The sequence below is a fragment of the Barbus barbus genome (assembly GCF_936440315.1).
Source record: "Barbus barbus genome assembly, chromosome: 42".
In the NCBI taxonomy this organism is placed as follows: domain Eukaryota; kingdom Metazoa; phylum Chordata; class Actinopteri; order Cypriniformes; family Cyprinidae; genus Barbus; species Barbus barbus.
In genome coordinates this window covers 8,166,102-8,238,190 of record NC_136720.1, presented here as the reverse complement: position 1 = coordinate 8,238,190, position 72,089 = coordinate 8,166,102, and the positions used below count along the sequence as shown (strand labels likewise).

The 72,089-nt window shown below is 41.7% G+C and overlaps 2 protein-coding genes across 4 annotated transcripts in view; both read right to left on the bottom strand.

Moving 5' to 3' along the window:
• The window catches only part of LOC306861686 (solute carrier organic anion transporter family member 1C1-like), a 24,067-nt gene extending 15,015 nt beyond the window's left edge, over nt 1–9,052 (bottom strand). Inside the window, exons 1-5 of the mRNA XM_079404090.1 lie at nt 8,923–9,052; nt 8,091–8,147; nt 6,566–6,707; nt 6,088–6,220; nt 5,842–5,963 (exon numbers count right to left, since the gene is read on the bottom strand). Of these exons, the coding sequence (XP_079260216.1) occupies nt 5,842–5,963; nt 6,088–6,220; nt 6,566–6,707; nt 8,091–8,141 (448 nt within the window). The 5' untranslated portion in view covers nt 8,142–8,147; nt 8,923–9,052. The remainder of the gene's footprint in view (nt 1–5,841; nt 5,964–6,087; nt 6,221–6,565; nt 6,708–8,090; nt 8,148–8,922) is intronic.
• A 21,792-nt stretch (nt 9,053–30,844) lies between these two features.
• On the bottom strand, nt 30,845–54,542 carry LOC306861685 (solute carrier organic anion transporter family member 1C1-like). Of its 3 annotated transcripts, XR_013783499.1 has the most exons (17): nt 54,436–54,537; nt 53,762–53,818; nt 52,574–52,715; nt 52,183–52,315; nt 51,949–52,070; nt 51,109–51,255; nt 48,615–48,713; nt 47,897–48,157; nt 46,871–47,035; nt 45,988–46,183; nt 43,701–43,866; nt 41,089–41,273; nt 35,360–35,424; nt 35,152–35,269; nt 33,905–34,142; nt 31,123–31,178; nt 30,845–30,980 (listed from the first exon to the last, which is right to left on the bottom strand). XR_013783499.1 is itself a non-coding variant. In XM_079404088.1 (15 exons), exons 2-15 carry the CDS (start codon nt 53,810–53,812, stop codon nt 33,923–33,925), a joined length of 2,070 nt encoding a protein of 689 aa, XP_079260214.1. In that variant the 5' UTR covers nt 53,813–53,818; nt 54,436–54,537; the 3' UTR covers nt 33,812–33,922. The 3 variants fall into 3 exon arrangements, 2 of the variants coding, with proteins under 2 accessions (XP_079260214.1, XP_079260215.1); XM_079404088.1 differs by lacking the exons at nt 30,845–30,980; nt 31,123–31,178 and having other exon boundaries at nt 33,812–34,142; XM_079404089.1 differs by lacking the exons at nt 30,845–30,980; nt 31,123–31,178; nt 41,089–41,273; nt 43,701–43,866 and having other exon boundaries at nt 33,812–34,142; nt 54,436–54,542.
• Nucleotides 54,543–72,089: the final 17,547 nt, after the last annotated feature.

Here is a 72,089-nt window from a genome sequence, read left to right as displayed (position 1 = left end):
CACAGCATTGAACACACACACACCGTGAACACACACCCGGAGCAGTGGGCAGCCATTTATGCTGCGGCGCCCAGTTGGGGATTCGGTGTCTTACTCAAGGGCACCTCAGTCATGGTATTGAGGGTGGAGAGAGCGCTGGACATTCGCTCCCCCCACCTACAATACCTGCCGGCCCGAGACTCAAACCCGCAACCTTTGGATTACGAGTCCGACTCTCTAACCATTAGGCCATGACTTCCCCTATTTATCGTTTACATAATTTTCTTTAACCAAATACTTGAACAGTTAGTTTTATCTAGTTTTTAAATTATTGCATATCTCATATTTAATAAAATGAAATTTCATATCCAGCTGTTGCTCTCATAACCAAACCATCATATCCGTTATCATATCAAAACATTACAATCAGGGTTGTTTCAAGGTAACAAATTAAAAATCTGCATTTAAAAACTTTAAATAGTCATTCAGATACTATATCTGCACATATTATGATTGTTCTGTTGAGAGGAATTGTTTTCTCAGCTTTCACAAGCAGTGAGGTGTCATTAGTGAGGAAGGAGATTTTCCATGCATGTGCTTGTGTGTCTATGTGCATGCTTGTAAGGATAAGGTGCATTATTGCACCTGATTGTAATGTTTTGATATGATAACTGATATGATGGTTTGGTTATACTTGTGATCCACGATGGTACAATGTTGCCTGAGAGCAACAGCTGTATATGAAATTTAATTGTATTAAATATGAGACATGCAATACATTAAAAACGTCTTAGGTTATGTATGTAACCCCAGTTCCTCGAAGGAACGAGACGCGTGACCGGCTCTGAATACAAATGAAATCTGTCCAATGGATGGGCGGGACGTCATGGGCGAGGTGACGTAATGACCAGCTGGTATAAAAGCACGTGCGGTGAAACCGGCGTCAGCTTCTAAAATGAAGCAAGCGCTGGCAGGGATGCCGGAAGTGTGGCCTCGCGATGCAGCGTCTCGTTCCTTCGAGGAACTGGGGTTACATACGTAACCTAAGACGTTCCTCTTCAGGTACTCGAGCTGCGTCCAGAGACGCTTTGGGGAATGAGATACCCACGGCACCAGACTTCCCAATCCCTGCCCTGTGTGTATCCGTACGGAGCCTGGAGTGGCTCGCATGTCCAGGCCATAGAACCTGACAAAAGTCAGGGGCATAGACCATCCCGCAGCGTTGCAGAAGGCCTTGGAAGCCGCCACACTCCCAGTGGAATGAGCCTTGAATCCCATCAGCGAGGGGAGGTCAGAGGACTCGTAGGCAATGTGAATAGCATCAACAGTCCACCGACTGAGGGTCTGCTTTGAAGCAGGAAGACCTCTCTTAGGGGGACCATAGCAAATCAGCAATTGGTCCGCCCTTCTCCACATGGCAGCTCTGTGGATGTATGCGTCCAGTGCTCGCACAGGACACATACAGTTAAGCTTTTGCTGGTCAGGCTCCCGAAAGGGAGGAGGACTAAAGGCCTGCAGTGCGACAGGCTGTGGCGTGACCGGAGGAGGCCTTAGCCTCAGTGCACCACGGAGGAAACGTATAACTAGGGGGTGTCTGCCCGCTGACTGTCCACCAAGAGAGGCGTGGTAGGCCGAAATCGCCGCCTCATAAACCTTCAAGGTGGAATGGGTTAACCCTGCAGAGAGTCGAGCCTGCAGGAAGTCCAGCACTGTACCAACCGGGCAGTTAACTGGGTCGAGCTAGCGATCTCCGCACCATGAAGTGAAGAGTCTCCACTTCAGGGCGTAGAGTCTCCTCATTGAGGGAGCTGTGGATTGAAGGATGGTCTCAACAACCTCGGTTGAGAGACCGGAAGCTAAGAGCTGTGCCCCCTCAGGGGCCACACCCACAACCTCCACAACTCCGGGCGGGGGTGCACAAGGGTGCCTCCTGGCTGTGAGAGGAGATCCTTCCTGAGTGGAATCTCCCATGGAGAGCCGTAGAGGAAGGAAATCAGGTCCGAGAACCATACTCTGCCCGGTCAGAACGGGGCTACTAGTAGCAGCCGGACTCCGTCCCGGCGCACTCTCTCCAGAACTCCGGGGAGCAGAGCAATCGGAGGAAAGGTGTACAGACGAAGCCTCGGCCACGTCTGTACCATGGCATTCAGCCCCAACAGAGCTGGATGAAGTAGAGAGTTGCAGAGGGGACATTGCACTGTCTCCTGAGTAGCGAAGAGTTCCACCTGAGCCTGGCCAAACACTCTCCAGATCTGCTTCAACACCTCGGTGTGAAGCATCCATTCCCCGGGCAAGAGCCCCTGTCTCGACAGGGTGTCTGCTCCCACATTGAGATGCCCAGGGATGTAAACTGCTCTAATGAGAGGAGTTCCCTGAGCCCAAACAAGGATCTGGTGCGCCAGCCTGTACGGGGGTGCGACCGCAGACCTCCTTGGTGGTTCATATAAGAGACCACCTATGTGTTGTCGGTGCGAACTAACACATGGCAACCTCTTAGGTCTGGGAGAAAGTATTTCAGAGCCTGAAACACGGCCAGCATCTCGAGCCTGTTGAAGTGCCAAGCGAGATGATGACCCCTCCACAAACCGTGGGCAGGGTACTCATGACCACTCCCCAACCGGTGAGGGATGCGTCCGTCGCTAGCGTACGTGGTGACACGGAGCTCCCAGCACCGGGCCCTGGGACAAGAGCCAAGGTTGTCTCCACATGTCTAAGGCACGTAGGCATTGCCGCGTGACCTTGATCATGCGAAGCGGATTTCCCCTCGGGGAGAACCCCTTGGTCTTGAGCCACCACTGAAGGGGTCTCATGTACAGCAGGCCAATAGGTATCACGTTGGAGGCTGCTGCCATCAGACCTAGCAATGCGTCTTTTAGATCTAACGTGACAAACAAGTCCTCGGACTTGATCTGAGATACTTACCTGAGCATCTTGAACTTCAGTCTGCTGACTGAGCGGTTCAATTGCTGCAGATCTAAAATGGGACTCAATCCTCCATTCTTCTTGGGAACTATGAGGTACCGGCTGTAGAACCCGGACTCTCTTTGTGAGAAACCACGTCAATGGCCTCCTTCCTTAAGAGAGTATCTACCTCTTGTTCCATTACCAGAGCCTGCTCGGAGCCCACTAACATGGAATTCACCCCGTTGAATTGAGGCGGACGAGAACCGAACTGGATTCTGTAGCCTCTCTCTACAGTGCGCAGGACCCACTGAGACAAATTTGGCAGTAGTTTCCACGCAACGAAATAGTCTATTAAGGGAACCAGTCTCTCGAGACTGGCCTCTGGTGTAATCAGAGTGGCTAGTTTGGTGCCCTGGAATGGCACACCGGCAGGGAATGGCAGAACTAGCTGCTCCAGAGACCCCCGAAGGGGTGGCGAGCATCTCAGCTCCACTACGGTTCCGGGCGGAAGAGACTGAGGAGCCAGCATGCGGCAGGGGCTGCTCTCGCCCAGCAGCCCCGTGAGCTAGAGAGCGGCGAGGGAGAAACCGCTGGAACGCCACCGCCGGCCTCCCGGAGCCTGCCGATAACGGAGTCAACAGCGTCACCGAAAAAGGCCGGAAGGCAACAGCAGGGTGTGCAGAAGGAAGACCCTGTTGCGGTCCTTGATATCCTACAGGGTCAACGAGAGATGCCTCTCCGCCGCCACCAGGGCTGCCATAGATTGCCCAATGGCACGGGCGGTCTCCTTGGTGGCGCGGAGAGACAAATCAGCAGTTTTGCGGAGTTCAGGAATGTCCTCTGCACAAAATCCCTCGCCCACATCTAACTCCTTGAGCAGGTCAGCCTGGTATGCCTGCAACACCGCCATGAGTCAGCCTGACCCGCTGCCGCGTACCCCTTGCCCACCAGCACTGACGATGTGCGCAGCGGCTCGGTGGAAAGGGTTGGAGCCTTCAGAGACGACGCAGCGTCAGGAGACAGATAGCTCGCAAGCGTCTGTTCCACACGCGGCATCGCTCTGTAACTGCGCTCACTCGTCCCCATCACATTACCGTAGTAATCAGATGAGGGGACGAAGAGGCGGGCCGAAAAAGATTTTCCCCACGGCCTCGACACCTCAGTGTGGATGTCGGGGAAAAAAGGCAGGCTCCGATGTGCAGGTGAAGTCTGAAACTGCAGAAAACGCTCGTCTAACTTGCCTCTCTGCGGTTCAACACAACACTCGGCCGACCAGTCGAGACTCAACTTGGCTGCAGCACGAGTAATCACCTCCACAAGCTCCTCATATTGGGGTGAAAGAGGGGGTGGAACATGCTTGACGTTTTCCATGTCAACCTCCTTGGAGGAAGACACGAGAAACGCCGAGGCCGCTGCCCGAGGGGAAGTATCCGCAAGGCGGGCTTCTGATCTCGGGGAGCAGTCATGGGATCCGACAGGTCAGGATGGAGATAGAGACTCGCTTGTCTCCGATCCCTCCATCAGATCCCGCTGCGAACCCCACGAGCGCCGCCTCAGCGGAAGCGGGGCCAGCGCCGCAGGGAACGCCAATGAAAGAACCCTCCCCGGAGAAGAGGGCCTTTCGGGAGCGAAGCACACGCAGAGGAAGGCCCCCGCAGTGCGGGCAATCAGCCCCCTCGAGAGCCGCCTCCGCTTGTCTTGCTCCCAAGCAAAGTACACACAAGCTGTGTGTATCCCCCACACACATAAAACGTTTGCAGGGAGGAACACACAGCATGTATTGCACTTCGCTCCCACGCTTAGCCATTATAACAGACAGACAACACTAAATAGGACTCACGGAGACACAGAGCGCTAGCTTCATTTTAGAAGCTGACGCCGGTTTCACCGCACGTGCTTTTATACCAGCTGGTCATTACGTCACGCCCGTGACGTCCCGCCCATCCATTGGACAGATTTAATTTGTATTCAGAACCGGTCACGCTGAAGGCAAGGCGTTCCCCAAAGCGTCTCTGGAAGCAGCTCGAGTTCCTGAAGAGGAACTATAAAACTAACTGTACAAGTATTTGGTTAAAGAAAATGATGTAAACAATAAATATATTTATATTTATGCATGAAAATGTCAAACATTTAAATTTGTCCGTTGTGGTACAATGTTGCCTTGAGGCAACAAACTTTAAAAAAATAAATAAATAAAAAATGAATGAAAATGTTTATTGATATTGTTATAGTGTCCAATGATATTGTTATAGTTTATTGATATTGTTATAGTGTCCAAAAAACATCAAAAAAAAATTTCCTCTATGATATCATATTGCATACCGTAGAGGGTTAAAAGAGTGTACTTCAAAAGTCTACTTTTGTAGATTTCAAGTGTATCAATTACTTAAAAAGCAATCAAAGCCAATATATTAAGCTGCCAAAAGTTCAAAGTTCAGAAATGAGAAGCTAGATAAGCAAACTAGAGAGAGATCAATGTTGCAGGGAATTGTGGGTAGCACAATCATATTACAAGCCAAACATGACAAATGATTCCACAACTCAACTTCCTCAAATTATGTTTTCTCTGAATGATTGTTATTTCTTATGAATGTGCATGGCAGTATTATAGTAAATCTTGCAATAAAATGTATATGCCTGGGTTATATTTCACCCAAAAATGAGAAGAGTAAATAGGAAAATTTGACTGTGCAAAATTAAAAAGAATATATGATGTGAAACATGACCCAAACATTTCAAAATTCACCAATTATCTCATATTTATGTTATTAGATTTTACATAGGATTTCTGGGGAAGAAGAAACTTAATTGGAGAGGCTGTTGATCTAATTCTGTGAAGGCCATCAGTTTATTATTATGCAAAAAAAAAAAAAAAAAAGACAAGGTTGCAGAATCCCTTTGGTTTAATATCTTATCTTAGGTCTGTCTCAGGGTCAGGTTTAGGGTTAAACAATTTACCTGTTTGAATTTCCACTGTGGGAATTTCATCTTGTGCAAGACTCCCATTGGTTAAGCATGGTAGAATACTCTCTGTACCATTAGAGGCAGAGAAATGTGACACTGTTGTTTCATATTTGTACCTGTGGAAAACAAACATATATTTGGCACAAATTATTTGTCTTATAATTTGAATCTAACATATCATTGTTGACACAAATACAGTAACTAAAGGGGTTTAAAGAGTAGTTGACCAGGTAAACGTACGGTCCTTGGAAGAAATGTGGTGCTGCAGTTATGAAGGATCCCATGGCCATGATTAAACATCCAGCTGCTATGAGTCGTGGTCTGTGAAGCTTAGCACCAAAGTAACTCACAAAAGCTATTACAAACAGATTACCTGAAATGAACAAAAAAATGGTATCCTATTGAAATCCCAGGCGATTATTTCATATGAATTACATTGTGATTTTGAAAATTTTATATGAAAATGTGATTGAGATGGAAAAGTATGATTTGTTAAATTATGGTGTATGAAGGTGCACCCCCCCCCCCCCCCCCCCCCAAATCTATTGGGCATAAGAAGACTTACAAGTCAGATAATACACATTTGCCACCAGTTCACCAAAATGCTAAATACTACTTGCAATGACAGTGTGTGGGTGTAAGAAGGTTTTTTTGTGTGTGTTTTTTATACATATATATATATATATATATATATATTTATTTATTTTTTTTTCCTCACCAATTTCAAAACTTCCATCAATGAATCCAATCAGTGAGCTGGGAATGTCAAAACGTCTCTCAATCTGTGTGATAGAGCTCTTCATGTAGCTGCCCTGAAATGCTTTGGCAAAGTACACAAAAGACATGGCAGCCAAAAACATCTGAAGAAAACATGCACACGCACACACACACACACACACATAGTTGGTTAGCATTTCATGTAACTAAACCCATTCAGAGTGGTCCCTATTTTTTTTTTTTACTAATGAGATTTACATACATACTAATGTACTAATGTACCAATTTGCCAAAACATGAAATAGATATGAATTTCCATTAGTGTGTTGGGTACTCTTGCTTGCTAAATCCTATTCATCTTAAACAAGTCTAAACTAGACTTCTTAGATATTTTAAGATGGACTGAGTTGGTGTAGGTTGGTCTTTCTAGGCTGATTTTTACCTGTTTGTTAGCATTGTTCTTATCATAATAGAAGTGATAATATCATTGAATTCAGTTATTCAACACTACATAAGACAGATGGACTTAACATTGACACATTACACATGTTTGACCCACCTTTTGATGAGGTAGAAAAAACATTTTCTCAGTATTTGTACTACCATCAGATTTCCATTGCATGTTCATTTTACACAAGTTAATTATTAACGTTGAAGTTTGGGTCAGAAGCCATGCCATTGCCATTTGGTTTACACAAAAGGAAGTACAATAATCATCAACTGCCAATAAAACTCTGACTTTGACCTTCTAGAGACTCATGTTATTTAAGCGATAAGGTCGGTAAAATTTCCTTGTAGAATATATATTTGTGCAGTTGATTAACTTTGTTTTACTTTTGTTTGAACCCCACTGATTTTCATTGTGTGGGAATATTCTTCTAAATATCTTCTGTTGTTCTCCACAGAAGAAAGAAGATCAAATATGGAATTGAAGAAGGTCAAACATTGAAGGAGAGTCAATGATGAAATACATGTGTGTAATGTGGATGTATCTGAAAGTTTACATTTTTTTTTTTTTTTTTTTTTTTTTTTTGTACACTGAATACAATACATAGAGTGGCCACAAAAAAAGTGTTTACTCAAATCAAGTTTTAAATGAATGATGCTGAAGTGATTTATGGTGGAGGTATGAAGACAGTTCCCATCAAGTTCAAACAGGTGTCCAGAATAAGCTCAGGCAGTTAATGGCATTATCTGTGAACATGATCCACTAATGTTTGACAACCAAAAATGGTCCAAATGTCAATATATATGCAATAGGTTTATATTAGTTTTATGATTTTTTTCAATGTTTTACTCAGATCATGTGCTTATTCTATTTAAAACAAATGCCAGTGGTTCAATATTTAACATGCAATAAAATTTACACATTTTAGAAGATGAGCTGAAACTATACAGAGAAAGTCAAAAGAAAGTAATTGTATAGTGATGGGATTAAATGAGCTGTTATCACGTTCATGTCTTTGATCATAATGGGCAAATGTAAACAAGAAACTGAAAAGCAGAAGAAGATCAATCAAAATTACCTTTAATTTGGAGCAGCAAGGCTCTCGTGCCGTCTTCTTTTCCACACTCATGATGCCCTGGAAACAATATGAATGACAGATGACAGAACAGTACAGAGCGTGTTAACACCAGGATCATTATGAACAGCATCACATTATTGTCGTGCAAACAGCATTTGTCCCAGGGTCCATTGTTCACAGGACTAAGAAAACATCATCTGAGGGGAAAGACCCCTGAGGGTGGAGCTGAGAGTGGATTCAGAAATTGCACCACATTTCCTGCAAGAGGAAGGGTATTTGAAAAAAAAAAATCAAAGTTTTCAAGAATCATGGACAGCAATGCAATCTTTGATGGTGTTGGTTTGATGCCGAAGACAATGAAACGAAAGAAAGTAAAGAGAAAAGATAAAGAAAAACCCAATGAATTGTTTTGGCAATGATTGGCAAAAGAAATAAGTGTTTATTTGGGCTAAAAGAGACTAAAAGGGATAGTTGCTGCAATTTGTTACAAAAAAAAAGGTTTTGAACAATAAAATTGTACATATATGCAGTCAGGCAACGATCAACAATATAATAAAAGTGAATTTTAAAAGAAAAGAAATGGGATCATTATTAACAAGAATTGTTAACAATACTAGCCACTGTAAACCCTTATAGTGTGACAAGCTTTTACCGAAAATACAACTAAAAATATTCACAGATGTGACAAAAAGCCCTGATCATGTGCATAGTGTAACAGAATACAATGCATATTAATACAGATAAATCATCTCTGCAACACATGAAAACAGGATCTTTTTATAAAAAACAAGAAAAACAGTTAGACAGTATGAGCGACGGAGATCATACATACCTGTGCTGTTGCCTGTGTCCCTCAGAATGGATGAAGGACTCTAGCACTTTGCTTACAGGTAAGGCTTTATCATTGAGTGTTATGCCATCTAATCAGTAACCAAACAATCATGTCCATCTGCTGATCATGTCAACAGGTCACTTCTCTACAGCGTGGGGGCTGGGGGTTTCTCAGAGGTACAGAGGACAGAGCAGACCAATGCTGTCTCATATGCTTTGGACAAACAGAGACGGAATGCTGCAGTGAAAAGTGAGTGCTGTCGCTGGAAACAGTGTGTAGTTTATTGATACTAGAATACACAATTGTTTTGGTCAGAATACTGCAGTTCTAGAAATTCCAGGTTTGATTTCGGAAGTAGATTTCCCCCCCAGAGGGAATCAATCAATCAATCAATCAATCAATCAATCAATCAATCAATCAATCTATCTATCTATCTATCTATCTATCTATCTATCTATCTATCTATCTATCTATCTATCTATCTATCTATCTATCTATCTATCTATCTATCTATCTATCTGTCTATCTATCTATCTATCTATCTATCTATTATTATTATCCTGGAAAAAGCTAATGCAAAAGGAAAAACCGTTTAAAATTTAAAAATGCAAGTGTCAAATGAATTTATTAATGAATTCATGATTATTATGAATTATGAATCCATAAATTGGATTACAAAAGCCTCTGAGGCCTTGACATCTGATATCAGGTTACAAGTTTGATTTGGTCATTAAATCACAATTCAGAGCAGAAATATGGCATTAGTCATATGTGACATGGTCAGAAAATATAAAATAGTTCAAATTAAAGTAATAATTGAAATATATTGCACACAATTGTGGTAGATATATGGCAGAACAAGATAAAAATAGTGATTATTATTTAAACAAGAAAAACTAACATTCATTTCATACATTTGTACGTCAGGTAAACTTAACCTTCAACCCTGCATTCACAGCCTGTGACATGTCTGTATGTGAAGTGGGTCAGAGAGTTTCTCTCATTTCATAACTTCTCTCCTTACAGCACTGGTGATTCTGTTCAAGCTGAAGTGTGCCGTTAGTATGAACCCACCTGCAAGACAACACAACAAATAAAGTATCAAACTCAGGGGACACATATACAAATTTTACATTGACTTTGTCCACTAAGACTACGGTAAAAGGCATGATTCAGTAACAGAGCTAAAGGTTTGTAAAATCAGGTTTGTAAAATTAAATAGTTTGCACTATAATTATGGCCCCAAAATGTACACTTTCACACATTTGGGGTTATCACCTCAAATGGGACTTAAAGCCTCCACCACCTTCTCCACATTTATACCTTCATATATAAATTATTCCAAGTCAAAACAAACTTATTGTATCATTTCCTTTTGCACAAACATGTTGTCCATTAATATTAAATAAAAATATTTTTCTGTTGGATTTTGCACTGTAGTTTTACGCACATCGTTCTCTAAGATGCAAATAATTTTCCAATAATTTTCCTGTGTAGAAAAATGACTGACAATACCCTCTAGTGGCCAAAAGGCTTTTTGTCAAGGATGGCATTTTTGGGCAGATCTTTGCCTTTGATACTACAACATCCAGGTCAGTGTCTGTTTAACAATGTGTCTCTAAAATAATGATGATTAAAATAGTCTAGCTGGAAATAAATTCAAAGTCCTCAGCTTGACTTCCTGTTCATTCTCATCAATCTGGCAAGTAAAATAAATTTGTATAATAATTAACTAAACATTGTATGATTGGATGTTCAACTGTTTCCACAGAAAAGTAATAACAAATGCCAAACACTAAAAATCATTTTAATTTCCCCCCCATAACAGATTTTTAACAATAAGGTACAAAACTTTCCTGACTGATCTTAATATAATCTGATATAATTATAAAATTGTATGGACAGTATATGCTTTTTGTATATAACTTTTTTCAGCAAGGACACATTAAATTGATCAAAAATGTCAAGACATTTATAATGTTACAGAAGATTTCTATATCAAATTTTGAATTTTTGATTAATCAAAGACGAATAAATATATCACGATTTAAAAAATAATAATATTATAATATTGTTTTAGAATCTAATATATTCACAATTATGCAAAAAAGTGCTGCTGGGGTGTAAAAAATCCATTAATCGGTGCTCTTTGGATGCCGATGTAGGTTCGCAAAGCCATGAACATCAATAGCAACGCAACGTCCGCCTTTGTTGATAGTTTGTTTAGGCTTGTTCGGGATGGATCAGCACTGCGTGGACCATTTGGTGGGAGGCATCGGGGTGCTGCATGAGCAACTGGAAAGCAGAGGGCTCTTTATGCTTTTGGATCGCTCTCGCAGTGCTTTAGTGTGTTGTGTGCCAATCAATCGAACAAGTCTGTTGTGTTTGGTGCTACCGTGGCCACGCTAGTGAAACGAAACATGAAACTCTGTATTGGCTCTCTAGCCTGTGGAAAAGCTACTGGCTCTTAAAGTGCTCGCCAGTCGAACCAACTAAAAACTGTCAACTGCACTGGCTCTGAACTAGCACCTGGTTCCTGGTTATCCTGGTCTCCGCTGACATTTAGGGCTGTAGAGGTCATCTCTAGGTGCTGATCCACCATCTGATCTGGATACGGACTGGATCCGGGTGGCTGCAGTGACCATCTGATCTGGATACAGTCTGGATCTGGGTGGCTACGGTGACCTTGAATAAGAAAGAAACAGACTAATATTAGCGTAGATGCCATTCTTCTAATGATGTAACAAGTAGATCAGGTGTTTTGGGAAGTGTTCCCGGTTACGGTTACGGCAAGATGGCGGAGTGAATAGCCACAACGTTACGAGCTCTCGGCATCAAACCGGATTTAAAGCACATATTGGCCGCCAGCCTCTGCAAATGCAGTTGAAATAATTTACAAGAAAAGATTAACACAAATTCTCAGCAAAAGACTAAACGAACACAACTATAATGCCTAGAAAGTACGGACAGAAGCGTCCTAACGATTCCATGTCCAACGAGGAGGGGGCTAGCTGCTTAGCTAGCGACCATGAGTATACCAACGATGGAATGGATTGCAACCAGCAAACAAGCCTCGAAGAAGAATTCCCGCCAAGTAAGCCTCCGTTCCATAAGAAACCAACTTTTACTAGAGAAGCCGGGTTCGGCTCAGACGATGCAGTGCGCTCCTTGGCTGATCTTATTAACAACAGGAGTGACACCATCGAAAAAATGGTGGAATCTGTACGCGGCGACATTAAAGTCTTAAATGCAAAAGTGGTTTACATTGAGAAGAGGGTGCAAAGGAACGAGGATTCTGCTTTGAAAACCATGAACCGGGTTAGTAAGCTGGAACGATACAGCTGCCGGTGGAACCTGCTGCTCCAAGGGCTGACAGAGGACAGGGAGGAGGACGTGCAGGCTCGAGTGACCAGTGTTTGTCAGGCGATTCTACCGGAGGAAAAGGAAAGGCTCCCTGCTGCTATAGACGTCGCGCATCGGGCGGGAAAACTTCGACAAGATCAGACGAAACCTAGAGGCGTTGTCATGAGATTTATCTCTCGAAGATACAGGGATGCAGTTTGGAAAGCAGCAAAAAACAACTCTTATCTCCAAAACAACGGTCTTCGCTTCTCAGAGGACTTAACCAAAGAGGACAGAGAGAACAGACAAAAACTGTGGCCGCACATAAAGAAAGCTCGGGATGAAGGAAAAACGGCCTATTTCGTGGGAGGAAAAGGATTCGTGAACGGTTTGGAAATTCATCTGTGATCTGTCAAACTTAGATCAGAAGGTTTGCCTAAGAAGTGCCTCGTGTTCTGGTCATTCCAGGATAATTACTCTGAATTGTTTTATCTCAGGGTAAAATTTGTGTTATTTAGATAGCAGGTGAAGTACCTGCTGGTTCAAAAAAAAAAAGAAAAAAAAAAGGGTATAATGTTTACAATGTTTATTTAACCAAGGCTTATCTAAGGTTAAGTTCTTTATCTTTCATAGTTCTTATGTTTTGTTTTTATAAATGTTGTCAATTGTCTCACTAAATGTCAGGGGTCTCCGTAATAGTGTTAAGAGAAAAGCATTATTTTTGTTCGCAAAACAATTCAAATCAGACTTTATCTATTTTCAAGAATCTCACTCTAAGGAGGACAACTTTAACCTTTGGAGGTCTCAATGGGGAAATACTATATGGCTCTCCCACGGAACAGAGCTTTCAGCCGGGGTAGCCTCCTTAAATAACAGGTTTAATGGCAATGTCTTGACCACACAATGTGACCCAGACGGTCACTTTATTTGCCAAGTTATTGAACACAATGGCTCAACCTACTTAGTTTCTAATATATATGGGTACAATACCAAGAAAGAAAATGTGAACCTTCTGTTGTCAATTGAAAACATTTTTACAGGTTGTTTGGTTAGATTCCCAAATGCGTTTATTTTGTTAGGAGGTGATTTTAACATTATTCTAGACGGTTCTATAGATACAAATCCACCTTCTCAGCATAACAGTTCAGACTCATACTTGACTGACTTTATAAGAAGATTTAAACTGATAGATATATGGAGAGAGAAGAATCCTAATAGCAGATTGTATACCTGGAGCAATAAATCAGGCTCTAGGCAATCACGACTGGACTATTGGCTTATATCTGACAGTTTAAACAAGGATTATGTTGATGTTACTGCCCTACTCCCTTAACTGATCATAAAGCCATATGCATATCTCTTATTATCTCAGCTGGTTCTACACTTACCACACGCTCAAGCTATTGGAAGCTCAACTGTTCTCAAAATGGGGTAGTCCAACATAAGATTAAGGATATGATTTCATTTTATTGGTCTAAAGCAAACAAAGAAAACTGTTTTGGGCTCAACTGGGACCTGCTCAAATATGAGATAGGAAAATATTTAAGAAAGTTTGGTGCTGAAACAGTCAAAGCCAGGAAAGCGGAGGAGTTAAAGATTGTCTCTAATATAACAAAATTATCCTACAGAGATTTTGACTTCCTAACAATGGAGGAAAAAGAAGAGTTATCTTACTCACAAATCAAACTTGATGAAATGTATCGGCAAAAAGCAAAGGGTGCCTTTATCAGGTATCAGGTAATAGCTCAATTAGACTGACAGATGGTATGTCTCCCAGATTCAATGTCTCTAGAGGCATCCGACAAGGATGCCCGGCTTCGCCTTACCTCTTCCTATTGGTAGCCCAGCTTTTGTCTGATCATATTAATTCAAGTGAGATAAACGGCATCAATATATTAGGTAGAGAGCTTATTATATCTCAACTGGCGGACGATACCACTCTCTTTCTTAGAGATGAAAATCAAGTCTCTATTGCAATAAATACCATAGAAAGATTTTCCATGGCCTCTGGCTTAAGGCTGAATATCAATAAGTGTGAAATCATGTTTATTAAGGACTGCATGAAATCTTCCATTTGTAGTATCCCAGTCAAAAATGAACTTGTTCACTTAGGTATCACAATTACCAAGGACCATCAAAAAAGGACTTTATTGAACTTCAACCCTATTATTCAAAGAACCAGAAAAAAGCTGAACCAGTGGTTGTTACGGGATCTCTCCCTCAGAGGCAGAACCCTACTGTCTAAGGCAGAAGGTTTATCACGGTTAACATATCCAGCTCTATCTCTGTATGTGGACAAAAAACGTATTACTGAGATTGACAAGCTACTTTTTAACTTCTTATGGAAAAATAGAACTCATCATGTGAAGAAGTCTCTTCTAACAAATGACTATGAAAAGGGTGGATTAAACTTTATTGATTTCTGTACTCTTAATAATACTTTTAAAGTAAATTGGTTGAAACATTTCTTTAAAAACCCTAACTCTATTTGGAATGTCATACCAATTACCAATTATTTAACAGGGTTGGTTGTCTTTAATCTTATAATGAGTTTCTAGAATAATACAAAATTCCTGTGTCTCCTGGAGATTATGCCAAAGTCTTTGGAGCAATTTCTTCTGGTGTCTCCATGTTATATAGAGCTCAACCAAGATTGGACAAACAACAACTAACTTTGTTATCGCTGACTGACACTTCAGTTGGTAAGATTTGTTTTTCTTGTAACAACAATAAACTAATTAGATCCCTGTTCAAAACAGATATTATCACAGTCCCATATGTGGTTCCATACTGGAATAAATTTGTGCAAAACATTGACTGGAAGAAGGTCTGGCTCTTACCCAACCGATACCTGCTGACCAACAAAATTAGAGAAATATCATTTAAAATAATTCATAAGTTTTACCCGTCTAATGATCATATTGGTAAAAAATTAAAAAAAGACATTGATGTAATGTGTACTTTCTGCTCTATGAATATTGAAACAGTTACCCATTTGTTTTGGCACTGCCCTTTTGTCCAAAGTTTCTGGTCTGACATTTGTAATTTTATTGCAGAAAAAATTGAGAAAGATTTCAAGTTGTTTTGGAAGGATGTTCTTTTTGGCCTTTATGACCTCAACAGAACTACGACTAGGCCTAATGAAACTTTCATTATTAATCTCATTATTCTCTTGGCAAAATTTTACATTCATAAATGTAAGTTTGCGCATTCCAAAACATCTTTTATTGCTTTTAACAATGAGGTCAAGCAATATGTCAACACGATTAAGTATTCTCTTAATCAAAAGGCAACAAAAACTGTGAATGTTTGTAAACACTTTGATATCTTTTTGTAAATCCGTACTTCCCCTGTCAAAATGTGATGATGTGAGTCTTTTGTTTATGTTTTGTTTATGTTAAATCACCTGCAATGTTGGAAACTGCACATTATGTTATTTGTATAATGGACTTGAACGTTCCTGTAAACTGTGCAATTGTTGAATAAAGTATCTTTAAAAAAAAAAAAAAAAAAAAGTGTTCCCGGTTACGGTTGACCTATTAATGCAGCCTAACAATCCTTTAACGGATTTGAATTATATAATTGTATTATGTGTAAGCCAGGTTCAAGAGTTGGGTCTTTAATCTAGATTTAAACTGACAGAGTGTGTCTGATTCCCGAACAGTGTTAGGTAGATTGTTCCAGAGTTTGGGCACTAAATAGGAAAACGATCACCCGTCTGCAGTTGATTTTGATATTCTAGGTATTATCAAATGGCCAGAGTTTTGGATCGCAGCGGACGTGAAGGACTATAATGCGATAAGTGCTCACTCAAATACTGAGGTGCCAAACCATTCAGGGCTTTATAGGTAATTAGCAAGATCTTAAAATGTATACGATGTTAGATAAGGAGCCAGTGCAGTGTTGACAGAACCGGGCTAATGTGGTCATACTTCCTGGTTCTAGTAAGAACTCTAGCTGCTGCATTTTGAACCAGCTGGAGTTTGTTTATTAAACGTGCAGAGCAGCCACCCAATAAAGCATTGCAATAATCTAGCCTCGAGGTCATTAACGCATTAATTAATGTTTCTGCATTTGACATTTAGAGCATAGGTCGTAATTTAGATATATTTTTAAGTTTTACAAATGCTAGAAACATGTTTTTCGAAGGAAAGATTGCCAGTTCTTGAGTATGCTAGTGCAATATGGAGTGAACTACCTAAAAGTGTCTCTGAGGAGTTGTGTGATGTTGTCAGATAATTGGTATTCCAACTCTCCCAACATTGAGTGAGAGCCGCGATGAAGCCACCGTACATACTTTTACTAAAATGCAACGCACACATTTTGTGTGTATCTCCTATCGCTTCAGACATTTGTTCTATTCAAACATAAGTGCCCTGCGAATTGGACATCACAGGATATTCCGCCATGATTCCAATTCGAAGGGAGTGTATACCCAGCTAACAACAACGAGTTGTCAGAACATTTTGCTAACATTCCCATTAAGTTATGAAAACGTTGTTTTGTACATGTTGAAAACTTCCAGTTTTTGAATGTATTAAGAAAGTTTTTTGTGGGGTTTCTGCGAGCGTTACAGGAATATTTCATCCTACCATTCTGAAATTGTTATGAAAACGTTATTTCGGAATGTTTTGTACACGTTAAAACCGTCCAGTTTTTTTTTATGTTTGAGGAACATTCTAATCTACCATTGTCATAACATTATGAGAACCTTATATTTAAATGTTCTCTCTATGTTTGAAACACCCATATTGTATGTTATGAGAACTTTTTTTACTGATTATACAAATGTAGGACAAACATTCCCTTTGATCTTTTATACCTCTTATGACAACGTTATTTTTAATGTTATGTAAATTGTTCGAAACGTCCAGGTTTTTTAATGTTTGAGGAACATTTTTTCTCTGTTATGTGAATGTTACAAGAACATCCCAATCTAACATTTTCATAACTGTCAGGAGTGCGGGATGAGGCAAGGACTTAATAGTGCAGAAGATAGTATTTTATTAATAAAAACAAAACCAAAACAAACAATGAAAACTACCCCATTGGGGAAAGTCTCAGCTGGCAATTTGACAGGCTGGGCAGGAAAAGGCAGGACAGGATCTGGACACAACCAGAGAACATATGACGACAAACTGGCACAGGACTACAAACACAAGGAGAATAAATAGGGAGCAAATGAGGAGGGTAATGAGGGACAACAGGTGGGGCAACTGAACCAATAATGAGGTAACAAGATGGGCGGGGTCAAGACAATAGACATTGGAGCACATGAAAACAAGACAAAAGTGCTCACACAAAACAAAAACAAGCACATGGCCAGCAAAACAAATCACGGGCCATGTGCAAAACAAGACGAACACGCGGATAAGCATCTCCAAAGCTGAGCCCGATGCAATATGCATAGCCAGTGTGCGATAGATTCAAGCTACCGATGCGATGAGATACGATTCACCCCTATTATGGTGCAGTACGATCTGATTTCAATTCAATTCAACAAAATGCGATATGATTCAATGGAAAAAAAAAAATATGCTATGCAATTCAGTATGGCACAGGGATGTGCCCGAATCTGAATACCATATTCGGAAAGGAAATCACTGTACTACAGAACTCCAATGCAAATATGTTACAAACGATACATTGCGATATAAATGCCAACTTGTATCTGATGCACACTTTTTAAATTGATGCTTCACATCGCTAACTTTTATGCCGATACCCCAGTGCAAATCTGTGATTTTTACCATCCATAGAACACGTAGCTAATGAGAATACACATAAGCCGCGTGCTCACACAAGACATGACAACATGAAAGCACACAGCCAATAAAAACACGAACTGCATGCAACAACACAAGAAAATGAGAAAATCACATGACCGAACATGAACCGCGTGCTACACAACACAACTCACGTGGACAGAGAAGTGCACGGCCGGAGTGAACTCGAGACCGCACGCTCACACAACAAGACAGAACATGGAGCATAAGTGTCCGAATCCCGACACGGAGCCAAAACTGAGCAAAAAACTGAGTGCCGGGATCCGAACACCATGCTCCAACATGAAACAAGGAAACAGGGCACGCAGATGAGAGTGCACTCGAAGCCGCATGCTAACAAGAAAACAGAGCTATGACGGGAGTGTCAGGGATCTCTAGACCAAAGTGACAGAACCCTGACAGTAAGTGAAGTGACATACTGCCAAGTATGGTGACCCATACTTGGAATTCGTGCTCTGCATTTAACCCATCCAACGGGCACACACACAGCAGTGAACACACACACACCGTGGACACACACCCGGAGCAGTGGGCAGCCATTTTTACTGCGGCGCCCGGGGAGCAGTTGGGTGTTCGGTGCCTTGCTCAAGGGCACCTCAGTCGTGGTATTGAGGGTGGAGAGAGCGCTGGACATTCACTCCCCCCACCTACAATCCCTGCCGGCCCGAGACTCGAACCCGCAACTTTTGAATTACGAGTCCGACTCTCTAACCATTAGGCCATGACTTCCCCAACATTATAACGTTATGATAACATTATATTTCTAAAAAAAAAATTATCAACATTACGAGGCTGTTTCTTGAATGTGCTGTAAGAAAGTTTTATTTTAACATGATGAGAACAGTCAAGTACAAATAACATCACAAGGATATTCTGAGAATGTTGTTCTAAGGACATTTTCTCTAACCATTATGAGAACCTTAATTGTGTACAAGTAACATCAAAAGAACATTCTGATAATGTTGTTCTAAGAACTTTTTCTCTTACCATTACGAGAACCTCAATCGTGTAAATAACATCGAAAGAACGCTCAGGGAATGTTGTTATAAGAATGTAAATCAACCATAATAATGTTGTTAGAACATCCTATAAACATTATTTTAAGAATGTTCTGTCCTAACCTTTAAATACTTTTGAAACAATGTTAATGAAAGTTGTGGGAACGTTCCCTGTTAGCTGGGTATATTCCATTCAAAGGTCATTAAAGTGTACGAGACGTGAATTTAAATTGTATTTATTTACAGATGAATTTATGTTTCACTTCACACTTCTCTAGTAAGTTTGTCTGTGTGTGAAGACTCTGCAGGCAATGGTGTAGCGCAAATATGTGAATGAGTGTTCTGAAGTAAACTTCAACAGATTTCCTGTGCTCAGGGAGTAGGAAGTAATGAACACTCGAGAGCATGTCAATCAGAACACAGTGCACGGAACTCACTTCTAACAAAATGGTTATCTGAATCAAGTTTGTCAACTAAGTGAGACATGCAAAATATGCAGAGTGGAGGGGCGCGAGGACTGGAATTGAGAACCACTGGCCTAGCTGATCTGTGACAAGTGGTGTCTGAAGTGGGATCATGATGAAAGGGGATAGAACTAACAAGCAGGTAGTTAGATGCTACTGTTGTGGAGATTTAGGGCATACTAAGCCCTTTTGTCCATCCAGGAAGGTTAAGCATTCTGCTCTCTTATGTTCTCTACCCCCACCCTCCATACACTTTGTCCCATGAGTCTTTGCAAACACACTGTAGTGTAGTTTAATAAACATCCATATGTATTCACACTTGGTTGTCGGTGTCTGCAGCTCACAGAAACGAGGTCACTTTAACGTTCCGGTTTTGTTACATGCTAATGAGCGATGTATTAATTAGGAAATTATTTTTTTGTTGACCAGAGAATCAATAGACGATTGAAACTGTCTGTACTGCGGACGAACAAATCATTTTATGTACTATTAATGCTACAGTTAATTCCTGAAGATGAATAATTGATACCAACCCGTTATGATAAATCATGTTCATCTCACTTTGAGCTAATTTGTTACATCTACATCTACTTCTTTTTGCATGATAGAGATTTAGTTGACATCTGCAGATGGCACAGCAGATTGTGTTTACCGACAGTGGTTTCTGGAAGTATTCCTAGGACCATATTGTAATGTCAATGACAGAATCATGCGATGAGTGATGCAGTATCGTCTGAGGGCCCGAAGACCACGGGCATCCAACAAAGGTATTTGGCCTTGTCCCTTATGCACAGAGATTGCTCCCGTTTCTCTGAACCTTTTGATGATGTTATGCACTGTAGATGATAATATTTGCAAAGCCTTTGCAATTTGACGTTGAGGAATGTTGTTTTTAAAGTATTCCACAATCTTTTTACACACTCTTTCACAGATTGGAGAGCCTCTGCCCATCTTTACTTCTGAGAGACTCTAAGACATCCCTTTTATAGCTAATCATGTTACAGACCTGATGTCAATTAACTTAATTTAATAGCTAGATGGTTAGTGAAAAACAGAAATTTTTAAGTCACTGAAATAAGGCAATAAAACACACAGAACATTTGTTCAAAAGACTTTTGAGAACTGGATATTGTAGCCTAGAGTTTTTGCTTCAAAATGTTGTGAAAATCATCTTTATCATTCATTCACAGAAAATAATATATTGATTTAAATTTTCTAAGACACTTTTTGTATAGAACGGCTGCATGCAAAGAGATGTGAATGGTCATGAATAATACCATGATTGACACCTGAGAAGACAAAGGCCCACATTATGAGCTGCATAATGAGCCTTTCAGTCAGGTATGTGACTGAGAGGGAATTGCTGCAAGAAAGAATGAGAAGAAACGTCTCAGGTTACGTATGTAACCATGGTTCCCTGAGAGGGAACGAGACACTGCGTCCTCTAGAGGTCGCTATGGGGAACTCCATCTACGTGACCCGTGTCTGAAGCATATATACAAAAACACCAAATATTGGCCGGCGACAGCCTATGACGTCACTCCCGGTGCGCCACAGTATAAAGGGGCGCCGGGAGAAAGCATCATCCACTTCTTCGTCTGAAGCTGCATCCGAAGCATGGCCTAAAGTCTAGAGGACGCAGTGTCTCGTTCCCTCTCAGGGAACCATGGTTACATACGTAACCTGAGACGTTCCCTATCAAGGGAACTTCGAACTGCGTCCTCTAGAGGTCGCTATGGGGAACGATATACCAACGCCGCCATGCTGAGGGAAGTGCATGCCATTCCAAAGGCGAGCACTAAGCATCAACTCTTATCAATGATAAAGGAGTTGTCCCTGGGATGAATTGACGGCTGTCAGTGACATTATCCCCTTCGGCCAAAGGCCTGAGTTTCATACCCCGGACTTACCTGATAGAGGCCGGACCTCCTGGACCTAGGGTAAAACTCAAGGCTTGGAATCAGAAAGAAGGATTCCTTTAAGGGAATACGACCAAGCGCTTAGGATAGTAACTAAGCCTGGCCTGTCACCCAGGGGCTACTGCTTGCTCCTTACAAGAGCTCGCTGAAGGAACTGTATCAACAGATCCTTAGTAGTAGCCCCTGTGCAAATGGTATCACTGGGGATACATAGGTAGAGTGGGGCCCAAGGAGACCGGGGCCTAACCGACTCAAAGAATGGGACGAAGCCTCTGCGCGTAACCCATACCATACAGGATTTTTAGAAAAGACCACAAGACACTCGGTGTGCGATCTTACCACAGCGTGGCTTTCAGAAAGTGCACAAAGACTAGCGTGCACACTTACCATAACATGGATTTATAAACATCGTTCTTTTCATATGCTCTGGAGGGAGCAGCAAGCTCATAGATAACCCTCTATAGCGAGGGGAGCAGTGCCGGCTCGACCAACAAGGAGAGCTCGTGAGGGAGCAGCATGCTCAAAGTAACCCTCTATAGCGAGGGGAGCAATGCCAGCTCTACCAAGACAGAGCTCCAGAGAGCGGAGAACTTAACTCTCAGTTATGAGAGGATACTAGCACATACATGAGTAGAGTGGGGCCCAAGGAGACCGGGGCCTAACCAACTCAAAGAATGGGACGAAGCCTCAGCGCGTAACCATACCATACAGGATTTTTAGAAAAGACCACAAGACACTCGGTGTGCGATCTTACCACAGCGTGGTTTTTAAAAAAGTGCACAGAGACTAGCGTGCGCACTTACCAAATATGGATTTTAGAAACCGTATTGTCAGATGACAAGGAGGCCTAAAGAAAGGCCTGACGTGCTGAAATTTCTGAATAACGGAGCTCTGAGAGCGGAGACTCGACTCTCATAAGAGAGGGGAAACTCAGACGCTCAGCAGGGAGCGGCATGCTCATAGGCAACCCTCTAACGAGGGGACCAATGCCAGCTCTACCAAGACAGAGCTCCAGAGAGCGGAGAACTTAATTCTCAGTTCATGAGAGGAAACTAGCACATACATGAGTAGAGTGGGGCCCAAGGAGACCGGGGCCTAACCAACTCAAAGAATGGGACGAAGCCTCAGCGCGTAACCCATACCATACAGGATTTTTAGAAAAGACCACAAGACACTCGGTGTGCGATCTTACCACAGCGTGGATTTCAGAAAGTGCCCAGATACTAGCGTGCGCACTTACCATAATCATGGATTTGAAATTTCTATTCTCCAAATGCTCTAGCTTTAATAACGTTACTCTCTATCAGATGCTCTCTGGAGGGAGCAGCATGCTCATAGTCAAAGTGACCCTCTAAGGGAGGGGAGCAATGCTATCTCGACCAGTAAAGAGAGCTCCTGAGGGAGCAGCATGCTCATAGGCGACCCTCTAAAATGAGGGGAGCAATGCTAGCTCTACCAAGACAGAGAGGATACTCAGCACATATATAAGTAGAGTGGGGCCCAAGGAGACCGGGGCCTAACCAACTCAAAGAATGGGACGAAACCTCAGTGCGTAACCCATACCATACAGGATTTTTAGAAAAGACCACAAGACACTCGGTGTGCGATCTTACCACAGCGTGGATTTCAGAAAGTGCACAAAGACTAGCGTGCGCACTTACCATAATCATGGATTTGAAAATTCTCTTCTCCAAATGCTCTAGAGGGAGCAGCATGCTCATAAGTGACCCCCAAAAAGAGGGGAGCGATGCTAGCTCTACCAAGGCATAGCTCTGAAGAGCGAAAAACTCAACCCTCAACGTAAGAGGGGACTCAGACGCTCGTAAGGGAGCGGCATGCTCATAAGTAATCCTCTATAGAGAGGAGAGAAATGCCAGCTCGACCCACAAGAAGAGCAACATGCTCATAGGTGACCCTCTATAATGAGGGGAAGCCATGCTAGTTCAACCAAGGCAGAGCTCTAGAGAGCGGAGAACTCAACTCTCAGTATGAGAGGATACTCAGCACATACATAAGTAGAGTGGGGCATAAGGTAAAAACCGAGGCCTACCAACTCAAAGAATGGGACGAAGTCTCGGCGCGTAACCCATACCATACAGGATTTTAGAAAAGACCGCAAAACACTTGGTGTGCGATCTTACCACAGCGTGGTTCTTAGAAAAATGCACAGAGACTAGTGTGCGCACTTACCAAATATGGGTACAGCAGCAACCAGGATCAGGTTGTTAAGTAACAAAGCTCTGGGAGCTGAGACTCTACTTACAGCAAAAGGGTTTCAAACACTCAGGAGGGAGCGGCATGCTCATAAATAACCCTCCACATTCTAGGCGAGGGGAGCAAAGCTAGCTCGACCTACAAACAGTTTTAGGGATACCTAACAACCCGAACAGGCTGCTGGAAATAGTATCAGGGTAATAGGTAGCTGAACAGAAGGCAACAAGGGGTCAGGGAAACTGCTACTTAAAACCCTAATAAGGGTGAGCAGTTCTAACCTAACCCTCTATGCACCTATCATGGCCTGACTAGAAAATGCTGCTCCTCAGAGCCAAAGCATTGTAATAAAGTTGCTCAGCACTACACCTGATACCAGCCTGTAGTACTGGTTTATTTTAGGTTAGTTCGAATGGTATAAAACACACATACCAGCGAATCTGATAAAATTGGATCGTACTCACCCATCCATGGATCCCGCGCAGAAGAACTGTCCAGTGTAGGGGCAGAATAAGAGCGCAGGAGGTGCTTACCTAACCTCGGTCAGGTGGTAGAAAAAGAAAACTGAGGTTGCAGGGGAATTAGAGAGGGGAAGATGAGGGCTTTAGATGTACAGGCCCCCTGAGGGAAGGAGAGATGTTCAACTCTACCCTGGCCTGGGCGAGAGCATCGCAACGCCTCGTCCGGACCACCTCCCTCAGGTCTTGCTACCTCTCTTTGACTCGCGCCACCCTGAAGCCCTACCCGCAGGCGGGGAAGGGCGCGAGTCGCGACACTAGCCTTCTGTGCCCATTTCTGATCCTCAGATCGGGATGGGCCAGGACCCCTGCGCTGTTTGAGCTCAGACCTGGACCTTCTCGTTTAAATGAAGGTTTAAAAAGCCGCTGAACGCGCCTTCGCCTCCCTAAACCTTTCAACCACCGACTCGACGGAGGTACCAAAAAGGATGGAAGGCGAAACCGGAGCACTGAGAAGAAAGCCCTCTCTCTCTTCTCAATATCTGCCAGGTTCACCCACAGATGTCTCTCCGTTACCACCATGGTTGCCATAGAACTGCCCATAGCAGAGGCGGCCTGCTTAATGGCTCAAAGAGCTAAATCAGTGGTGCGGCACAGCTCAGCAACCTCGTCAGGTAAAAAATTATTATTATTATTTTTACAAACCCTGACTTTTATCCAGGTCTTTCAACAGATCAGCCTGATATGCCTGAAACACTGCCATAGTGTGTAATGAGGCGACAGCCTGACCTGCTGCTGCGTATGTATCACATTCCAGCGTTTTTCTTTTTCTCAGATGACGTCAGCGAAATCGCGTCATTGTCATCCAACAGCTCGCCCTCGCTCGCGGCAGACGAGCGCGAGAAGGAAATCCCTTCTATAACTCATTGGCGAGAACCACCTGCAAACCCCATGAGCTCATTTTCCTCCGTGCTTCAGCAGCGGAGGGTCCTGAACCGCGGGAAGCAGACGGCTGCTCCTCTTTCCTCGAAAAGAGAGACAGACCAGAGCGGAGCTTTTTAGAAAAACGCTCGCAGTACATGCAGCGCGCAAACCAAAGACGCAAAGATCATGTGAGTCATCAAGCATCCGATCACGTGGACACGGATGCACACATCTCTCAAACGCCTTGCTAGTGCTCGCCATTACAAAAGTAAAGCATACTTACCTCGTAAGCTGCACACTTCAAACAAAACAGTCATTGAAGACGAAGAAGAGGATGATGCTTTCTCCCGGCGCCCCTTTATACTGTGGCGCACCGGGAGTGACGTCATAGGCTGTCGCCGGCCAATATTTGGTGTTTTTGTATATATGCTTCAGACACGGGTCACGTAGATGGAGTTCCCCATAGCGACCTCTAGAGGACGCAGTTCGAAGTTCCCTTGATAGGGAACAATTAATTTATTTACAAAAAAATTATTTACTTTTTTTTTGCAGTTTATTTTAGAATATATTTAACTATCATGCAAAATAACTTGAGATTCACGTGCGAGTGCAGTTAAATGGTTTATTAGGAACAAACCAAAAAACAACACAAGAGTCAAGACGTTGTGAGTACAATATCCAAAACAGTGGCAGGAAACTTGAATGCAGGACAACGGGAGACAGCAGAAACTGCATGAAAAAACAAATGGATATGAGTACCACAATGATCTGACAAAGACAGAGCAACTATAATGACTATATATACATACATACACATACAGTATCTCACAGAAATGAGTACACCCTTCACATTTTATAGTGACAATATATATCTATATATATATATATATATATATATATATATATATATTGTGACGAGCGTCCCGGCGATCTATCAGCGTTGCCCTGGAAACGCACAGGGAACACCTGCGCTCGCTCATTAAGGCCGGAGCGATCACACCTGTCCCTGATTTGGTCGCGGCCAGATACACTAAGGGAGACTCATCTCCGAAGCACACAAGGACTAACACACTGTACTCTCTTTTGCGTCCACAGAAACGAGCGACTGATCGACCCAGCCTGCACAGAGCACAGAGCCGGTACATCTCGCCACGGACTCACACCGGAGAGCACGCCAATCACCACCACCACTCTACCTTGCACTTCCCCAGCACTTATTTGTAAATAAATCCACCCTCTGGGGTAATTGTTTGAGCTCTCCTTGTCGTGTGATCATTCCACCCCACCACAATGGTGGAGAATGCGGGTCTATTAGTCGAAGTTTACACCGACGAGTGATCTCCAGCGTACTCACGTCACCAGTTTTTTTTCCGTTTTGTGTTTCCCTCAGGCGGCGCCTCCTCCCTCGGGTATGGAAGAGCTTCTCCGGCAACTCACCGAGGTCAGTCTGCGCCAACAACAAATTGTGGAGCACCTCGCCACTCGACAGGGCCAGACTGACCAGGAGATCGCGGAACGCTGCATGGCTGACCACCAGCATATTCCGTTACCTGACCCACGAAAGCAGGCGACCCAGCTACTGCCAAAGATGTCAGCGCACGATGACGTCGAGGTGTACCTTCAACTATTTGAGAACACGGTCGTCGTGGAAGGCTGGGATCCCGACGATTGGGCGAGCGCGCTGGAGTCGCCGCGGCCGGCGATCGCAGTCTGAACCCTGTCGCCGCCCCGTTCTCTTGGCCACCGACAGTGGGAGAGAAGGTGAGTCCCCCTCCCATGATGCTAACCTTTTCTTTGTGTGTCAACAGGTTCAGGGAGGGGGCTCCTTCGGACGGGCCCAGCGAGAGGATGAAAGGTTGAAGCATTGTTGGCGTCAAGTTTGGGTATTGGAAGGGAAGGACTGCCAACCAAAACCACATCCCTCTCCCCACTTTATCGTGGAGAACGGTCTGCTCTATTGCGTCGCCCAGCGTAGGGGGGAGGAAAAACACCTGCTGGTGGTGCCCCGTTCCAAGACAGAGGCGGTTCTGCAGTTGGCTCATGCTCATCCCACAGCGGGGCACCTGGGCGTGCAGAATACCACGCAACGGATCCGTGACCGTTTTCATTGGCCGGGCCTGGAGGCTGAAGTCCGGCGGTTCTGTCAAGCCTGTCCGACCTGTCAGAGGACGGCCCCGAGATCTCCTCCCCCCTCGCCGCTCATTCCACTACCCATCATAGAGGTGCCCTTCGAGCGCATCGGGATGGATCTGGTAGGGCCGTTGCCGAAGTCGGCCCGGGGACACGAACACATCCTTGTGGTCATCGATTATGCCACCCGGTACCCGGAAGCAGTTCCGTTGAGAAAAGCCACCGCCAAGAACATCGCCCGCGAGCTGTTCCTTCTGTTTAGCCGGGTTGGCCTACCGGCAGAGATCTTGACCGACCAGGGAACTCCCTTTATGTCCCGCCTAATGGCTGACCTCTGCCGCCTGCTCCAGGTGAAGCAGCTGCGGTCCACCATGTACCACCCCCAAACGGATGGCCTGGTAGAGCGGTTTAATCAAACCCTGAAACAGATGTTACGGCGCGTGGCAGCCGAGGATAAACGAGACTGGGACCAAATGCTCCCGTACGTCCTCTTTGGTATACGGGAGGTACCGCAGGCTTCCACCGGCTTCACTCCGTTTGAGCTTCTCTTCGGGCGGCAACCCCGTGGCCTGCTGGACGTGGCCAAGGAAGCTTGGGAACACCAACAGCCCAGCCCACACCGGTCCCTCGTCGAGCACGTCACGGAGGTGCGGCAGCGGATCGACCGAGTCAGATCTTTCTGTACCACTTCATGATTTTGTGCTGTGTAGTGTAGTACTGTAGTTCCTATCTCGAATCTCCCTTTTCTGTCAAAGATATTAGAAAAGGTAGTATCATTACAACTATGTTCCTTCTTAGAGAAAAATGCTATGTGTGAGGATTTCCAGTGAGGTTTTAGACCATATCTTAGTACTGAGACGGCTCTCATTAGAGTTACAAATGACCTGCTCTTATCATCTGATCGTGGTTGTATCTCTCTATTAGTGCTACTGGATCTTAGCACTGCGCTTGACACTATCGACCACAACATTCTCTTAAATAGACTAGAATAATTATGTTCGCATTAGAGGAAGTGCACTGGCATGGTTCTAATCGTACATATCTGACCACCATAAATTTGTGGAAGTAAATGAAGAGGTATCATACCAATCACAAGTGCAGTATGGAGTACCTCAAGGCTCAATACTAGGCCCCTTACTTTTCACACTTTACATGTTACCCTTGGGAGATATCATCAGGAAATATGGTGTTAGCTTTCACTGTTATGCTGATGATACTCTCTATATTTCTTTGCGACCCGATGAAACATACCTGTTTGCAAAACTAACGGAATGTGTACTTTATATCAAAAACTGGATGACTAGCAATTACTTACAGGTAAATTCTGAATTTTTTTTTTGCATTTAATAACCTAGATCACTGTCTAATACTTGATGGCTGCTCTGTAAATTCTTCGTCATCAGTTAGGAACTTAAGCGCACTTTTTGATAGCAATCTTTCCTATGAAAAATATGTTTCTAGCATTTGTAAAACTGCATCTATCCATCTTAAAAAATATATCTAAATTACGACCTATGCTCTCAATGTCAAATGCATAAACATTAATTTGAGTGTTCATGACCTCGAGGCTAGATTATTGTAATGCTTTATTGGGTGGTTGCTCTGTGCGTTTAATAAAGAAACTCCAGTTGGTTCAAAATGCAGCAGCTAGAGTTCTTACTAGAACCAGGAATTATGACCACATTAGCCCGGTTCTGTCAACACTCCACTGGCTCCCTATTAAACATCATATACATGTTAAGATCTTGCCAATTACCTATAAGGCCCTGAATGGTTTGGAACCTCATTATTTGAGTGAGCTCTTATCACACTATAGTCCCTCACGTCCGCTGCAATCTCAAAACTCTGGTGTGGCGGGAGGAGCCAACGACAGACACAGTGGGCGTGGCGTCAAGCCTCGGAGAGGTTTTTATTAAACAATATATCAAAATAAAGTGTCCAAAGGGGGAAAAGTGTCCAAAATAAACAGGGATCTGGTGTCCTCGTCGTGCTGCGGGGCTGTGTAGGAGGGCAGTGTTCAGGAGGGAAGGGTCCAGGGAAGGGGCGGAGTCCGGTGGCCGCACGCGCTCCCCTCTCGGGGCCGGGAGCGAGTGGCGGCGGCGTCTCTGGCGCGGCTTCGTCCATCTTCGGAAATCCCGGCGCTTCTGGGGGATTCGGCGGCCCGGCATCCTGGCCCGTCAGCCGCCTAATGGGTGCGGCAGTCCTCCTCGACGCTCCCTTCCTGGACCCACGAGGACACCAGCGTGCATGCACGGGGGAGAGACCGGTCTCCCGAGGAGAGGCGCGTTCGGCATTTAACGGCGGCGGTGATGAGGCTCTATTCACGTCAGGTGCGCCTCATCACACGCCGCCAGCCCTGGCTGTTTCAGCGCCCCTCCTCTCTCACACACCCACTCCCGTCGGGAGCCTGGTGAAGGGCGGCGAATACGGGACGGGGTGGTGATGATGGACAGGGGGTAGGCAGCCGACTCGTCACACTGGCCATTTGATAATACCTAGAATATCAAAATCAGCTCTGGGCGGGAGATTTCCTATTTAACGCCCAAACTCTGGAACAATCTACCTAACACTGTTCACGAAGCAGCCACACTCTATCAGTTCAAATCTAGATTAAAGGCCCATCTTTTTAACCTGGCTTACACATAATACACTATCACATTTATATAATTCAAATCTGTTAAAGGATTGTTAGGCTGCATTAATTAGGTCAACCTGGAACCGGGAACACTTCCCAAAACACACGATGTACATGTTACATAGTTAGAAGAATGTTATCTACGCTAATATTAGTCTGTTTCTTTCTTATTCCAAGGTCACCGTAGCCACCCAGATCCAGTCCGTATACAGATCAGATGGTGGATCACCACCTAGAGATGATCTCTACAACCCTGAACGTCAGCGGAGACTAGGACAACTAGATAAGCCCCAGAGACTGATCCCCAGTGAAGACCCTGTCTCCTAGACGGCCATTGGGACAAGACCACAGGGACCAGTTGAGTCCTTTCCACAATCTGACCCTGCTGCAGCCTAGATTTAAACTGCTGATTTTGTCTGGCCAGAGGAGAATGACACTATTTCGACACACTATGTCCCCGTCTAAATACTGTAAATATATAAAATGCTGTTGTAAAGCCACCCAACTTTATATCAAGCTGATGTAAAGCTGCTTTGACACAATTTGCATTGTTAAAAGTGCAATACAAATAATAGTGACTTGACTTGACTTGTAACAGCTGGTCAGACAGGTCAATGCACCCCATGTGCTGGTTGTATGCAGTCACAGGTGCAGGACATGGAAAACTCTTTGTCCTCCATCCATTTTGTGTTTTCACCCTCCTCTGCACAGTGTCTCCTGTATAGGCAGCATGAATGGTGGAACAGACAGACACATCTCGTGTGTCCATCTACTTCAGCTGCATTCTGAGGGCAATCCTTCCTGTTGTCTCTGTAAGACCCAATGCACCAAACTTCAAAGCAAACAAGTATTTTAAGAGCGTTGGACTAGTGTAAAATTATCCATGTATACATGGTACCCAGAGCCCAAAACTGTTTGATCCAAAAGAGATGTCAAAGCATCATATGACAGTCCATGGCCTGTGGGAAAGTTGTTCTTTCCTGTGTACAAATCAAAATCTATAGTTTATCCGTTTGAGTCCACAAGAACAAACAAATTGAAGCCCCACCTGGTTGGCTTGGTTTTCATGTACTGAGTCATTCCTGTGTTTCAGATCGTCCTCTTCTAGCCAATCATATGCAGTCTTATCACAGTAGCTGTCATCTTCAACTGCCTCATTTCTTCGTATGCATGACTGACCACCACAAACACCTACAAAGTCAAGAGTGTAAGGTTATCACAGCCGAAACACAATCTATTTTTATGGCCTGTGATATCATATGTACCATGAACCATACAGACTCTAATTTGTCAATTACTTTCCATCAAAAGTTAAATAACTTTAGTGACATACCACTCTGTCCTTGGGTGTTGTTTTGTAAGTGCTCCATTGCCAGGTTGTTTAACAGACTGTTGAAAGGTGTAAGAGAAACAATGGAACAAATAGGTTTGATGTAGATATAGACCTGGCTATGATGCTTTCAAACTTAAGGGCCTGAGCATCAAGCCAGGTTTCTTTGCTTATAATTACTTTCTATCTAAAGAACAGTTGTTTGTTTTGATACGTGTGTAAATAATATAAATACTATTAAACTATAATAATAGATTATACTATAAAACTTTTTTGTTTTATGTTTTAGATTCAGAAAATAGCTGAAATGTGTTGTAGCAAAAGGTCAATAAGTTGAACTTTGAAAGTCTCTGTTCACAAACATCATCTACTCAATAAACATACAACTTAAAGCTGCAGTCTGTAACTTTTTGTTGTTAAAATTATCCAAAATAAATTTTTAATAAAGTACATAACCAGCCAGTGTTCAAAACTATCGCCTTACTTTAGCCCGATTCAACACGGTTATCTTATAACAATGTTTTCTAATTTGAGTGGTACAGGTAGGTTTTCGCGGGAATTTCGAGCATGGTACTGCGTCATTATGTCACATCTGTAAACATAAATAAAGCAAATCTCTCCCGCGAACTGCCAAAATACAGACAGCACATCACATGTCCCACCAGAGACAGTAATATTTTGGATCACTGTTACACAACAATAAAGGACTCATATCACTCGGTTCCACAAGCAGCTTTAGGACTCACTGATCACTGTTTGGTTCATCTTATTCCGTCCTACAGGCAGAAACTTAAGTCTGCAAAGCCTGTATTAAGATCTGTTAAACGATGGACTCCAGTGATCCTGCTTCAGTGTGGATAGGAATGAAGGATATCACCAGTTACAAGTCACCATCCCCCAGCACTCTGGAGAATCAACACCTGGCAGACGACTTGAACAACTTTTATTGTCGTTTTAAAAGATCACCCCACACCCGCCCTGAACACCTCTCCACACAACCATTCACACCTCCAGGAACCCCTCTCTCCCCCACACCTACGATTCAAATCAGCGAAGAAGATGTGTGCCAGGTCTTCAGGAAGAACAAAAGAAGGAAAGCACCAGGCCCAGACGGTGTGTCACCAGCTTGCCTAAAAACCTGTGCTGATCAGCTGGCCCCCATCTTCACACAGATCTTTAACAGATCACTGGAGCTGTGCGAAGTCCCCTCATGCTTCAAACGCATTCACATAGACTCCATTGTCAGGAAGGCCCAGCAGAGGCTGTACTTTCTTCGCCAGCTGAGGAAGTTCAGCCTGCCACAGGAGATGCTGAAACAGTTCTACTCTGCCATCATTGAATCCATCCTCTGCACTTCTATAACTGTCTGGTTCAGCTCATCTACCAAATCTGACCTCAGAAGACTACGGAGGGTAGTCCGGACTGCTGAGCGAATCAATGGTACAACCCTCCCCACTCTCCAAGAACTGTACTTATCCAGAGTGAGCAAAAGGGCTGGTAAAATCACTCTGGACCCCTCACACCCAGCACGCTCCCTCTTTGACCTGTTACCATCTGGTCGACGCTACAGAGCTCTGTGCACCAGAACGACCAGACATAGGAACAGTTTCTTCCCTCAAGCAATCCATCTCATGAACACTCAACAATAAACGTGGAACACACAACTATAATACACTCTCCATTCACCACACTCACTAATTTTATCTTTATTTTCTCATTTCTAATTTGCACATACTTGACCTGTACATACATAGTTGTCTATATTATATATTGTGTTTTTGCTGCTTTGTACATTGCCTTTTGGTTAAGTGTTGTTATTCTTTTATTATCTGTGTCCTGTCCTGTTGCTGTCTTTCTGTTGCACTGTGGAGCTTATGTCACTACAACAAATTCCTTGTGTGTAAACATACTTGGCCAATAAAGCTCATTCTGATCTTCTGATCTTGATAAAGAAGTTGTCCAGGCTAGTAGGCTATCGCACATGCGGATGCTGCAGGTGGTGGCTCATTTATATCCTTTTCTCACAGCAACTAGAATAATTAAGATTATAATTTTGATGGTGGATTATGATCCATAAAGGATTATTTGTTTATGAAACACGTGTGAATGAAATTCAATTATATTCCTGTTTTAAACGTGCTTCTGATTACAGATAGCCTGAGATTACACAAGATTTGTATTCTAAAGACAACCATTTCGAAGAGAGCATAGTTTGCTTTTTGGGTAAAAATAATTTCTTAATATGAAATTCGAATAGCATGACAATTAGATTAGACTGTAGAGAAATTTAAATCTACACTTTAATACACAATGCACTCATAGTCTCGCAATGCTGATGTTGTTAACATTCATAATTTGAGAATAAAGTAGAACAACAATAATACTTTGCACGGTTTTTTCCTCAGTTGGACAGACCAAACGTGCCAGACTTGTTACTTGTTCAGATGACAATATACGGTGAAAATTCTGATTTGGGTCATTTATTCCAAGACGTAGGCTAGAATCTGTGATTACTAAGTGTTTGATTCACACCGGTGCGGTGACTGACAGCTACACATTCACCTCAAAACATTAGATTCATCCACGCTGAAGCCGTGCTATAGCACAGACCACGTAATAAAGATAATTCCGCACCTGGCTGCAATACCAGGTTTTCAACAGAGATGGCGACAAAAAGCCAAAACTTATGGACTGCAGCTTTAACACAGTTTAATAGCCAAAACATTTACATTTCACATGGACATGGGAGTTATATCTTTATAACAGTTTTTGGTGCAATACACACATTTGATTTCTGAAGACTTCAGATAGTGGTCTCCTGGTCTGGATTTTCATTGCATTTTATGATAGCTGAAGATACATTCCTATTGCCAGTAGAAACACCATTGCCATCCTGTTCTGGAGCTTTTAATTGGGACTTCAGTGCTCGCTTCTTTTCGCGATGAGACAGTCTATTGTACAGGACTCCACACAGCACAAATGATGTAGCAAACAGGCCATAAATAACACCCAAGTAAGAATTTCTGTAGGGAAAAAAAAAAAATCATGTTATGATTGCAAATTGTCAAGATGGCAGTAATGAAAAACACAAGTTGTAAGTTTAAATTTAATACAAGTGTTAAAAGTTATAAGCTGCAGAAATATACAATTTTCACAATGCAAACTATTTTCCTGTTGACACTGTAAAGCTGTAAAGCTGCTTTTGACAATCAGTATTGTATAAAGCGCTATGTAAATAAAGGTGACTTGGCTTGAACGGAAAACTATCAAATGATTCTGAGGATTATTCTGGTCATTCTTTAACAAAAGAATTTTGCAATAACTAAAAACATTAAACCTACACTGGCACTTCCAGAAAAAACAAGCAAATATATATATATCTCACACACCCGACGGGAGTGGGTGTGTGAGAGAGGAGGGGTGCTGAAGATGGAAAGGTTTGGCGGCGTGTGATGAGGCACACCTGAATCGAATAGGGCCTCATCACCGCCGCCGTTTAAATGCCGAGCGCGCCTCTCCTCGAGAGATCGGTCTCTTCCCCGTGCATGCACGCTGGTGTCCTCGTGGGTCCAGGAAGGGAGCGTTGAGGGAAGTACCCGCCGCCGCCAGAGACACGAGCCACCGGACCCGCAGTCCGGTTGATACCGGACCCGTGGTACGGCCGTCGGGCCAGGATGCCGGGCCGTGGAATCCCATCGAGTCCCCGAGGATTAGGAGGTAGACGAAGCCGCTAGAGAAGCCGCAGTCCCCCCCGCCCCGGACCTCCAATCGGGAGCGAGTGCGGCCACCGGACTCCGGCCCTTTCCTGGACCCTTCCTTCTCGAACACCGCCCCTCCTTCACGATCCCCGCAGCAAGACGAGGACACCAGATTCCCCATTTATTTTGGACACTTTTTCCCCTTGGACACTTATTTTGATATTTTTGTTTAATAAAAGCCTCTCCGAGTGTGTCTGTCGTTTGCTCCTCCCGCCACAATATATATATATATATATGGAAGTATTTCTGGAAGTGCCATTGTAAGTTTGCTAACCTGAAGGCAATGGAATCATAGATACGACATGCTCCTCTCCCTCCACATTGTTTTGTGCCCCATTTCAGACAGGTCCTGTCAATCAAGGCTCCAAAATAAATTGCAGGGGGAATGCCACCTAGAAAAGTTATTTTTGATCAACTTGAGATATTTTTTTTTCTGTATTATAATCTTGTTTTGAAAATTTGTACAAAAGAAATCCTCTTACCCAGAGTCCGAATAAGCAGGATATGCACACCAAGAGCCAAAGACTTTAGTTCCGGATTTATAGATCTAAGAAAAGAACAGTCAAAAGAACATGTATTCATATTTAAAACAAATATTAAAATATATGTTTCCCAATCAGAAATGTCCTAAACAAATAAGCTACACATACACATTATGTATTTTTCAAGAAATGTTGGTGTTACTTCAACCCTGGTAGTCTACCTATCAACCGTGTTATGTCATAAATTGTAAAATACACTGTAAAAAAAATATGTAAAAACAAATGTTTTGGAAGTTTTCATGCATTTCTTTCTATTTCTTTCTTTCTTTCTTTCTTTCTTTCTTTCTTTCTTTCTTTCTTTCTTTCTTTGTGTCTGTCTCATTTGTAACGTTTCTTTACAGTATTGTTTATTACCCATGTACTGTATTACATAGTTTTTCTTAAAGACAATCAATTATTTTAAAGGTGCCATAGAATGGAAAACGTCTTAGGTTACGTATGTAACCCCAGTTTCTCGAAGGAACGAGACACTGCGTCCAGAGACCCTTTGGGGAACCTTCAGCGTGACTGGCTCTGAATACAAAAGAAATCTGTCCAATGGATGGCGGGACATCACGGGCGAGGTTACGTAATGACCAGCTGGCATAAAAGCATGTACGGTGAAACCGGCGTCAGCTTCTAAATTGAAGCAAGCGCTGGCATCTACCGCTGAGGGTCTGCTTGAAGCAGGAAGACCTCTCTTAGGGGGACCATAGCAAATCAGCAATTGGTCCGCCCTTCACCACATGGCAGCTCTGTGAACGTATGTGTCCAGCACTGGACACATACGGTTAAGCTTTAGCTGGTCAGGCTCCGAAAGGGAGGAGGACTGAAGGCCTGCAGTACGACAGGCTGTGGCGTGACCGAAGGAACTTCGCAAAGTCCAAGTGAGAAGGGGCCACTGACAGGGCCGCAAATCCCCAACTCTCTTCAGAGATAAAATCGCCAGAAGAAACACGGTCTTCGGGGCGATCTGAGATCTCCTCAATAGGCTCGAATGGAGGCCTACAGAGAGCATTCTATACCACAGCCAAGTACCAAGGGGGGACCCGGGACCGTATTGGAGGCCTTAACCTCAGTGCACCAAGGAGGAAACGTGTACTAGGGGGTGTCTGCCCACTGACTGTCCACCAAGAGAGGCATGGTAGGCCAAAATCGCCACCACACAAATCTTCAAAGTGGAGTGGGTTAACCCTGCAGAGAGTCGAGCCTGCAGGAAGTCCAGCACTGTACCATTCGGGCAGTTAACTGGGTCGAGCTGGCGATCTCCGCACCATGAAGTGAAGAATCTCCACTTCAGGGCGTACAGTCTCCTCGTTGAGGGAGCTCTGGATTGGAGGATGGTCTCAACAACCTCGGTTGAGAGACCGGAAGCTGAGAGACCGGAAGCTATGAGCCGTGCCCCCCCAGGGGCCACACCCACAGCCTCCACAACTCCGGGTAGGGGTGCACAAGGGTGCCTCCTGCCTGTGAGAGGAGATTCCTCCTGACTGGAATCTCCCATGGAGAGCCGTCGAGGAGGGAAATCAGGTCCGAGAACCATACTCGGCCAGGCCAGAACGGGGCTACTAGTAGCAGCCGGACTCCGTTCCGGCGCACTCTCTCCAGAACTCCGGGGAGCAGAGCAAACGGGGGGAAGACGTACAGACGAAGCCTCGGCCATGTCTGTACCATGGCTTCCAACGGAGCTGGATGAAGTAGAGAGTACCAGAAGGGACATTGCGCTGTCTCCTGAGTATCGAAGAGGTCCACCTGAGCCTGGCCAAACACTCTCCAGATCTGCTTCAACACCTCGGTGTGAAGCATCCATTCCCCGGACAAGAGCCCCTGTCTCGACAGGGTGTCTGCTCCCACATTGAGATACTAACTCAGGCTCTCAGAAGGGAGTGGCATGCTCATAGGAGATCCTCTAAGCTGAGGGGAACAATGCCAGCTTGACCACCAAGGAGAGCCGGGAGGGAGCAGCATGCTCATAGGTGACCCTCTATAGTGAGGGGAGCAATGCTAGCTCTACCAAGGCAGAGTTCTGAAGAGCGGAGAACTTAACTCTCAGCATGAGAGGGAACTCAGACGCTAAGAAGGGAGTGGCATCCTCAAAGGTGACCCTCTAAGTTGAGGGGAGCAATGCCAGCTCGACCAACAAGGAGAGCTCGGCCTCAAAGGGACAAGAGCCAAGGTTGTCTCCACATGTCTAAGGCACGTAGGCATCGCCGCGTGACCTTGATCATGCGAAGCAGGTTTCCCCTAGGGGAGAACTCCTTGGTCTTGAGCCACCACTGTAGGGGTCTCATGTACAGCAGGCCAATAGGTATCATGTTGGACGCAGCTGCCACCAGACCCAGCAGTGTCTGAAACTGCTTGAAAGTGAGTGACTGGCCTTCTTTCACCCTCCTTACTTTCGTGAGGATTGACTCGATCAGAGCAGGAGACATACGTGCCTGCACCATGGTCAAATCCCACACCATCCCCAGATAAGTGGTTCTCTGTAATGGAGAAAGCACACTTTCCTTGGGGTTCAGTCTTAACCCCAACACTTTTAAGTGAGCGAGAACAACATCTCAATGTTGAGTCGCCCTCCGCTCTGATTGAGCGAGAATAAACCAATCGTCGATGTAATTGACGATAGGGAAGGATGGAGATGTGAAACTATGCGTCTTTTAGATCTAAGTGACAAACCAGTCCTCGCACTTGATCTGAGACACTTACCTGAGCATCTTGAACTTCAGTCAGCTGACTGAGCGGCTCAATTGATGCAGATCTAAAATGGGATGCAATCCTCCATCCTCCTTGGAACTATGAAGTACCGGCTGTAGAACCCGGACTCTCTTTCGTGAGTGAGGACCACCTCGATGGCCTCCTACCTTAAGAGAGTATCTACCTCTTGTTCCATTACCAGAGCCTGCTCGGGGCCCACTAACTTGGAATTCACCCTGTTGAATTGAGGCAGACGAGAACCGAACTGGATTCTGTAGCCTCTCTCTACAGTGCGCAGGACCCACTGAGACACATTTGGCAGTAGTTCCACGCTGCAAAATAGTCTACCTCTTTGCCTGCTTGGCTGGGAGGTCTTTGACCGCGCACCCTTCTTACCACACCGACCCCGCTCCTGCGGGGGCGAGCTTGCCTATACGAGGAGCCAGCACGCGGCAGGGGCTGCTCTCGCCCAGCAGCCCCGTGAGCTAGAGAGCGACGAGGGAGAAACCACTGGAATGCCGCCGCCTGCCTCCCGACCTCCCGGTATCCGTCGACAAAGGAGTCAACAGTGTCACTGAAAAGGCCAGAAGGCGAAGTGGAGCATCCAGAAGGAAGACCCTGTTGCGGTCTTTAAATCCAAACAGGGTCAACCAAAGATGCCTCTCCGCCGCCACCAGGATCTCAACATCCCACAAAGGCGGTCTCCCTGGTGGCGCGGAGAGACAAATCAGCAGTTTTGCGGAGTTCACGAATGTCCTCCGCACTAAATCCCTCGCCCTCGTCCAACTCCTTGAGCAGGTCAGCCTGGCATGCCCGCAACACCACCATGGTGTGCAAACATAAGCCAACCCGACCTGCTGCCGCGTACCCCATGCCTTCAGAGACGACGCAGCGTCAGGGGACAGATAGCTCGCAAGCGTCTGTTCCACACGCGACATCGCTCTGTAACCGCGCTCACTCGTCCCCATCACATTACCGTAGTAATTGAATGAGGGGACGAAGAGGCGGGCCGAAATGTTTTCCCTACGACCTCTACACCTCAGTGTGGAGGTCGGGGAAAAAGTGCAGGCACCGATGTGGAGGTGAGTCTGAAACCGCAGAAAACACTCGTATAACCCTCTCTGCGGTTCGGCATGACACTCCACCAGCCCTTCATATTGGGGTGAAAGAGGGTGTGCAACATGCTCAGCGTTTCCCGTGTCAACCTCCTCGGAGGAAGACAAAAGAAACGCAGAGGCCGCTGCCCGAGGGGAAGTATCCGCGAGGTAGGCTTCCGATCTCGGGGAGCGGTCATGGGATCCAACAGGTGAGGATGGAGATAGAGACTCGCTCGACTCCGATCCCTCCATCAGATCCCGCCGCGAACCCCACGAGGCCCGCCTCCGCTCCGCCTCAGCGGAAGCAGGGTCAGCGTCGCTGGGAACGCAAAAGAAAAAACCCCCCTCCGGAGAGGAGGGACTTTCGGGAGCAAAGCATGCACAGAGGAAGGCTCCCGCACGGGCAAACAGCCCCCTCGAGAGCCGCCTCTGCATGTCCTGCTCCCAAGCAAAGCACACACAAGCCGCGTGTATCCCCCGCACACAAAAAACATTTGTAGGGAGGAACACACCGCCCGTATTGCGCTTTGCTCCCATGTTAGTAACAAATAGAAAACACCAAATACTCAAGGAGATACAGAACGCTAGCTGAAAGAAAAAAGCTGATGCCGGTTTCATCGCACGTGCTTTTATGCCAGCTGGTCATTACGTCACCTCGCCCGTGGCGTCCCGCCATCCATTGGACAGATTTAATTTGTATTCATAGCCGGTCACGCTGAAGGCATTCCCCAAAGCGTCTCTGGAGTTCCTGAAGAGGAACTGTATTTACCTTGGCATAGTTGAGTAATAAGAGTTCTGTATATGGAAATGACATACCGTGAGCCTCAAACACCATTGTTTTCTCCTTCTTATGTAAATCTCGTGGATGCAAAAGACAAATAGGCGAATCAGAACATAACACCGACTGTGACATTACAGACGGAATCACTAATAGTTACACCCCCAACATTTGCATATACCTACCCATGTTCTAGGCCAGGTGCCAGCTGAACCATCAGAAATTCTGCAGGTATTGTGAAGAAACAAGCGAGGACAACAGCGAAAATGGCAGATCATGGAAATAAATGCTATGTTCCAGGCTGTGCAGAGGCTGTGAAGTGGGATTTGTGTCTGTATTCAGAAAGGCACGGAAAGCAAATAATGTGTTCTAATAAAATAACGCGAGCCACTAAAGGGACATGGTTAGCTCCTTGCTAGCGGTAGCCTGTTACATTACAGCGCATAAGATTTCACTTACCACATAAACAGAGTAAGGAGAGATGACTCAGGATGATGGTGAATGATTTACAGATCCTGAGCACCACTGACAAGCATCTGATCTTGTAAAATGTTTGGTAAGTACTGCCACTCAATAGTATAAGCAGATTTTGTGCGAATCTCGAAAGTAAAAGTAAAAAGTGATCTGAAAGCAGTTTCAGTGCCCCGCATATTAATAGCGGCTCCCAGATGCCCATATATTATATACACCCGACGATATAACTGCGAGAGAAAGTATTGAAATATATATTTTCCCTGTGTTTCCTTCCTGCTGTGTGAGCTACTGAAATGAGCCGCACTGTGAAACAGCCAATCAGAGCAGAGCTTAGCATTGAGCCGCACTGTGAAACAGCCAATCAGAGCAGAGCTTAGCATTGAGCCGCACTGTGAAACAGCCAATAAGAGCAGAGCTCAACATTATTATTCATGACCCTTCCAAATAAGCCAATAACAGACCATTTCATTCTAGGAAGAAATCCTAAGGTTGTAAATGCACATGTAAAACCGTTTCTGGAAATGTTTTGCCCTTACCTAAGCCACGTACATTCTATGTAGATCTCAGAGAACAATTTAAAATATTGTATCAATGCATTCTATGGCACCTTTAAAGGTGTTGTTACACTGTTGGAAACAAATCATTACCTGAGCAGAATAATGTAACCTGGTGTGGCTGCACAAGCCGGGAAAAAGGAACCAATGATTGTCACCGCCATGTAGAACTTAAACATGTAGTCACAATCACTCTTGCGAGGGCACTGGCCCAGCACTGCTGACATGTTTGCATATGGGAGAGGCGAATCTCCAATGCAGGTGCAGTTGTGGAATACCTTTGAAAAGAGTCAGATTGTGTCAACTACTACAAAAACAAATGCATTAGGGTCTTAATACAGTAAACACTACAGTGTCTATGATTTATTTTCCCTTCCCCATTAAAACATAGTAGTAAACAAAGGTTTAGGATTTGGTCATTTCTACAGTGATGAAATTTAGGTAAAACAACAGATAATCAACACTAATTCAAGGTCACTAATCAAATGTAACCAACCATGTTCAGGCTTTTATACAAAAGGTCAGCACACAACAGGCATCACATGGATCATCAGGTTTACACAAATACTTCATGCAGCTCAAGTGCTGCTGTCAAAAGGGGGACCACTAAATACACAAACATATTGAAAATCAAATTATATACATATTACGTACTTATTTTTTCAGTACAATTCAAAATGTTGAATGAAAAATAAAAATCAAATTTGGCAAAATAGAGGCATTTTCACTAGTGGTGTAAATAATCAATTCAAGCACTAGTATTGCTAGTACTAATATTTTAATTTGATATGTTTGTATACAATGTGTGGCTCCCCCTAAAATAATTAAAAACAAAATATAAAACCACAAAAAATTGCAAGGACATTTCGAAATTGAATTATTTTCTCTGCCTCTGTGAATTGACTTTTGTCACAGTTTAGTGGTTGTGGAAGATAAAAAACAAAAGGTCAGGAGAACGAAGTAGAATCAACATACTTTTTCCTTTATTCAACATTAAACTCAGACAAAGACTAGGGGAGAACTCAGGACTTTTAAAGAAACGGAAACAAATGAGCAAACAAGATGAATAATATGAAACAGGTGGATTGGAATAAATGATGATTAACAAAAGTAGAACAAGAAAAAACAAATAAAGGCAAACAGGAACTAAACAGAAATCAACACGTAACAGATATTGCCCCCGGCAGGGGATTCAGGTGGCCATGGCGGATCAGGGGATTCCGGGAGCCATGGCGGATCAGGGGACTCTGGAGGCCATGGCGGATCCGGGGACTCTGTGGCCTTGGTCCTTGGCCCGGCCACACAAGCAATGGTTATATGGCCCCCCCAAAAACATTTTCTTGGCGAAATCACGGGCTAGGGGGCGCTCTGGAAGCGCGGACTCTTGGGGGCACGCAGACTCCTGGGGGCGCTCTGGAAGCACGGATCTGGACTGGACCAGCAGAGACATAGGAGATGAAGGAGGGCTGGACGGGACCAGCGGAGATGTAGGAGACAAAGGAGGGTGCTGTCGAGGAGCTGGCACAGGAGGACGCTTGCGAGGAGCGGGCTCTGAGGGAACAAAGCTGGCTGGGACCAGTGGGGACAAAGGAGACGATGGAGAGCTGGACAGGACCAGCGGAGACTTAGGAGATGATGGAGGGCTGGACGGGACTAGCGTAGACGTAGGAGATGAAGGAGGGCTGGACAGGGCCAGCAGAGACGTAGGAGACGAAGGAGGGATGGACAGGACCAGCAGAGACGTAGGAGATGAAGGAGGGCTGGAAGGGACCAGTGGAGACATAGGAGGGCTCTTGCGAGGAGCTGGCACTGGAGGGCGCTAACGAGGAGCGGACTGTGGAGAGAGGACAGGAGCTGAGAGCTCAGGGGGTAGTGCCATATCCAGGAGCTCCGGGGCTGGAGCCGGTGGGTTTCGGTGAGCTGCGAACGGCGGCGGCATAGACTTCGCCGTGGACGGCGGCGGCATGGGCTTCCCCGCGGTAGGCGGGCAGGAGCGAGCTGCAGTTGGCGGGTTGGTTCTGGATCGGGGCAGGACACTCTCCAGAAACCGGAAGATCCCTTACCTCCAGCTGAGTCCTGTGGTGCCTGGGAGGTCCACTGGGTGATGGTAATTAGCCCCGATCCAGAACAAAGAGTTCAGCATCACGTCATCTAGCCCCGTCCACACAGCGAGACTGCTGAACTCTCTCGCATACTCTAACAGCGGGAGATCTCCGTGGGCCAGGGCAGCCAAGCGATCCGCAAACTCCATCTTCGGTTAGGTCTGAGTTTTTGTCACAGTGTAGAGATTGTAGACGATAAAAAACAAAAGGTCCGGAGACCTTTTTCCTCCAGTTCTCCATTAACCTTTGTCTGTTCTACTTGTTACTACGTTGTTTTTATATGATGTCTACACCGCGTTTTGTTTATTAAAAATCTATTCTATCTTTTCGTTACACTATTCTGATAATTTTAATGTTACACTTCTGATAATTGAACAATAAATATTTATAGCCAAAATTTGTTTCACCAGGGTAAATATCACAACAGCAGTTTCACATTTTACATTTGAGTTTGTCTACACAAATTTGTCACTGTAGGTATACACTGATGTTGTATACTATCAAAATAACAACAACAACAAAGGTATAGAACCATAGAAGTCTGTGGGTAAAAAAGATTGAGCAACAGGCATATAAAGGTCTGGAAAAGTGGGAATAGTTTACCATCTCCTTGCTAACTCCAGTGGAGGTTTGGCAGCCAGCGAGGCAGGGGGAGGCATAGGTCAAGCTATTGCTGGCACATATGGGATCCCAGTGCTTCAGAGAGCAGGAGCAACCCATGTTACATTGAGAAATTAGTGTATTCTGTTGGTAGGACACTTCTGGAGCCCTGTTTGAAATACACAGCATAATTAAACTACTTTATGTTTAGTTCAGTTATACCTAAGTTAAAAATTATTGTATGCTCCTTTGCTTTAAATCACTGTGATGCTCTGTTTGGGATCTGAGAGACCCCCCAGTAATGTCTCAGAAATACTTAACAAAACATTTATTTTTCCCAATTTTGGTCTGATTGAAGTATTGTAGTTATGTTTTTGTTGTTTGTTTGTTGATGTTGTTTTTGTTAGTTTGTTTGTTTGTTGTTTTTGTTAGTTTGTTTTGTTATTATTCATACATTTGATAAAAAATTCAGTACAGTACATTTTGCTGGTCAGTAACCACGATGACATAGAAATACAATATGTGTGAGTGAAGTGACATGACATGTGGCGATGTGGCCATACTCAAAATTTGTGCTTTGCATTTGACTCATTCAAGTGCACACACACACATCGTGAAGACACAACCGGAGCATGTGGGCAGCCATTTTTGCTGCGGCACCCGGCGAGCAATTGCGGGTTCAGTGCCTTGCTCAAGGGCACTTCAGTTGTGGGTAATGAAGGTGGAAGAGAACGGTTTTCAGTCACTCCCCCATCTACAATTCCTGTTGGTACTTAGACTCGAACCCACAACCTTTGGGTTACAAGTCTGACTCATTAGGCCACATCTGCCCCCTAATATATAGTCTTTAACAAACTGACTCTCAGGGGAATACAGAAATAGGAATAAAGCAACACTAACCAAAATAAGCAATGCTAATGCAGGACAAGGAACTGAGGAAAACCAAGGCCTTAAATACACAGAGCTACCAAAGGAAACAAGATGGGACAGGGGTGAAAGGAATCAATAATGAGGTAGCGACATGATAAGAATGGGAACCCGGAGAACTAAAACCATGAAAAATAATAAATGATTAGTGAATGATTAACTGGCAAAGTGCAGGGAACCACAGGAGATCACAGCAGGAGACTCCAGGGTGGAGAGGACAGTGGAAGGAGCTAGGGAGGGGAAGAGAGCAGAAAGAACCAGGCGAGGTTCCAGAGCACAGCCAGGATGAAGTCCCAAGGCAGAACTGACAGAGGGAGAAGACAGGGTGGATACTGGAATCTGCGTGGTGGAGACCGATGCAAAACTGAGGAGGCAAAGACAGTGGAGGCCTGGATGGAAGAGCCGGAGTTGAAGGTAGGCCAGAGCAGATCCAGAGGAAGTAAGGAACAAGGTGGAGCTGGAGGGAAGGAGGAGCCTGTCAGAGCCTGAGGGATGGAGGGACAGGGCGTACCCAGGGGAGTGTTAGTTCAGGGTGGAGGCAGGTCAACAACTAACCAAGGTGGAGCCCGGTGAGGCCCGAGAACTTACAGACCCCGGTGGAGCTACGTATGGGTGTGTGGAGCCAAGGAGGAGCTGAATGGTCAGAGTGAATGAAGCCCTAGCCGAAGAACTGGGAAGCTAAGTAGCAGAAGGAGGAATTCAACAATAAAGAAGACTCTGAGCTGAGCGGGACCACTGGAGTCACAGAAGATTCAGGGCTGGACAAGAACCAGTGTGGAAGGAAGGTTTTGGGGAATTACCCCTACTAAATTCTCATAAAATAATACAGAGGCCAGACGCATCTCCTCCTCAGCAGGAGGAGTATGGGCTGTGCTCCAATTCATTCCCTCTGCTCTGGGAGGAGCAGGTGAACAGCAGGGATATCCATCCTCTTTTGGAATATTAAAACCAAAATGTAAAGAAACTAAACAGACTGAAACTGTGACAAATACAGAAATATTGTAAAATATTATTACAGTTTAAAATAACTATTTTCTGTTGTAAAATATTTACTTTAATAATTCATAATTGAGCACCAAATCAGGATATTAGAATGCTAGAAAAATTCTGAATGATCATGTGTCACTGATGACACTGAAAATTATAACTTTTAACCAATAGTGTATAAAATGTGCAGTGAAAGACGTTAATGTAAAAATTGCCATTGTTGTTTTTGCACACTAAAAAATGGAGCCTCCGAGACCAAACAGAACATAAAAGATGCAATACATTAATGCCATCATTCCACTGACTGCTCAAAGCTGCCAGAGAGAATGATGATAACAAACACAATGAATTGCAATAATATTTCTGAAGCGTTTACCCTTGATAGGACACTGTAAGTCCAGCCACTTGTGAGTTGTCACACTGGAGGAAATATTGAACAAGCAACGCAGAGAAAGCCAGAAGAGATGCTGTAATGCAGAATTTGGATGTCCCAAGAATATTAAGTTTGAACTTCTTCATTATAAACCCCCCAGTGACAATTCCCAAAGCCACAGCTGGTAAATTTGAAACTCCTGGAAAGATAAAAGATTAATAAATTCATGATGCAGTATTGGACATGAATATGCTTTCTGAAGGGTAAATACATTTTAAAGTGTAATTTATCATTTATGTTTTTTGTTGTTGTTGTTGTTTAATTATTAGCTTTTCATTAAACTCATAGAACCCCTGCAGTTCCTTTACAAACCCAGTTTGGGAAACCTTGACATAATATAATGTTTAATGCACTTCATGTTGTTGACAAAAATTGGAATATATTATCATACTCTTTGTATTTTTATTTCAATATGGTAAAGGATTATCCTATTTAAATCAATGTGAAAAGTGAGATAGGTCAAACGTAATCTACCTAAAATGTGCAGTGTAATGGATTATGTTACTAACTATAATTTTTGTCATGTAATTTGGAAGCACATATTACAATTTGTAAGTAATCCACTCAGCTTTGCCTGGGGGCACATAACCCCAAATCTTTTTAATAAGACATATCAATAAAAAGCTATTGAAATTTAGAAACTCAGGGCTGGGTACAGACCTTTTTGTTGGCATCAGATGATTTTTGTGATTTTTATCTTTATTTTTTCATATTTGAATAAGAGGGACAAGTGGCACTCTTTTTGTTTAAAGGCTTCACTATGTGTATTATGAAACACTAGGAATTAATATTAAACAGATAAAAATATAGGCAAATGTAAACTCACCTATTAAAAATATGGCCCTTGATGCTGACTGGCCATAAGTTTGCTCCATGTACTTTGGCTGAAATGTTATCAGTCCTATAAAACCATTGACTTGTATGATAGTGGTGATAATGAGGATCATGTAAATTGTGTTACTGAAGAGTTTCTTCAGTGATGGCAGAAAATCTAGAAAAAAAATCAAGAACTTCACGTAAATTCAAGGGTTATGTATGCTCAACAGTGTTGGGGGTAACGCATTACAAGTAACGCGAGTTACGTAATAATATTACTTTTTTCAAGTAACTAGTAAAGTAATGCATTACTTTTTAATTTACAAGAAAATACTTTTTCAAAAAAGTAACGCCAGGTACTTTTTTCCCATTTATTGACTGACAGTGCACTGTCATGCCGTTACTGTAGTTATAGACTAAATGTGAACGTGCATTAATTCATCCCATTAATTCATCCCAAAAAACAGATTTAGTATTCATCAAAATTAATTAAAACAGTGAAATGCAAACTCAGAATATGACGCAAACTGTAATAATTAAATATGTTAAACAACACAAATGTATCTAATCCCATTTTATAAAGACCAATGTCTTTGCTGCTGACTTTTGATGATCCAGTTCAACCATACTAATAAGCAAAAATGACTTTAGATAAACTAACAATTGTGATTCATTGTTTTTTATTGCCGAAGAGTGTTAAACCTTCTTATCCTGAGTTCTACTTTACAGACGTGAATTAACTTTTCCTTCAGCCTGAGGTTTATTCATTACACTTTTTGGTGTGAAAGGGCTTTGACGTTTGCTATAAATAGAACTTCTTGTATTAAAAACAATCAAGCCCTGATCATATTTAAAAAGTAACGCAAAAGTAACGTAATGCATTACTTTCCATAAAAAGTATCGTAATTAGTTACTTTTTTAGCGAGTAACGCAATATTGTAATGCATTACTTTTAAAAGTAACTTTCCCCAACACTGATGCTCAATAACCAAACCTCATGAGAAAAAAAAAAAGAAATATTTCATGAAATGTACACCTTTAGCCAGAGCTGCCATTGAAACCGGAGCTGGTCTGTCGGGAGCATTACTGTGTTTGTTGTTGTCGGGAATGAAACGGTCCTGTTCGCACTCTAGAACATTAGATTCTTTCTCAGTTTCAGTCTCATCCTGCTTAGGAAGAGACTTGGGAAGGAACCAAAAGGGAATTCCAGCCAGTAGCATCACTCCACCAGTTAACAAAAAGCCCAGCCACCAGGCACCAACCCAACGTGAGTCTTTGTGGTTGATAGTGATAGTATCTTCAAAAAAAAAACAGACGTGTGCATTAATGAGCCAGAAGTGTTTATCATTTGAAATCCTAACAAACTGTAGGACCGAAGACCTCTTAAGTCAAAGAGTAACTTACTGGATCAGTAAATATATAGAAGACTAGTTATAATAGTTTTTAAAAAATCATGATCACTGACAAAAGTGTGTGTTAATGCAGAGTTATTATCTTGCGCAATCAGAGTGCTTTTTCAAAGTTAAACTTTTGAACCAACTTTGTAGAAGTGACCTTGCCAGTCAATTAGACTAAAAGACAAACATCTACTTTTAGCATAATTCACATGCAACAAGCAACGATGACATATTAAAACCGAAGGTACCTTTAAGAAAGGCTGCTGGGATTTTTTTTCTAGAAATGTGCAAAACATCATCATCATATGATCAGTGTAGGGCAAAGAGCCATTATCAGTTGAACAAACAGGTGAATACCTAAGTCCACTGCTCCTATGTCCACGTAGAGTTTGGCACAGAAAGATCCTAACATGAATCCAAACATGGGCCCCATTATTCCCACAGTTTGTATGAGAGCTGAAAAAAGATAAAAAATCAGTATAACATTTTTTTTATTGTTGTGTGTATGATCATGTTGCTTAAATGGCCATAAAAATGGATTTCATTTTCTACATCACAGAAACAAATTCTCTATTCATTATTTAATTTACTTCAAGGGTGATTTGTTTTCATATACTACATGTCATATTATTTTTTTGTTTTTGTTTTAAAACACGTCTACACACATAATATGACAGTTATCCATTGTGAAAAAGGTACACTTATTTTTACACAGCTTTTAACAAGAGTACTTACTACATAAATAATATACTATAAAATGTAGATATTTAAAAGTATATAAAGTATATAAAAATATACTTAAGTGCAAACTGTAAAACAAACTATTAAAACAATGATTCCTTTTAAAGTAAAAGTTTTAATTTGACCTTATTATAAGTGTACTTCAGTGTGTAAAAGAAATAGTCATGAAAGTGTACTCTCTTTAAGTAAACTTAAAGCCCTTGACTTTTTTTAAATGAAAACTAAAAGACTTTCAAATCACATGAGCCAATATTTTATTCACAATAGAACATAGAGAACATAACAAATGTATAAACGGAGAAATATTCCACTTTTTTCCACTAAATGAGCTCATTTCATTTGATGCCTGCTACAGGTCTCCAAAAAGTTGGCACGGGGGCAACAAAGGGCTGAAAAAGCAAGAAGTTTTGAAAAGATTCAGCTGGGAGAACATCTAGCTATTAAATTAAGTTAATTGACATCAGGTCTGTAACATGATTAGCTATAAAAGTGATGTCTTAGAGAGGCAGAGTATCTCAGAAGTAAAGATGGTCAGAGGTTCTCCAATCTGTGAAAGAGTGCGTAAAAAGATTGTGGAATACTTTAAAAACAACGTTCCTCAACGTCAAATTGCTAAGGCTTTGCAAATCTCATCATCTACCGTGCATAACATCATCAAAAGGTTCAGCGAAACTGGAGAAATCGCTGTGCGTAAGGGACAAGGCCGAAGACCTTTGGTGGATGCCTGTGGTCTTCGGGCCCTCAGACGACACTGCATCACTCATAGGCATGATTCTGGTATTGACATTACTAAATGGGCCCAGGAATACTTCCAGAAACCACTGTCGGTAAGCACAATCCGCCGTGCCATCTGCAGATGCCAACTAAAGCTCTATCATGCAAAAAGGAAGCCATATGTGAATATGGTCCAGAAGTGTCGTCATGTTCTGTGAGCCAAGGCTCATTTAAAATGGACTGTTTCAAAGTGAAAAAGTCTTCTATGGTTAGACAAGTCCAAATTTGATGTTGTTGGAAATCACAGACGCTGTGTCCTCCGGGAGGGAGACCTTCCAGCGTGTTATCAGCGTTCAGTTCAAAAGCCAACATCTCTGATGGTATGGGGGTGCATAAGTGCATACGGTATGGGCAGCTAGCATGTTTTGGAAGGCACTATGAATGCTGAAAGGTATATAAAGGTTTTAGAGCAACTTATGCTCCCCTCCAGATGATGTCTATATCAGGGAAGGCCTTGCGTATTTCAGCAGGACAATGCAAAAGCACATACTGTAGCTATTACAACATGGCATCGTAGTAGAAGAGTCAGGGTGCTGAATTGGCATGCCTGCAGTCCAGATCTTTCACTTATAGAGAACATTAGGTGCATCATTAAACGAAAAATACGTCAAAGATGACCACAGACTCTTCAGCAGCTGGAAACCTATATCAGGCAAGAATGAGACCAAATTCCATCACCAAAACTCCAGAAACTCATAACCTCGATACCCAGTTGTTTTCAAACTGTTTTTAATAGAAGAGGAGATGATACACCATGGTAAGCATGCCCCCGTCCCAACAATTTTAAGACCTGTAGCAGGCATCAAATTTGAAATGAGCTAATTTTGTGCATTAAATTGTAAAATTTCTTCGTTTAAACATTTGTTATGTGAATAAAATATAAACTCCTGTGATTTGAAATTCTTTTAGTTTTCATTTTATTAAAAAAAAAACGTCCTAACATTTCCGGAATTCGGGTTGTACTGTATATTAATGATCAATAAGTAAAATACACATTTTAAATCAGGGGTCATCAAACTTGATCGAGGAGGGCCGGTGTCCTGCAGAGTTTAGCTCCAACTTGTCTCTACACACCTGCCTGGAAGTTTCAAATATACATAGTAAGACCTTGATTAGCTCGTTCCGGTGTGTTTGATTAGGGTTAGAGCTAAACTCTGCAGGACACCGGCCCTCCAGGACCGAACTTGGTGATCCCTCTTTTAAATGAAAGTGGTATAGTGAAAATGGTACGTTTTGACGTCTAATGGGTTTAAAGTGTAACCAGCAGTATATTAATAATGCTTGAATGTATGTCAGAATTGGTAATATAATGATTGAAGCTGTTAATCAATCATACCCATGTAAAGAGCAGTGTTTTCCGCCCTCGAAAAATCATCCAGATAAGACAACCCAAGAGGCGTGACAGGTGTCTCTCCTACCCCACGAAGCATGTTCCCAAGAAACACATAGAGCCACAAGGAGGAACTGGCTGCTTTATCACATTCTACAAAAACAGAAGCACCACAAATGAACAACTGCACTCCCAACTGTGTAACACACTACAATATCAGGATCTCAATGAAAGAACAAAGTGTACCTTTGTAGATTTCAAGTGTATCGATTACATAAAAAGCAATCAAACCCAATACATTAGGCTTTCCAAAGTTCAAAGTTCAGAAAAGAAAAGCTTGGTATAAGCAATCTAGAGTGACAGATCAGTGTTGCAGGGGGTTGTGGGTAGCCCAATCATATTACAAACCAAACATGACAAATGATTCCACAACTTCCACACAATTGTCTGAGAATTAAGTTATTTCTGAGTTATTTCTTGTAGATGTCAGATTTAGAGTGGGTCTTACAAAAATTGTATATGTCTGGGCATAGATCACTCAAAAATGAGAAGAGTAAATAATTTGTTTTTATGCATAAAGAAAGTGTTATTATGCATAATGAAAAATAATATATGGGGTGAACCTAATGTGACCCAAAACATTTTCAATTCACCCATTCTCCTATATTTCTGTTAAGGTTTTTTTTTTTTTTTTTGGAAGAAGAAACTTAATTGGATCAGTTGGATCTAGAAGATCAAGGCCCATACGTTTATTATTGTGATAAATGTGTTGCAGTATCCCTATTTATGGTTTAATATCTTATCTTAGGTCTGTCTCATGGTCAGGTTCAGGGTTAAACAACTTACCTGCTTGAATTTCCACTGTGGGAATTTCATCTTGTGCAAGACTCCCATTGGTTAAGCATGGTAGAATACTCTCTGTACCATTAGCGGCAGAGAAATGTGAAATTGTTGTTTCGTATTTGTACCTGTGGAAAATGAATTAACACTTCTTTTTTTTATTAAATCAGAAACATATCCTTGTTTTCACAAATACGGTAACTAAAGGGGTTTAAACAGTAGTTCAACCGGTAAACGTACAGTCCTTGGAAGAAATGTGGTGCTGCAGTTATGAAGGATCCCATGGCCATGATTAAACATCCAGCTGCTATGAGTCGTGGTCTGTGAAGCTTAGCACCAAAGTAACTCACAAAAGCTATTACAAACAGATTACCTGAAAAGAACAAAAATTGGTATCCAATTAACATCACCACCCATTTTAAACATAAAGGTGATTTTTTTAGCATGGAGGCCCACCCCTGAGCTAATTGTCAGTGGGGCATAAGAAGATTTTAGATAATATAAATTAGCCACCAACTCACTAAAGTGTAAAATAATTCAAATTGCCATTTGAGTGTGTGGGTATATAAAGATTTCTGCTATATTTAGACCCAAAATATGTTTTTGTTGTTGTTGTTGTTTTCATTCTCACCAATTTCAAAACTTCCATCAATGAATCCAATCAGTGAGCTTGGAATGTCAAAACGTCTCTCAATCTGTGTGATAGAGCTCTTCATGTAGCTGCCCTGAAATGCTTTGGCAAAATAAACAAAACACATGGCAGCCAAAAACATCTGAAGGAGAGATAAGAAGAGAGAGAGAGAGAGAGAGAGAGCGAGAGAGATTACGATAAAACAGAGAGATAATTCACGTAAATAAAAACCCACTTTAGTTTATACACTAACAAATTACATTTTTACATTTGATGTTAAAATAATCTGGGTGGTCCCATCTGGTTGGATTATGCTTGAATTAGTTATCACATTCCAGATAGTTTAAGATGGTTTTAACTAGTGTAGGTTGGTCTTTCCAAGCTGACCATGTTGATCTTCAGCTAACCAACTACAAAGTGCCCACTAACACAAGCCAACAAACCAACAATCCAGTAAAACCAAACTGTAGAACTTTTTGTATAGGTTTGTGGAACCACTGACAATCCCTCACAGGCTGCCATTCAATGTCTATTCTATCCTGTTGTATTTATTTGTTTGTTTGTAATTACATGAAGGCAAGTAAATGATGGAAGAATTTGGTTACAGTTTATTTTAAGGGGTTGTTGTTACAGTGTAATTATTCATTTAAATTCTGAGTAATAGAAATTAACTACATGTACTATATGGTTAGGATTAGGATTTGGTTTAGGGTTACTTGCATGTAATTAGGTATAATTTATTGTTAATATAATAGTAAGTACATAGGACACCTTAAAGTGTTACCAAGAATTTAAAGAGGTGTACGGAATAAGAACAGGTAGTTAACTGCAGTAACTATGAAAAACCATATATATATATATATATATATATATATATATATATATATATATATATATATATATATATATATATATATACTCAAAATGTGTTCTTGTACTCTTTTCTTGTTGTCAGTTGGTTTAATATTTAACATGCAATGAAATTTGCCTGTGACTTAAATGTCTAAATAATTTTTAAGGCCACTATACAAACAAGATCTCAGAAGCTAAAACTATGCAGAGAAAGTCAATAAAAAGTAATTGCATAATGATGGGATTAAATGAGCTGTTATCACGTTCATGTCTTTGATCATAATGGGCAAATGTAAACAAGAAACTGAAAAGCAGAAGAAGATAAGTCAAAATTACCTTTAATTTGGAGCAGCAAGGCTCTCGTGCCGTCTTCTTTTCCACACTCATGATGCCCTGGAAACAATATGAATGACAGATGACAGAACAGTACAGAGCGTGTTAACACCAGGATCATTATGAACAGCATCACATTATTGTCGTGCAAACAACATTTGTTCCAGGGTCCATTGTTCACAGGATTAAGAAAACATCATCTGAGGGGAAAGACCCCTGAGGGTGGAGCTGAGAGTGGATTCAGAAATTGCACCACATTTCCTGCAAGAGGAAGGGTGTTTGAAAAAAGTTTTCAAAGACGAAATAATAAAAAGATAAAAAAATATGTATTTATACTTTTATTTATACATTTTATGCTTTTTGACAAAATAATGGTTTGTCATTTATTTGTATGCTTTATATAAAAAATATAATAAGAATTTTGATGCAAATAACGTTGTTTATTTGCAGACTGGCCATTGTATAGTGTAACAAGCTTATACATACATTCATATCCAGACATACATACATAAAAATGTATTGACAGACGTGACAAATAACCCTGTTAATGTGCATAGTCTAATCAAATACAATGAATATTAATACAGATAACTCATCTGTGCAAATGTGAAAACAGTGCCGTTTTATAAACAACAAGAAACGGGGGAGACAGCCAGAGATACAGATATTATGCATACCTGTGCTGTTGCCTGTGTCCCTCAGAATGGACGAAGGACTCTAGCACTTTGCTTACAGGTAAGGCTTTATCATTCAGTATTATGCCATCTAATCAGTAACCAAACAATCATGTCCATCTGCTGATCATGTCAACAGGTCACTTCTCTACAGCGTGGGGGCTGGGGGTTTCTCAGAGGTACAGAGGTCAGAGCAGACCAATGCTGTCTCATATACTTCAGACAAACAGAGATGGGACGCTGCAGAAAAAGGTGAATGCAGTCACCGGAAACAGAGTGTGTGTGTGTGTGTGTGTGTGTGTGTGTGTGTGCATGTTTATGTGGTTTATGAGGACACAAATTTGTATAATGACATGGGTATGACAGAGGTATTACAATATGAAGGTGGTTTATGAGGGCACTGCCTATGCCCCCACAATTCAAAAGGCTTAAAAAACATACTAAATGGTGTTTTTTTGAAAATCTAAAAATGCACAGTCTCCTGTGAGGGCTAAGTTTAGGTGTAGGGTTGGTGTAGGGCAATAGCACACACAGTTTGTTCAGTATAAAAACCATTACGCCTATGGAGAGTCCCCATAAACCACAAAAACCAACATGTGTGTTTGCGCGCGCGTGTGAAAAGTGAGAACTTTCACTCTTTGCCTGTAAAATCTCCCCTCAATCCAAATCAACTCCACATGTTTGGCCAGAATACTGCAGTTCCATAAATTCCAGATGGGATTTCTGGAATAATTTTGTCTAAAGTAACAAAACATCAATATTTTTAATTTTTTTTAAATAATCATCATTTTTAGAATAATAAAATAATAAAAAAAGGTATATTGATTATTATGATAAAGCTCTATGTGTATGGCAGCCATTCCATTTGAGTGTCTGCTGAATTCCAACACATGCATAACTCTTTCTGCTTAATGAAGTACTGATTAGGTGATCACCTCAACTAAATCTTGTTGGTTGTTGAGTGACATTTGAAATACTTGGCGGTCATCCCGGTTAGTGAAGAGTCATTTTTTGCCCTCTGTCGGTCTTGTCCCCAATGTCTGCAGCTTGACCTTGTTCTTATTAGCTGTCTTTGAAATTTTAAGAATGGAAGCAACCTTATGCTCACTGTATCCCTCTGCCAGTAAAGCCAGAATTAAGCCCTTCTTTTCCTCTAACAAGGTAAAGTATACAAACTACCACTGTGGTCATCACAATCTTCTAGCAATATGACCAGTTTGTATGACAAAAACCATGACAAAAGAGTTGAAAAGAAAGGTTTGTGTGTGGAAAAGAAGAGCTTAATTCTGGCTTTACTGGCAGAGGGATACAGTGAGCATCAGGTTACTTCCATCCTTAAAATTTCAAAGACAGTTCATAAGAACAAGGTCAAGCTGCAGATATTGGGGACAAGACCAGCAGAGGGCGAAAAATGACTCATCACTGACCGGGATGACCGCCAGCTATTTGTGAATGTCACTCAACAACCACATTAGGACATCAGGTGACCTACAAAAAGAATTGTAAACAGCAGCTACGGTGATCTATCTATCTATTTAGACCAGTCGACATTTTCTGCAAATATAAATTCTCTAAATAACAATATGTTTATTTGGAATTTGGGAGAAATGTTATCAGTAGTTTATAGAATAAAAAATAAATAAAATAAAACCTGAGAAACTAATTTTGCAGTGAACTCACAATTTTTTTCTAGAGCTATATACAGTATATATATTATCCTGGAAGAAAAATAAATAAATAAAAATAAATAAAATAATGAGTGTATATTTTTAAGGTTTATTATTATTATTATTATTATTTAAATAATATGGTTATGTAAAAGCAAATACTCATTAAAATACCACAAGTGTAAAACTCTTTTTTTTTTATTGAATTAACGGTTATTATGAATTATGACTCCATAAAGTGGATTACAAAAGCCTTTAAGGCCTTGACACCTGATATCAAGATACAATCACAAGTTTGATTTTTTTGTGAAATCACATTAAAAGTACAGACACACACAAGCATGGCATTATTCATTTGTGACAGTCAGAAAACATAAAACAGATTAAAGTAATAATTGAAATATATTGCATATAATTGCAGTAAGTTTTTAACAAAACTAAATAAAATAGTGATTATTATTTAAATAAGATAAAGCATTGATTTTGGCACAGACAAACTGACAGTTACTGAAGCTGATTCAATTAAAACATGCTGAAAAGTACAAATGGCAGAAATGTGTTTGTTTGGCTTGAAACTAAATCATCACACACATCAGCAACTAATTATTAATTGTGCATATACAACTCACACACACCAAAATTAATCAGATGTAACATTAACTAACATTTCCGTGCATTTGTATGTCAGCTTAAACTTCAACCCTGAGTTCACAGCCTGTGACATGTCTGTATGTGAAGTGGGTCAGAGAGTTTTTACTGCAAGTCAGCGTGATTTCTCTCATTTCATAACTTCTCTCCTTACAGCACTGGTAATTCTGTTCAAGCTGAAGTGTGCCGTTAGTATGAACCCACCTGCAAGACAACACAACAAATAAAAAATATAGAACTCAGGGGCCACATATACAAATGGTACATTGTCTGTGTCTACCAAAGCACTAAACAGTATTACACAATAAGCAATATTTTGTAATATATATATATATATATATATATATATATATATATATATATACAGTACCGCCGCTGCCTATATGCAGAGTATGCAGTTTGTGTAGGGCACCAACTCCCAGGGGGCACCATCCCAGTTGCTCCAAAAAAAAAAATACTTTACGTGCCATCCGTGCCAGTGACCACTCGCACCTCATGTTTGCGGCTGAATGCAAATGATCATAATTGATCATTTTGCAGCTAAAACATTTGCTCCTAGTTTTAGCTGCAATACGGAACCCTATTTGTTGTCTTGGTCTTGCCTTGCCTTGTGTTTTTCTAGTGTTTTGATTCTTGCCTGTGTTTCCTGGATTACCCCTTTGCCTTGCCGTTTGGACTCTGTTTGCACCTCTCTTGGACTACTGCTCGTATACCTGAATTATCTCTCTGCCTTGCCCTGTTGGATATTGTTCGCCAATCGTCGACTCTCGCTAGCCCTAGGATTACTCTGTGTCTTGCCTGTACCATACCTGTTAGCCGTTGTTTGACCCTGCCTGTTTTTTGACTATGTTTATTAATAAAAGCTTGCACATGGATCCGCATGTCTCACTTCTCATTCGCACCGTTACACTGTTACACTTACAGGACAATGAAATCCTTGTTTATAGGCTATTAACTTTAATTCAAATATCCACTTAATCTTTATTTTTTGGCCACCTTTTTGCTATAGATGACACAGCCTCTATAATTTCTTCAATAAAAAACAGGTGGACATCACAACCCTTACAAAACTTAACCATGGTTTAATCGTAGTAAAACTGCTTAATTTTCTTTTGCATGATTTCTGAATGCTTGAGACTATAATATCAACTGTATTTTATTAAAGTTCTATTTTGACCCCTATAGTAAGTGTTTTTCTTTTTAGTTTTGTTTTTACTTCCATAATATTTGAGGGAGGGGGCACAACAATACAATCCAGCAGCGGCCCTGTATATATATATATATATATATATATAGCTAAATCCATCCATGATAAATAAATAACCACATTTCCAAGACACCCTGCAAATAATTGGCCAATATGAAAATACAATAATTTATCATACTCAAATATTTCTAAACTGGGGGATGAGGCTCAATATTCAAACGTTTAAAATCTAAAAAGATCTTGTGGTGAAAAAATGACAAGCGTTCTGACAATACCCTCTAGTGGCCAAAGGCTATTTGTCAGTGAACTAATTAATGATTGGCAGACGTGTGCTTATTGTTTTTAGTTGCATATTATCTTTATAATACTACAACAGGCTTTTACATGAACATCCAGTTAACAAAGTGCCAGTTTAACAAAGTGTCTCTAAAATAAAAAAGAATAAACAGGGTGATGATGTTAGACTTGCCTGTTGTGTGTCTCACACTGGCCCTCACAAGAGGGCAGCTCGACTTCCTGTGAGCAGTCAGCAATTGTGAGGTTCATCCTCGTCAATCTGGCACTGCATGTATCATTACCTATGACACACAGAACAAAATAAGCAACATACTTAAAGGTGTAACAATAAAACAGATTTGTATAACCTTAAAAAAAAAAAACTTAGGTGCCTTAACTACTATGTTCTTACAACAAAAAAATGAGGACAATGTACTTATTGTGTTCATATTGTGCTGCAAAACACTTTTGCTGCTATTGAGGTGGGATACAGGTAAGGTTAGGGACAGGTTTGATGGTATGGGTAGGTTTAAGGGTTGGTTAAGTTGTAAGGAATGGGTGAACATGGGTGTAATTATAAATGTAATTACATGCAGGTATTTGAAATATAAGTACAATGTAAACATGCATGTACACAATAAGTTCATTGTATCAAATTATTAATTTAAATGTAAGTAAATAGTAGTTAAGGCCACCTAATATAAAGTAGGACCACTTGTGGTATAATAACACTTGTTGGATTTGGGCTGGTCAGAAAAAGTCTGAACATTGAAACATATGCAACTATGCAGACAGATCACTGGTTTTGGGTCACGGACAAGACTTGCTTTTAACGGGTTTTTGATATTTGACAAAACGCTAAGGACTAGAAGAATTTTGGCTACAAGAAAAAAAACTGATATTTTCTGGCAGGATCTGACATCCGGGTCTGGATCTAAAATTTCTAATGTGGAGACCTTATCGGTAACACTTTACAATAATGTGTCATTTGTTAACATTAGTTAATACTGAAATTAACATTAACTAAGATTAATAAATGCTGTATAAGTATTGTTCATTCTTAGTTCATGTTTACTAATGTTGTTAACTAATGTTAACTAATGAACCTTATTGTAAAGTGTTACCACCTTATCTAACACCATAATTGATAACTATACACTAACGTTCAAAAGTATGTGGTCAGTAAGTCAGAAAATAACAGGAGATGACACAAACGTTCTTTGTGTCATTTTGCTTGTGAGTAGAGTAGAGTGAGTAGAGCTTGGTAAGCTCTCGAGGGAGATGGATGATCTCACTATGATAGGCTCACTCTGATGTTCTCAGGCTGGCTCATGAAGCCCACTCTGTGGCCTATTGTGATCTAATCGAGAGCATGTCATTGGCCCGATCCAGCTCGAAGGTGAAAGATGTGATGGGAGTTGAGGCATATGTATCCAAGGTGCCCATCTCCTTCATCACCCCCATGATCTTGCCATCAAACCTGTGTCAAACTATTTTGTGGCTGGTAGACAATACATATGCAGCAGCAGGCCAGGCAGCATGATGGTGTTGCAGGCTGATCTTCCGAAGGACCTTGGCCAAGACAAGTCAAGGGACTGCCTCCAGAAGTAGGCCTAGAGCTCTGCTGAAACACAGATCTCCATGCCACCAAGCACATGGTCTGTGCTGTTGGTTGCTCCATTACTGTATTGGTTGCCACAGAGTGGCATATGTGGTTGACACTCTTGGAGATTGAAGTGAAGAAGAAATTCTTTCTCCTTGATATCCTAATCTTGCCCTCTGGCCTTTTTGGCACTGCCATGAAAGTTTGGTCCTGGAGGGCCGATGTCCTGTAGAGTTTAGCTCCAACCCTAATCAAACACACCTGAAGCAGCTAATCAAGGTCTTACTAGGTAAACTTCAAACTTCTAGGCAGGTGTGTTGAGGCAAGTTGGAGCCAAACTCTGCAGGACACCGGCCCTCCAGGATCAACTCTGTTGACCCCTGGTCTAGAAGTTCAGAGAGGCAAGAAATCAATCAGCAGCATTTAAGAATTCATTCCCCACCACAGTCCTGGGGCCTCATTTATAAGATGCTGCACAGAAATCCTAAATTTTTTATCTTACGATCATCACTCAAATATGCACACAGAAAATGCATGTATGCATCTCTTTCAGATAAGAAACCTACAAATCGCAAATGATCTTGAACTTGCGTGCAACTGAATGGTTTCTGCTCTCTGCCTTGTAAACAACTCCTAATTAATGTCATTAACATGTAAAAGATCACCAGTCATCATCCAAATCTTTTAATTTTGAACAGCGAGCTGCAAGAACAGCTTACATTTTCAAAAACCTGCAATACTGCATCAAGAAAAAGTCATATATCTGCTCAGACCCTGACGTGACGCTAATCACTTTTCCACGTCAAAGGCAGTTTTTACAAATATGAGCATTAGCGTTGATTTAAGCATATGCACTCTCTAAAATTGAATCTGAGAGTACACTCGCTTTATAAATGAGGCCTCTGGTCCTTCAGTCCTTTGCTTAGGCCTGTGAGGTAAGGCTATCTGCTATCTTATCTGGTCTAGAGCAATGCAATGCTTCTCTGATGTAAGGACTACTGAGGGACAGCCTTTCCGCAGAAGGTGTTTTCATGGTGAGATGATACTACCTCTTTGCTTTTATCAGTTGTCCTCCCCTCAGCACAGCTAGGGGTGTTAAACAGTAAGTGTAAAGAATAGGTGATTAATGATGTAGAATTGCAGCAAAATTTTCCTCTTCTCATCAGTCATCCCCTTCAGCATATTAAGCTAAAAGGTGCTGGTGTGAATATAGTTACTATGCTGTCATGCTTCCTGAAGGTTTGCAAAGAATATGTAGCTTGATGGAATGTAGTGGGTCTGTTGCTATAGATTCCCACTTTATCATCTGTGGCTCCCTCCAATGCAGAAGGTGATAGTGAAGTATAAGCATGCTTCCTTGATTAACGCGCTGTGACAATAGAAGCCACTGCTGAGAGTCTGATGCACAGAGATAGAAGCTAGGATAGGAGGGCTGATAGGTTGAAGGTAGATTGCCTCATGACATTCCTCTTTAATCTAATCTGTTGCCCACTTCAGCATAACTAGAGGCTGCCCCTTAAGGAAAGGAAAGGGCATGGCATGTGGCCAAGTATGGTGTCCTATACTCAAAATTTCTGCTTTGCATTTCACCCATCCAAGTGCACACACAGCAGTGAACACACACGCGGTGAACAGTGGGAAGCCATTTTTTGTTGTGGCATCCGGGGAGCAAGTCTAACTCTATAACCATTAGGCCACGACTGCCCCACAGTCATGTTTTTTTTTTTTTATATAGGCCTCTCTTTGGAATAAACCTCTTTATGTACCTCTCTTATGGAGCTTGGTGAATGAGATTTGAAGGGCAGAACGTGAATGCATCCCAAAGGAATGTCTTAGGGTTATGCCACCATACTTCAGGCATGTCTGCACTTGCATAGTCCTTCAGACAAATCAAATCGTGTTCATGTAATATCAACCCCATGGCATTCCCATCTCAGAGAATTGGGTTATGTTCTTTTCAAGTTTCCAGTTATGAAGAAAAAAAAGTATCTTGTTTTCTAGTGCAACTGATATCTGAAGGAGATGATTTTATACTGTGTTTTAATGAATGGGAAAAAGCCCTTCACTGTGGTCACTGGAAAAGTGGACAGTTGCCTTGGCTTGATACTAACATTGGTCTTGCAGTTAACATATGGAGTTCACATCAGGAAAGAACTAGACCCCACTGTGCTATGGTACAGTTCCATTACAAGACCAACTAGAGTGAAACATTTGTGTAAACCTACATGAATAGCAGCAATGATGTTCATCCCACACTTGTAAATCCTGGATACAGAGAAACATAATACATTAACTTTATAGAAGACAGAACCAGAAAATAAAGATGTATATGAGCAACAAACTTGATTCAGTTTGTGATAATGATGTGAGTTTGGTCATTCCCACCTCGGCACAGGTTTGCACCGGACACACGGTTTTCACAACCTCAGTTCCTGTCTGACTACAGCTGAAAGACTCACACGGACGTGAAGGGTCTGTCCACCGATCACCCACCTGAATCCACCAGAGCGAGAACACATATACATGCATTGTTCAATGTATTTTGTGCTAAATTTGGTTACAACAAGGGGCCTCTAAAAGTATACAAAACAAACAAAACTTCCATTGTGAGTAAATATGTGAACTATTTCCTTTACCTTGTAAGTCCTTCCATTGTACTCGCAACTCTTCTCAACTGTAAATAAGCAAAGAAAACATACTCTAAACCTGTTTTTGCAACACTGGACCTCATGAAAAAAATCTATTAAAAAAAGAATATGCATTTTTTCCAAGCACAAGTAACACTCTTCACTATGCTATTATGTGGAAAGATTGTAACATTACCGCAAATCTGATTGTCACAGCAGTCAGAGACCAGGATGGAGTAGGTGCTGCAGACTGGAGTGGGTTCTCGAGGTTTGGGTATGCACTCCTCAGTTCTAGTTTGGTTATTACATGTGCATATGTGACATTTTGATTCCCATACTGCTCCCACCTTGTAGAAAGATGAAAGATTTCTGTTATGCAGTATTCACAATAAACATCTATTTACAGATATTTTTAACAGAAGTTTGTGGTTTTACTGTTAAATGAACTCTTACCGGCATGGGCTCACCCAATGGTCCTTTACATGCTGAAAAATAAATATGAAATTAAATGTATGTCTAAATTACTCAATTAGCTATCAGGTTTGGCCTATAAATAAAAAAAATGTTGTTTTGTAATATTTGGTTGAGTTCTTAACTCACTTGGGCATTCAGACACACAGATTTGCTTATGTTCTTCCGCAAGCATCTGGTCACCTGGACAAAAGCAGCCTGATCTCAGACCAACCACAGAGGTTGCAGGCATGTGAACACTGAGGAGACAATAGAGTGATGGGTGTGAGGTCATACATGAAACAGCAAACATGCAATCCTAATCGTCACCATTATTAAAAATAAATCAATCACAATCACAATAAATGAAACACAATCTTCTAATTACGAGGTGAATATGAAACAGGTCTTGAACTCTAGAAATGCTTGAATCATTTATATCTTTCTCACCCGCCTCGACAGACATCATTTGGAGACTCTCGACACTCGTTGTACATCATTCCTTCTGGACATGTGATCTCTAAAACACAGTGGAATGTTATTAGAAGACAGCAACGCTTTCAAAGTCTACTACTAAAGCATTTTGTTATTGGAGATAACACAAAATCAAATGGACATGGAATACACAAGTTTCGGCCAATAAAATTACAGTAACTTATACTACAAAATCAAGCTATGAATTCCACAAATTCAAACTTTCATGAACTTAAAAGTTTTCGTAAAGACTTGCAGGTCTTTAAACTTGTGTATATGTAAATTAGTTAGGTTTTTTAAGATGATGTTGATATGTTGTAGACATCAGTGTACAAATGTACAGAAAAATAAGCGTGCTACTACTATTTTCAGAAACTGTGCTTTCATACTGTTTTCTTACCACAGGAGCCAGTGGTAAGGTATCTCCAGTCCACACAAATACCAATCCTTTTGCACTCTGATGCTGCATACTCCAGAGAGGAACAGGCACCAACACTACTATTGTATGAGCAGTAGTCAATGTGGCAATTCTTCTCTACAGACGTAAGATTGATCCTTTCAGCACACTCCGCAAATACTCTAAGTAAAAGATGTTAGCACCTATTGTTATAGTCACAATGCCAAGCAAAACTATGAAGTTGTTTGTCATTTTATATAAAACAAAAAAACAGTATTTTTGCTTCCAAAACCCAAAGGTTATGCATATTGACCTCAGTGGATTGAAAAAACCCAACAGTGACTTACTCATGGTGAAGTAGGTCACATATTGTAGGATGGCAGGGTGGCGGAGGGGGAGGTGGATGTGGAGGTGAAGGTGGCAGGGGAGGGACACAAGGAACATCTGTGAGCACAGATTTGCAGTAGGGTTTCAGAGGGTCTTCTACAACCCAGTCATATGCAGTCTTATCACAACAGTTGTCATCTTCAACTACACCGTTTCTTCGTATACACGACTGCCCACCACAGACACCTGCAAAATCAAGAGTGTAAGTTTATCACAATCTATGTATGTTCTGTGATATCACAGAACCATGAACCATGAACCACATATTGTCTAATGTGCCAGTAACTTTCCATCAGAGGTTAATTGACTTTAATGACATACCACACTGTCCTTGGGTGTTGTTTTGGAAGTATTCCATTGCCAGGTTGATTACCAGATTGTTGAAAGGTGTAAGAGAAACATAAGAACGGATAGGCTTGATGTAGATGTAGACCTGGCTATCGCTGTTTTCAAACTTGAAAACCTGATCTTCATATGGTGGTTTCATAATCACCTGGTTCAGTGTACACTGGAAAAAGATAGAGACAATCTGCTTATCATCAAAGCTCAAGAGAACTATCATCCCCAGTCATTCATAGAAATAAACGAGCAGAAAACTTTGGGTGTGGAGCAAAAATCTGTTATATTGTTAGATATTTTCAGAGTTCCTTGTGTTGAGCTCATTTTCTTTGTTAGTTTTTTTTATAATAAAAAAGCTGACAGAAAAATTCAAAAAGTCATTGGTTGCTTATATGTTAATCAGACAGACTGCTCCTGTCTTCTGTCTATAATAAAGAGAAAAATGGGCCCACACTTGATCCCCATACAAATGTATGGCTCTAGAAGACTAATGCATTCGTAAATTAGTAGAATAGCACATTTTATTTTATTTTATTTATCATTATAAACATACCTCTACCGTCAACTCCTCTGTTACCATAAGTGTGGCAATATTATTCCAGTACTTTAATGTGATTCCCCTAGAACAGGAATTATCAATTTCCGGCACACAGTAGTAGTTGTCTACAGTAATGTTTAATCTGTGCTGCAGTACTCGCTCCTCCACTAGAGTGTAGGTGCAGTTATCCATGAAGTCAAAAGCAATCCCCTGGAAGGAGATGTAGTGTGGGTCTCCATAAACCTGACACTGGCCTAAAAAAGAAATCAGGAAAAATAGACTGAAGTTGACATATAGTACAAGTAAAATTATACAAACTTTTATAAAAGAGTGATGGCATCCCCATCACTCTTCTTATTTTCCATTGTCTGGGCAAATAGATATATCAAATAGACACCACTAACTAGTCCCACTGGTTTCAATGTGTATATGGCAAGCCGGTTTACTTACAGTCACACTCCAAGCTCTCACAGCAAGTCTCTTCATCTTTGACCAAAGACTTCTTGTCTCTAGGGCAATCAGTCCTGATTTTGGATGTTGGACAGGTAATGGATTTTACCTCAATCACTCCATTATTACAGGCTTTATCAGCACAATCCTCTCTCCAAGTTTCTCCACACAACCAGCTTTGATTTCGCATCACATCTTTGCACTCACACACTAGTTCAAAAAAAGACAAACATAAGATCCCAATGAATCAATCAAAATATGTTTCACACCTAAATGCGTTTAAAACATTGAGCATATTGTAATTAACACTTCATTTAAAGCTTGGAATTATTTCACAAATGTCATTTAAGCTGCAGTAGGCCCCGGGGTAATGTTATCATTTAGTAATATATTTGTGAGTTGAATGAGTAGTATTATTACCTGGAGTTGTGTGTTCAGTGGTAGGTATTGTAGTACTGAGTACAGATGTCAGAGAAGGGGTTGTTGTTGTAGGATTAGTTGTTGTATTGATTTCTTGAGGTGAGTTTGGAGTTAGACTGGTGATAGTAGGGCCAGTGACTATTATTAATTCTAGTGGGAATGACAAAGAAAAAAAAACTGTAAGTACAAAATACATTTGTGTGGCAGTTTTTTTTAGCACATTCAATAAGGTTTTTTTTCACTTTGTGTTTATTTTGACATTACTAGTGTTATAGAAAGAATTGTTTAAATGTTCATTATAGCTCAAGTTTATATTTATAGTGGCTTCCACACCTGTTGTAGACACTGTTGACACTGAAGTGCTATATATTACTGAAGTTGTAGCTTCAGTAGTTGACTGAGTTGCAGTTGTGTATTGTTTTGTTGGTATGGTTGGTTGAGTTGTGCTCTCACTTGTTGGTGGTTGTGTTGTGTATTCTGTTGTACTTTCTGAGGAGGGTGATTGTGTTGTGGTTGTTTCTTCCACTGGAGTTGTATGCTGTTCAGTTGTTGATGGATGTGTTGTGGTTTTGTGTTCTGTTGTGCTCTCAGTTGTTGTTGGTGGTGGTTGTGTTGTGGTTGTTTCTTCCACTGGAGTTGTATATATTTCTGTTGTGCTTTCAGTTGTTGATAGACGTGTTGTGGTTTTGTGTTCTGTTGTGCTCTCAGTTGTTGTTGGTGGTGGTTGTGTTGTGGTTGTTTCTTCCACTGGAGTTGTATATATTTCTGTTGTACTTTCAGTTGTTGATGGATGTGTTGTGGTTCTGTGTTCTGTTGTGCTCTCAATTGGTGGTGGTTGTGTTGTGGTTGTTTCTTCCACTGGAGTTGTATACATTTCTGTTGTGCTATCAGTTGTTGATGGATGTGTTGTGGTTTTGTGTTCTGTTGTGCTCGCAGTTGTTGTTGGTGGTTGTGTTGTGGTTGTTTCTTCCACTGGAGTTGTATATATTTCTGTTGTGCTTTCAGTTGTTGATAGACGTGTTGTGGTTTTGTGTTCTGTTGTGCTCTCAGTTGTTGTTGGTGGTGGTTGTGTTGTGGTTGTTTCTTCCACTGGAGTTGTATATATTTCTGTTGTGCTTTCAGTTGTTGATAGACGTGTTGTGGTTTTGTGTTCTGTTGTGCTCTCAGTTGTTGTTGGTGGTGGTTGTGTTGTGGTTGTTTCTTCCACTGGAGTTGTATATATTTCTGTTGTGCTTTCAGTTGTTGATAGACGTGTTGTGGTTTTGTGTTCTGTTGTGCTCTCATTTGTTGTTGGTGGTGGTTGTGTTGTGGTTGTTTCTTCCACTGGAGTTGTATATATTTCTGTTGTGCTTTCAGTTGTTGATAGACGTGTTGTGGTTTTGTGTTCTGTTGTGCTCTCATTTGTTGTTGGTGGTGGTTGTGTTTTGGTTGTTTCTTCCACTGGAGTTGTATATATTTCGGTTGTACTTTCAGTTGTTGATGGATGTGTTGTGGTTTTGTGTTCTGTTGTGCTCTCAATTGTTGTTGGTGGTGGTTGTGTTGTGGTTGTTTCTTCCACTGGAGTTGTATATATTTCTGTTGTACTTTCAGTTGTTGATGGATGTGTTGTGGTTTTGTGTTCTGTTGTGCTCTCAGTTGTTGTTGGTGGTGGTTGTGTTGTGGTTGTTTCTTCCACTGGAGTTGTATATATTTCTGTTGTGCTTTCAGTTGTTGATGGATGTGTTGTGGTTTTGTGTTCTGTTGTGCTCTCAATTGTTGTTGGTGGTGGTTGTGTTGTGGTTGTTTCTTCCACTGGAGTTGTATATATTTCTGTTGTACTTTCAGTTGTTGATGGACGTGTTGTGGTTTTGTGTTCTGTTGTGCTCTCAGTCGGTGGTGGTTGTGTTGTGGTTGTTTCTTCCACTGGAGTTGTATATATTTCTGTTGTACTTTCAGTTATTGATGGACGTGTTGTGGTTTTGTGTTCTGTTGTGCTCTCAGTCGGTGGTGGTTGTGTTGTGGTTCTTTCTTCCACTGGAGTTGTGTATGTTTCTGTTGTACTTTCAGTTGTTGATGGACGTTTTGTATGTTCTGTTGTGCTCTCGGTTGGTGGTGGTTGTGTAATGGTTGTTTCTTCCATTGGAGTTGTATACATTTCTGTTGTACTTTCAGTTGTTGATTGACTTGTTGTGGTTGTGTATTCTGTTGTTCTCTCTGATGTTGGTAGTTGTGTTGTGTATTCCATTGTGCTCTGTGAGGTTGGTGGTTCTTTTGTGGTTTTGTATTTGATTGTGCTCACAGCTGTTGGTAGTTGTGTTGTAGTTGTAGAAGATTCTGTTGTCTTCTCAGTTGTTGGTTTCATTGTGTATTCTGTTGTTGGTTTTATGTATTGTGTTGTGCTCTGAGTTGTTGGTGGTTGTGTTGTGGCTGTTTGGGTTATTATTGTTGTAGATGGCTGAGCTGTCGATGTGTAATAAATTGTAGTCGTAGTTGTAGATGTAAATATAGGAGTGCAGATAATTTGTCCTTTAAGGCATTTACTAAGCAAAAAGAATGCAAATTTTAATTAATGGTAGGTATATAGTTTATAAATGTTTTATCTTATCCTTCCAGCACTGAAACAAGAGTCTACAAAATGGCTTACCAGCATGTATACGAAGTACACATTTCATCAGGAGGTGACAACACTCTGTCCATGAAGGTACAAGTGCAGTTGTCCACAGTGGTGCATTTCCCTAGGTTTTCGTCATAATATGGGGTCTCCTCAGGGCATCTTGGGTAGCAACCTGAAATGTCATACATTGCTTGGTGAACGTTTAAATAGTTTCCACGTTTCTAAATTCTAGCAGTACAGAATACTGCAGTACAACAGCGAGATCAAGAAACAGGAGCAGAAAGAGGATAAATACCTTCAAGTTTTCCTGTAAAGTGGTTATTAGTGCCACAGGTCTTAACCTGGCCACAGGGATTGTAATGCCAGGTACACTGGCCCACTTCATTGTAATAGTCACAATACACCGCTGTGGAAATGAACAAATTCTGTAATCACTTGACTAACTAAGTAATAACCCAGGTACGCCTTTACCAGGAAATACTCATGCTGGGAAAATTCTAAATAGTTTCCAAAGTCCAATCCAATAATTACAATAGAATACAATACGTACGACACAAATCAGGGGTTCTCCAGTTGATGCAGACGTCCTTTGCACTGCATGCCTCTGCGTAAGCTGAGACAGCAGTACAAAAGCCAAGAAACTTTCCCTCAAACTCACAAGAGCAGGATTCCAAAACACAGGCTTGGTAATAAGGCTCTGGATCTACCTAGTAGTCAAAAGAATGCAACAGTTACAGCCTGGTTCAATAAAAGTTTCACCTGTCCTCGTGACAAAAAAAATTATAGCGAGTACACTGTGTACCTGAACCAACTTACAAACTCAGAAACAGTTTGATGAACTTGAACAAAGTTCAGAAAGGTCTGATGTAGAAATAGTGCTTTGTTTAGTTAAAGTCAATTAACCTAAATTAAACATCAGAAACAACATTTTTTTATTAACTTTTGGCACTGCAAAGTACCTTCAAATGGCAATCTATAAAGGTGTCCGATCTCAGGATCATACATCGTCGCTGGGCCCAGGCTGCACAGTAGGAGTGTCGTTCACAAGGAAATGTTTCATGGGTTACATCTGAGCATGGTGGAGTTGCTGTCTTCCAACTATTCCCAAAGTCCAAAACACTGAAAACTTCTGAGGAGCTGCTTGTCAGAAGGTCGTTTGTCACCTTTCCATCAAAGTTCCCACAAAGTCCCAACACTCGGCCCTAATGTTCCACAGTTGAAAGAGAACATTTCATGTCTTCACCACTCAGTAGCACAAGTTTCAAGATCTATATTACTTGTTGTTCCTGAACCAACATTCCTATCACACTATCATTGTCCTAACATTACATATCCACTACATGCCTAACCTTGCATAAGAGGAGGTCAGATAGATATGTTCTTAAGAATGATGTTCAAGTCCCAACCTTGGTGCTAAGTTAAGAATAAAGATTGTTGAAAACAAGTTTGATCCAGGGCCAACAAGGATGTTAATTTATTAACTTTTACTTGTGATTTAACCATTGTTATTCATTTTTATAACATCTGCCATTCGTAGTGACCTCTCTCCAAACTTTCATCTTTCTATTTAAGAGAAATAGTTTAATTTCAAAACTTTGTACTAGGTCTATCACAACTCTTGCACCATGTCCTAACCAGGCACAATGCAACAAAACTTCAGCAAGAAGTAATTTGTGTGTCCACATTTAATGTGAAATTCAGGCATCAATGCCAGAAGATATCCAATTAGAACAGTTTTGCTCACAACGAGTTTAAAAACAAAAGGTTTGCTCCCACTTCAAGCAATTTGCTGAAGCAAAGTAATCCTCCATCATTCATTTTCAATAACAGTTCGGGCAACTTGAGCAACAGAGACCGTACTTGATGCAGCTATGGCAGAGCATAAAATCATCTGGACAGCTTGCTGCTTTTTGCATGACGCGATTAGTTCACAATGTAAATACGGAATATTAACAATAAAATAAATGAAATGTGACTTCTTACTCTCCACTGAGGCTCTAGTTGGATGATGACCCTGGTATGTTTGTCCCATATTACAGTGATCCTCAGTTGGGGAACTGAGATAATGATGTAGAGGCCTACAGTTTGGATGGAGTACAGGGGCTCTGCCAGCAATGCACCCCCTGCCTGAAGTGTCTCAGTTACCTTCATGTCGCTCAACATCAGAGTCACTGCACCCTGTCAAACATTAAGCAAATATTTACAGTTTCATAACTGAGTGCATTCTAATTTTTACTTGATAGTATTGACAACATCCAACAACAATTCATATATACACAGATGATCATTTACCAAGAGCTCCACTGAGATGGCGCGGGAACATGTCAAAGACTCGTCACAACAAGGAACACTCTCAGTTTTAACTGCAAACTGCTCAGTTGAACCAGCGTCCTTATACAAGAATTATTAGAAGTTAAATATGTTTGCCAATTGTTTAGTGCTACTTTTTAAAGAACTTAAAAAGAACTTAACTGTACATAAATTAAGTCAGAATCTTTTGGAAAGGATAATTTGTCACATTGCAACCACTCACCTTCACTAGGGTGTACTGACAGTGGCCATCGAATCTGTACCATTTGGAGTCAAAAGTGTGATACTGACCATTTCCAAACACCTCACATACTCCTGGACATGCCTCATCTATACAAGACCATTCACCACCTCTACATGTGCTGCAATACACAAAATCATGTAATTCAAATCCAGTGGTCTGGTGATTTTTTACTTCATTGTAATTTTGCAGGGCAGGATATCTCAAAGCATACAATCTTAAAGCTCTCAAATGTCATTCACGCTTGCGATCGCTTAGAATCGTGTGGTGGTGGCACAAGTGAGATTTGAGCGCTACAGTGTAGACGAAGATTTTTTAATAAATATCAACTTAGATTTAGAAGAGCTGAAATATATTACACAAGCTGAATGGACTACTTTTAATATGATTTTTTTGTTGTTGATGATGTCATTTTAAAAGCTTAATAACCTCAATATCCACTTACTTTCCGAATAGGGAAAAGAGCATCTTGAGTATTCTACAAAATATCTCCTTTTTTATTCCACAAAAGAAAAACCCAATGGCTTTGGAATGACATGAAGGTGGGAAAATTAATCTTTTAAAATATGTGAACCAAGGTCAGGGGTATAGAAGACAGGGTTCTTACCATATTTTACAGTTGGTCGTCACGCTCTGCCCAGTTTCATACACCCTCCCGCTGAATTCACAGGTGCAGTTTTTATGAGCCACACAACCACCGTTATGATCTTCAAAAAGGCCATCTGGACAATAACAGCCACTGATACAGCTGTCATCATCACTCTGTGAATATAGATCAGGAATTTCACTTAGACTCTTGCAGAAAATTAACACTATAACACATGTCAAATTTGATAACAGATGTCAAATTTTAGACAAATGCTTACTACAGGTTTGGTCAAGCTTTCACATGTCCTATGGGCTGTGTTCACTGGTATTTGGGCACAATCCACGCAAATCTTTCCCACTGTGCAGTCTAGAAAATAGGAATAGAACTTAATAGAAATCTTTAGCACTGAATCACAGAATTTCAGGATTAGCTGGTGTTATA

Excerpts from the sequence above, each read along its gene's own strand:
- LOC306861685 (XM_079404088.1), bottom strand. The coding sequence starts at position 53,812 with ATGAGTGTGGAAAAGAAGACGGCACGAGAGCCTTGCTGCTCCAAATTA. Across the intron at positions 51,256-51,948 it reads CACAGTGGAAATTCAAGCAG|AATGTGATAAAGCAGCCAGT; the intron begins GTAAGTTGTTTA and ends CTGTTTTTGTAG. Across the intron at positions 41,274-43,700 it reads CTGGAGTTAGCAAGGAGATG|GTATTCCACAACTGCACCTG; the intron begins GTAAACTATTCC and ends CTCTTTTCAAAG.